The 70,783-nt window shown below is 38.7% G+C and overlaps 7 protein-coding genes and 1 long non-coding RNA gene across 14 annotated transcripts in view; 5 read left to right on the forward strand and 3 right to left on the reverse strand.

Annotated features, from left to right (window-relative positions):
• The first annotated feature begins 6,877 nt into the window (after nucleotides 1–6,877).
• On the forward strand, nucleotides 6,878–11,574 carry otpa (orthopedia homeobox a). Its single transcript, XM_053649664.1, has 2 exons — nucleotides 6,878–7,446; nucleotides 10,161–11,574. The coding sequence occupies exons 1-2, from the start codon at nucleotides 7,069–7,071 to the stop codon at nucleotides 10,680–10,682; spliced, it is 900 nt and encodes a 299-aa protein (XP_053505639.1). The 5' UTR covers nucleotides 6,878–7,068; the 3' UTR covers nucleotides 10,683–11,574.
• A 6,245-nt stretch (nucleotides 11,575–17,819) lies between these two features.
• s100z (S100 calcium binding protein Z) lies at nucleotides 17,820–25,184 on the reverse strand. Its single transcript, XM_053649590.1, has 3 exons — nucleotides 24,569–25,184; nucleotides 21,352–21,511; nucleotides 17,820–18,638 (listed from the first exon to the last, which is right to left on the reverse strand). The coding sequence occupies exons 2-3, from the start codon at nucleotides 21,490–21,492 to the stop codon at nucleotides 18,486–18,488; spliced, it is 294 nt and encodes a 97-aa protein (XP_053505565.1). The 5' UTR covers nucleotides 21,493–21,511; nucleotides 24,569–25,184; the 3' UTR covers nucleotides 17,820–18,485.
• A 6,823-nt stretch (nucleotides 25,185–32,007) lies between these two features.
• On the forward strand, nucleotides 32,008–32,913 carry ch25hl2 (cholesterol 25-hydroxylase like 2). The gene has a single exon (XM_053649356.1). It carries the CDS (start codon nucleotides 32,008–32,010, stop codon nucleotides 32,911–32,913), a length of 906 nt encoding a protein of 301 aa, XP_053505331.1.
• Nucleotides 32,914–36,390: 3,477 nt separating this feature from the next.
• On the reverse strand, nucleotides 36,391–39,684 carry LOC128622468 (uncharacterized). Of its 2 annotated transcripts, none has more exons than XR_008388407.1 (3): nucleotides 39,616–39,684; nucleotides 38,802–38,932; nucleotides 36,391–37,861 (listed from the first exon to the last, which is right to left on the reverse strand). It is a non-coding gene; the product is annotated as an uncharacterized LOC128622468 (long non-coding RNA). The 2 variants fall into 2 exon arrangements; XR_008388406.1 differs by lacking the exon at nucleotides 39,616–39,684 and having other exon boundaries at nucleotides 36,391–37,229; nucleotides 37,688–37,861; nucleotides 38,802–39,566.
• Nucleotides 39,685–44,160: 4,476 nt separating this feature from the next.
• On the forward strand, nucleotides 44,161–52,004 carry LOC128622467 (ubiquitin-conjugating enzyme E2 B). 4 transcript variants are annotated; one of them, XM_053649001.1, is made up of 6 exons: nucleotides 44,161–46,162; nucleotides 46,434–46,514; nucleotides 46,702–46,727; nucleotides 47,155–47,244; nucleotides 48,196–48,284; nucleotides 50,290–52,004. In XM_053649001.1, exons 2-6 carry the CDS (start codon nucleotides 46,489–46,491, stop codon nucleotides 50,416–50,418), a joined length of 360 nt encoding a protein of 119 aa, XP_053504976.1. In that variant the 5' UTR covers nucleotides 44,161–46,162; nucleotides 46,434–46,488; the 3' UTR covers nucleotides 50,419–52,004. The 4 variants fall into 4 exon arrangements, with proteins under 4 accessions (XP_053504976.1, XP_053504977.1, XP_053504975.1 ...); XM_053649002.1 differs by having other exon boundaries at nucleotides 44,161–44,808; XM_053649000.1 differs by having other exon boundaries at nucleotides 44,161–44,501; nucleotides 45,982–46,514.
• A 2,615-nt stretch (nucleotides 52,005–54,619) lies between these two features.
• LOC128622829 (proteinase-activated receptor 2-like) lies at nucleotides 54,620–57,281 on the forward strand. Its single transcript, XM_053649586.1, has 2 exons — nucleotides 54,620–55,047; nucleotides 55,397–57,281. Exons 1-2 carry the CDS (start codon nucleotides 54,990–54,992, stop codon nucleotides 56,506–56,508), a joined length of 1,170 nt encoding a protein of 389 aa, XP_053505561.1. The 5' UTR covers nucleotides 54,620–54,989; the 3' UTR covers nucleotides 56,509–57,281.
• Nucleotides 57,282–62,688: 5,407 nt separating this feature from the next.
• psmb7 (proteasome 20S subunit beta 7) lies at nucleotides 62,689–67,451 on the reverse strand. The gene is made up of 8 exons (XM_053648589.1): nucleotides 67,293–67,451; nucleotides 65,638–65,731; nucleotides 64,787–64,884; nucleotides 64,541–64,681; nucleotides 64,020–64,135; nucleotides 63,451–63,509; nucleotides 63,211–63,362; nucleotides 62,689–62,882 (listed from the first exon to the last, which is right to left on the reverse strand). The coding sequence occupies exons 1-8, from the start codon at nucleotides 67,352–67,354 to the stop codon at nucleotides 62,771–62,773; spliced, it is 834 nt and encodes a 277-aa protein (XP_053504564.1). The 5' UTR covers nucleotides 67,355–67,451; the 3' UTR covers nucleotides 62,689–62,770.
• Nucleotides 67,452–69,619: 2,168 nt separating this feature from the next.
• Nucleotides 69,620–70,783, forward strand: part of aggf1 (angiogenic factor with G patch and FHA domains 1) — an 11,217-nt gene continuing 10,053 nt past the window's right edge. For 2 of the 3 annotated variants that reach the window (XM_053648584.1, XM_053648587.1), the window contains exon 1: nucleotides 69,620–70,701. In XM_053648584.1, coding sequence (XP_053504559.1) covers nucleotides 70,312–70,701 — 390 coding nt within the window. In that variant the 5' untranslated portion in view covers nucleotides 69,620–70,311. The remainder of the gene's footprint in view (nucleotides 70,702–70,783) is intronic. The other variant, XM_053648586.1, reaches the window with a different exon arrangement.

Here is a 70,783-nt window from a genome sequence, read left to right on the forward strand (position 1 = left end):
ACTTAAAAGTAGAGTGATCGTGATCATCTCAAGGCTAACCAACGTTCTTACACATCCCTATTGGAATGGCATGGCCATTTCATTTTTTTCATTGGTTTGAGATCAAAGGATGAATCTGACATCCACTCTTGGTTTTAGCCTTCAGTGTCACCTGTGAAGACTGCATTTGTTGTTAAAAATGATAAGCCAACGTGAAGACCAGAGTTGTCTATAGGAGAAAAGCGCGCCATTTTGAAGCTGAGAAAAGAGGGAAAATCAATCAGAGGCATTGTACAAGCACTGGGCATAGCCAATATAATAATTTCGAATGTCCTGAAAAAGAAATAAACTACTGGTGCACAGAACAACAGACACTGAATGGGTTAGCCAAGGAAAACAACAACAACAACAACAACAACAAAAACAACAACAACATCTGATGACAGAAACATTGTGAGAGCTGTGAAGAAAAACCCAAAAACAACAGTGAGTGACATCACCAACAACCTCCACAGAGCAGGGGTGAAGATATCACAATCCACCATTCGAAGAAGACTTTGAGAAAAGAAATATAGAGGCCATACTACACGATGCAAACCACTCATCAGCAGTAATAATCCAAAAGCCAGATTGGAATTTGCAAAGAAATACAGAGCTGATCCACAAAAGTTCTGGAAGCAAGATTAACCTCTACCACAGTGATGGAAAGTGTGAAGAAAGAAAGGATGTGCTCATGATCCAAAACATACAGTGCATGGCTGCTTCTGGAGGCTCACTAATCTTTATTGATGATGTAACTCATGATGGCAGCAGAATGAATTCAGACATTTACATGGACATTTTGTCTACCAGTTTACAGAGAAATGCCTCCAAATGAACTGGGAGTAACGTTACCATGTAGCAAGACAATGATCCAAAACACACTGCCAACTCAACAGAAGACTTTATCAGGGGGGGAAAGTGAAATGTTTTAGGGGCCGTTTGCCCGACAACGTCTTCAACTAAAAACGGAAAAGTTTTTAAGCGGTTCGGCTGTTTGTTTACACGACAACGGCGTTTTTTGAAACTAGGTTTCACATTTTTGAAACTAGGTTTCCAAGTGCAAGTTTTTGAAAACAATGCCGTTATCGTCTCCGTGTAAACGTCCAAAAACAAGAATCTGTGAAAACAATGACGTCATGCGCACGTTTATTACGTCTGCAGGCATGCGCGCGAATACTTCAGAACAACACACGAGGCATCTATTTGCATGCATAATACAGTGTTTTTAGGCGTTTTCACAGATCCGTGTGAACAGGGATCGTTTTGACAACGTTGTCGTCTGTACACGCAACTTTTCAAAAACGCAAAGGAAAAACTTTTCTGTTTTTAGTACATCGTTGCCGTGTGAACATGGGCCTACCCTTAGTCGAGTCAGTTTGACCAAGTCAATCACGGGACCTTCACCCAACTGAACATGCATTTCAACTCCTGACACTCCTGACATGACTGAAGGGAGAAACCCACCAAAGCAAACAACAAGTGAAAGAGGCTGCGGTAAAAGCCTGGAAAAGCATCACAACAGAAGAAACCAACACTCTGGTGATGTTGATGAGTTGCAGGCTTAATGCAGTTATTACAAGCCAGGGTTACGCAAGCAAATATTAAGTGTTATTTACTTCAAGACTTATCTGTTTCTATACTTTTGCTCAGCTAAAAATTGGGTGGTCTGATACAAAAGGTTCTATGTTTTATGTTGTTTAACAAATCAATATGTAAATACCAGGAAATAAAAGCAGAAATCCTAAACTCTTGTCTCATATCCATCTTTTGATTTCAAACCAAAATGTCTGGTGTGTTGCACCAACAAATTAAATGGCCTTGCCGTTCCAATAGTTTCAGAGGGGACTGTATATTTTTCCACATTATACATGCTATATTGCCTTTTTGATTCAGCACTCTTATGAGCTCATTAGCAAAAATTCTGGAACTGATTTGTGTCCAAACCTGGTAGTTCCTCAGTGTGTTGTGGGAAGACTGTCTGCTGAGACTGGTGAACACAGATGGCATTATAGAAGCAATTAACTGTTGCAGTAATACTTGAACCCTGATGGCTGGACCCTTGTAGTTGTATTTATGATTAAAGATGATGATGATAATAATAATAATAATAATAATAATAATAATAATAATAATAATAATAACATTATCATCATCATCATACATTTAGGCTCATATTTTTCTGCTGTAAAATGTGACGGGGACAGAGACCACACATAAACACCTAAGAGGTCCATGTGGCCCTTCTGGTGTGCCAAACTCGGATCTGTCAACTTGTCTTAAGTGCTTGTGTGCACAGCTTGCAGGTCCCTACCAAAATGAAGCAAATGTTCCACCCAGTTGGATCCTTTTCATTCTTTTTTCCCCCAAAACAATTTTAGGTATGTTTCAAGAGTACAGTTTCATCTTTCCACAGTTACTGATGATTGCTCGTGATAAGGCATGTAGTCTCTGCTTTCTCCTTTCATTAAATTAACAAGCTAGTTTTGTTTTTACTGCTATAGCTGGTAAACTACTAGGTTACGGTTGTGGTATGGTGATATACTTATTCAGACCAACATTACATTACAACTTCGAGGTAAACTAAGCTTCGGCATCATACTAAGGTAATCCATTGTTTAGTCTGGAAATATGTGATTTAAATACAGTCGTTGTGGATCAGCTATTTAGTTAGATTACAGGCCTTTGGGGTTCAGGAACGGTCAACCCAGGGGACTAATGTGGCACATGGAGAGAAGAGTGAAGTAGACTGTTGGTCATAAGTCATAAACATTTTAAACGCATTTGTGACAGTCTTAATGCATCCATGTTTGTTCATTACGAGATTAAAATAGCAGTAAGATTTTTTTTTTTAAATACAGATTAAATGTAATAAATAAAAACTGACTTGTTGAAAAATTAACATATCTTAATTGTATTATTTATTTATTTATTTATTTATTTATTTATGTATTTATTTATTTATTATTTAATCCCCTACTAAATGATCACCCTTGTATTATTTACTTGAACAAGTGGGGAAATGAAAGCTGCTTCCCTTCTGCCGTTCCTGCTTTATTAATCTAATAACTGACTTCGAGTTGCGTTCTCTTTTTTGTATTATTTTTACTTGACTAAATTGTGTAATTGTAAGGTCAAAATTAGTGTTTTTCCTCCATTCGACCTGTAACGCAGGGGAAATAAAATAGAGGTCTTTTCAGCAGAGTGTCCACTAGCTAGAATGTCCTAATGAAATTAATCTCAAATGATTTAGCACCATTGATTAATTTATCAATTCACCCGTGAATTCCTTTCTACAAATGTAACTTTATGGCTCGTCGCATGTGATATGAGTTCCAATTGATTGTTAGGTTGCAGATTCTGGAGCAGATTAATTCGGTTTTGGCTCGGTCTTCATTATCCCGATTTCGATAATTTATCAAACTCCCTTCCACCCCCACAGGCTCATTACGGCGCTAATGAGCCGCCGCCGCTCCGTGACACCCGGCCCCTGCGTCTCGTTAAGGAAATAGCTCTTCAACTGCTGATTATTTTATTTGGAATCATAATTATATTGCTTTGGGCCGAATCACGGTCTAATCGAGGCCCCGTTCCGAGGGCAGCGCTCCTAATTGAAGCATGAGCATGCGCTACCTGCATCCCTCTCTTTCTTTTTCCCTATGAGGTAAGCACACACACCACGCAATCCCCCTGCACGAGCGCGCGAATCTAATTCGTTAAACTGACGTTTCTGCAGGGGCACGATCGATTTGCTCTTTAGAAATTCTCTAATTGAGTGCCTCGCAAATAACTTGCGCTTGCAGGGACTTGGAGAGAAAAGGTTGTCACATAGGCTATATACATATATTCATACATACACAGATGCATACATACACACATACATACATCAAAAAAAAAACATCCACGGTTCAACAACTCCCTGTCTGCTTCCCCGGCTCCGGCAAGAAAGAAATTCTCTCAGCTCTGAAGCGCGTGCAGTGTTTTACTTGTGCGGCTTTATTAAAGTCGCTCCTCATCTCTAGGGTGCGTGAAAATGTCTACTTTCCGCCCAGATGCGCTGCATTGACTTGCATGCCGCGAATTTATTTGTCTATTTTTATTTATAGGCTGCGCGAGATTGATGTGCTCTTGTGCGAGGAGAAGTGTGACTCAGCTCTGATTCACTACCAATTACACTTCCCGCATCCACACACACACACACACACACACCCCAATATAATTTATGTGCAGGTTTTCATGATTAAATCGTTAACCAGTGTTGGAATAATAATAATAATAATAATAATAATAATAATAATAATAATAATAATAAAGATTTTGGTGTTGCTAGCCTTGTGCCCCTTTTATTACAGTAGCCTAGCCTATATGAATCCTACCTATTTTATGCCAAAATATTATAGACTACAGTAAGGAAGATGACCTACGAATCCCTCCTTTAGAGATTCAACTGACGTTTTTAATTAATTTTATAGATAAATGTCACATTATTATTATTATTATTATTATTATTATTATTATTATTATTATTATTATAGCTGTGGTTGTTACTAGATAGGTAGGTATTAAGTCCTATCGCTCTTATTTATGTTTTGTTATCTCACCTGCAGGAGCCTATAGGGCACCCTTTAATTTCTCATTATGTGTACAGCGATAAAAACAGTTTTTTTCCCCCCGCAATACATTTAATGAAAGAATTTTCTTTTTCTTTTTCTTCGCGCTTCAGAAAGAAAGCCAGTAATCTCCGTGCAGCTTTCAGGTTCTGGCATCGTGTTCAGAAATGCAATCTGTACACTTTTGCACGAGGTAAACACACAGAATGAATTGCATTAGAGGCAGCCAATGTAATCGCAGCGAGGCTGTTGTGTACCTGCTCCCGGCTGTGCGCAACCATTTAAACCCTATTTATTAGGGAAAAATCACTCGAACCGCTACGGAAAATCCTTTACCGCTGAATAAAGATACCAGAAGAAAGACTGAAAGAAGAAGACTGGCAAATTTAACACGAGGGTCGGACGCAGTTTGCTTCTGATTGATATTTTTGTCCTCTGAGTAATATCTCTCTGCGAGCGATTCTCGGTTTCTGTGAAAGCGTCGTTAAGCGTCTGTCGTCGCGTTTTAACCGGATAATTATGACCCGCGCTGAGAGCAATTCACTTTGTACAGCTATAAAAAAAAATAATAATAATAATAAAAATAAAAAAAAAGAGGCGCGAACTATTGAAAAGTCGTAAAAACGAAGTGTACCATCAATCAAGCGACGATTTGGGGCACGCACTTAAATAATGCGATCATTTAAAATCACTCAACACAATTTTTATTCCTTCTTAACACATAAATTTTTTTCAGACTATCATGCTAACATATGCATAAAGCCTCGCTTTCGCTTTATTGCGCTTTTAGCAACGCATGCACTCCGTATTTATGTCTCGTTCCCTCCACTGAGTGCGCAATGCAACGTTTTTTCCCCTCGCCAAAAAGCCGGAGAGAAAACAAGAACATACCCACAACTCTTCCCTCACACACCGTCTTTGCCGCTTCGCTGACATTTTGGTTTATCAATACACCGGATCCAGTCTCTCCCCTATTTTTACCGCATGGTTTTGTTTGTGTGTGTGTGTGTGTGTGTGTGTGTGTCATGAGTCCTAACAAATTGTGAGAGTATTCTCGCTTGGACACCTCCATTGTGCACCATTAAGAGGCGTAATTCACAAAGGAGCTCTCCGTTCCTGTCTGCTTTTCGAGTAGGCTTATATTTTTTGCAGCATTTTTTATTTATTTATTTATTTTATTTTTTGTAAAATTATAATATTTCAAGCTCCACTCACTGCTCTAACAGTTTGCTTGTTTGGCCTGAACAGGCAGACTTCGCTTTGCATGAAAGGAATAACTTTAATTCCGGAGTAATTTACATAACAAACACAATCAATCAAATTGTATATTTCAATTTTGGGTTATTTCACATAGCCTAATAATTCACCTCCCTTTCATTTATACCGACCTCGGCTGATGTTCGGAGTACATTAGTAGCCTATAACTAGTAGCTAGATTGGGCACTAATTACATAAAAGCCTGATAGTCTTTATTGCGTCTAAAATGCGCAAGTCGTAATAATAATAATAATAATAATAATAATAATAATAATAATAATGTGAATAATATGGAGGTAAGAGGATGCTTATTTACTCTTTCTATCCGTAGACAGCGAGTATGTGGGTGAGTGTTTTAAAAGAGGTCGAAGCTTTGCCGTAATCGGTCTGGAATTTGGAAGTTGGGATAAAAACATAATAATCAGAAATGGGAAGAAATGAACGCATGTGAGTGGCTGACATGGGCCGGCTTCAAAAGCTGATTGGCTCTCATTTGAAGCCGCTTACGGGGCTCTGCAACTATTAAGCACCTCCCCGTTCTCTAAAGGGCATTATAATGCAGGGGACCTCCTTTTTAAAACCCCAATATATATATACATATATTAAATTGGTTAAAATCACAGAGTGATTTTTTGAGGAAAATAAACCATCACCCTCGAGCGGCGCACGATGCTCTCACACGTCGACCTGCTGGACGCGCGGCTCGGTGAGTACCTGTTGTAAAACTACGCTTTGAGGACCTTCTCTCTCAACCTCGCTCTCTCCGTCGCTCTCTCTCCTTCAGCAGTGAAAACTGACAATTTGCTCCTTGTTTAGTTCTAATACAATTTAAAGTGATCTAATTTACTTGAAGAAAATGTAATCATCATTATTAGATTACGGTGTAATTTAAATATATTGATGCCACTGAATGGAATTAGACACCGTAATTGAGGGGTGTGTGCACTCCTCCCGTATTCTTCGTGTTTTGTAACAGCCTAACAACAGGCGTGATGCTTTCGACACACTCCAAGTTAACTTCTGTGCGAAAACTGTGCGGTTTACCGTTAACCCGTCCCTGTTAATAAGATTGTGGGAGATCTTTCTATCCGCCAAGCGGGCGGGAACCATGAGTATATTTTGACACACGTGTGTGTGTGTGTGTGTGTGTGTGTGTGTGGGTGTGTGTGTGTGCCTTGCAGGGATGAAGGATGCCGCGGAGATCCTGGGACACAGAGAGGCACTAAAGTGCAGACTCGGAGTCGGTGGCGGGGTGTCTGAGCCCGGACATACCGGAGAACTTGGCCCGAGTCCGGAAACCCTAGAAGGCGCGACCCATCTTCCCGGAGACGAGCTCGGTAACGTTGGATCCAAAGAGCAAGAGAAGCAGCAGCAACAACAAAACCAAAATTCTGCGCAATCCGTAAGTCAGCAAACGCAGAAACAGAAACGACACCGGACCCGTTTTACACCTGCGCAACTCAACGAGTTAGAACGCAGCTTCGCCAAAACCCACTATCCCGACATCTTCATGCGAGAGGAGCTCGCGCTGCGCATCGGCCTGACGGAATCGCGCGTGCAGGTGAGTCAGTTTAGAAATGTTCAACATTTGCCAGTTTAAATGTGGAGGTAATCACAACAACAACAACAACAACAATAATAATAGTAATAATAATAATAATAATAATACAGTTATGAAAACAATGCTATTAATAATAATAATAATAATAATAATAATAGCATTGTTTTCATAACCGTATTATTATTATTATTATTATTATTATTATTATTATTATTATGTGACAGATAAGAGATTGATCTATTATATAAGAAAATAACGTAAATATATTTTCACAATCAAGTTCAACTGAAACAATCAAAGAGAAAAAAAAACAACCGAAGAAAGAAAGTTTCGGGCCTTTTCTTCTTTTGAACAGTTCTTCGAATTACCAACCCTCCAGTTCGTTCAGAGAAGCAGTAGGCTATGATTTGATCGACGAACAATAATAATAGGCCTAGAGAAAATCCAATTTCTCAATCGGCAACGCCTGAAACGTGTGAAACCCAGGACCGCTGTGTCTATACCTGTACAGCAGTGTGTCTCCGTTATCAAAAGGTGGAGGAAAATGTTAATCCCAATTCGCGCAGGAAAAAAGAGAGCAGCTAATCCATGTTTGATTTTAAAGTAACCCAAAATATTCCTGCGATTTTTATTGCAATAACGTGTTGGACACTCCGGGTTTTTTTTTCTTGTTCGTTTGGGGAATATAACATTTAGAATAAATCAATGAACAACGTAAGATACATTGTGTTTTCGAAATGATGGCCTGGCGTTGCATATGACATTCCGCGCTTGTGTTCATATTCGTTAAGAACTTCACATTAATGTAAAAAAAATTATGTTAAAAATTTATGATAAATCGTATAGGTCTCTCATCAATCCAGATTTTTAAAGCAATACGTGATTCGTGTTTTGTGATTCGTCAGCTCATTGTCGTGTTAAATAGCAGTTGAGGTGTTCTTAATCACCGGAGCATATCGCGTTATTAATCGATATTAGGCTTGAATTCCTTCGCGTTAACCTAAAGTTCATTAAATATGCATAGACATTTCGAGCTCGCGGATGCTATAAAAACCCAACCAGTTATTATCCACTTATTCCAGTATTATTCATTACTCTCACAGGCTTATTAATCACAATGTGAAACCATGCAAACGTCCAAATAATAATCTTCATAATTACCAGACCCCCAGATGGGATTTGCTTGTTTTCTTTAAGCTTAGCCTCACTATTGTAAATTCGTTAGAATAGGCGTGCCAAGTCGTCTGCAAAATTACGAAAGTTTAGGCTACAGGACGAGGTACAAGTTTGTAGCTATTCCGTGTTAGCATGTATCACCGAAATCGTTAAACGTGTTAACGTGCACCTATAATACAGTTGTTGTTGTGTTGTTTTTTTTTTTTTACCCCTTCAGAAAGAGATTTGCGAAACGATGACGCGCACAGTCATCTCAATAAACTAATCACTCAATTAATAGCGATTCAGCAGCATTCGCGACCTGGAAACAAACCTGTCACCTTTCACATACTGCGGAGAGGATGTGCGCGGTCGTTCTTTCTTTCTTTTTTGTTGTTGAAATATTTAAAATGTCCATCTAAAGTGCAATGCGTCTCAGGCGGGATTTAACGGATTGCTGCGCGAGTGTCACTCTAATCTGTTACCCTATTTTTTAATCCACTAAACGGGCGGAAACCGTGAGTGTAATATGTCATTTTCTCTTTTTCCAAACCATTAAGTTCCCATTAATCACTGCGCACAGCTCGTGAATGAGGTCTCTATAAACCTCAAGCGCGGAAATAAACACATAGCAAGACAGTCCATGATAGTGCTTTTAGACACACGAGGCATTAATTAATGGCCTCGGCGGTAGGGGTTCATAATGGATAGCGCCAAGCAGCGTTCGTTTCAGTTTGACTATGGGGGAGAGCACCTACACAAACAGCGCACAACGGATCTGCGTCTACTGTCTAAGTCTTATATATCTGAATTTCAAGATTCTATAATCTGCATAGTCGGTTGTTATGAAATAGCAATAATATAAATATTTAGATTTAGGACATTTAGGCTGATTTCGAGAGTCAATTTAGGTAACATTTATTTAACTGTGCGTTGAATTTGCGCCACTTGTTCGTGCCAATAATAGCCTATCTATTTTATAATTAAAATAAAACAACTGTGTTTACGTAGCACCAATCGTACCTTTAAGATGCTGTGTAATGTAGTGTAGTGTGTAAATCCAGTGTGTATTTATTTCATTTGCTTTGGAGTTTATTGATTTTTTTTTTTGGTTGTCTATTCTGTTTTTGTTTTTGTTTTTGTTTTTTTGCGTGTAATATTTTGTGTAAAATAATAGAGGTGGAGCTAACGAACAGCAATAATTCTGTTTATAAAGTTATTTCATATAGCCTAATGACGATTTACAAAGAGCCAGCACAATCAACCAAAATAGCTTTAATACAAGACACAAACGGTAAAATAATAATAATAATAATAATAATAATAATAATAATAATAATAATAATAATTAGAATCTGAGGATCCGACACAATACACAGAGGAATCGCAACGAAAGAGAGTGCATTATAGGCTAAAGGGCGCAGGAAAAGTGAGCAACCTAACCTTAATCGTTATTTTAAAAAATTAAGTTGTTTCGTGAGTATTCTTAAAAGTTTGCAGTTGTGAGAGACCATTAGGCTATTTTCAGAAATATGAGGTGTTTGGTTTGGTTGTCGCAGGTTTGGTTCCAGAATCGACGCGCCAAGTGGAAGAAGCGCAAGAAGACCACAAACGTGTTCCGCGCGCCTGGCACTTTACTTCCTACTCATCACGGTTTACCGCAGTTTTCTTCGGCAGCAATTAACGACAGCCTGTGCTCGTTTCACGCAAACGATACGCGCTGGGCTGCAGCCGGGATGCCGAGTGTCTCTCAGCTCCAACTTCCTCCGGCGCTCAGCCGCCAGCCTGCAATGGCGCAGTCACTGTCGCAGTGCAGCTTGGGGGGCGCGGGCCCGGCGACGCCTGGTTCCATGGGGCTCTCCAACATGGCGTCAAACGGCTCGGCCCTGCAGTCGCATCACCTATATCAGCCCACGTTTCCGGGCATGGTGCCCGCGTCACTCGCTGGCCCGACAAGTGCGAGTGCCTCCACGCAACTTTGCAGCTCGTCATCGACAGATAATGACATGTGGCGCGGCACGAGCATCGCGTCACTGCGCCGCAAAGCGCTCGAGCACACAGTCTCAATGAGTTTTACTTAATGGCGCGCGTGGGTTCCGAATATGTTCTACTGACGGTTCGTCTTCTTTTACACCATATTTTTCCTCCCATATTTTCTCTTCAAATTTTTTGACCTACTGTCTGCCTATCTATCGATCTTTAAGGCAATTTATTCAGGCCTATTATTTGGGACTTTTTTTTTATTTTTCACCAAACACGCTGCACATAACAGACAGAATGTAACGCACATATCTGCAATATTCGACACAGGACGCTACCTGCCTTGTGAGGTTTTATTTATGAAAACAAATACTTGCATATTACGGACCACGAATCTTTTTTTAAAACAGTAAATAAGTAGGAGAATGAAAGGGCAACTGGTGTAAAAAGAGAAGAAAAAAAATCAAGAATAAACGTCGAATGCATGCGTGGACGGCTATATCCGATAAGGGGAAATTTATTATTTATTCTATTTATTATTTATTTTAAAAAGATCATTTTACGGTTATAGTCTATGCTGTTCTACAGTATGTTTTGTGTAGATAAAGCATTTTAAATTGCTCTAATTTGGTCGATTTGTGATATGTTTTAGGTTTGTCTGTGCGTAATCCCAATACAGATTTCTTAAATTTCTTAACTGTTATATGCTTTCCTGAACATATTTATATCGAATAATTGTAATGTCAAATAAAATAATTTTGAATGTCATCTCGTGAACGCCAAGCCTATTTTGTAATTTGTCCACGTGAGGTGATAATTAGGCACAAATACATTGTCTGTATTTGAAGTTTTAAATATATTAGCTTTGTTAATAGTTCAGTCCATACAATATATGAATAGGCCTACAAATAGCACTCTCAAAATCTCTCCCTGGATTGAAGTCTCAAAAGAAGTTGCTTGTAAATTTTGCTTAATCTTTTTTTGGGGTACACAACCGCTGAAATGGTTGGAAACAATATATATATATTTTGCATATCTATGTATGAAAAAAATGAATGAAACCCCAAAAATTAGTACAGTATTGTAGATTATTCAAATGACTGACGTTGTACAACGTTAAAATGATGCTCATAACAATAATAACCAGAAAACCTCTTTCATATTCAGAGATTAAAATGTTATGCAATAACAAGGGAAAAAATAAGATAGAGATAAACAAAGTGTATTATTAATCATTTTAATAATTTAAATGTTTTATGTTTCCCTAAATGCTAAGTTAAGCATCTAAATATAGGTTAACTTTGAGCTATATATTATTTACATTTTATGGTTGTGAAAATATTTACATGGTATTAGTATAATGTTTGTCGGGAAAAGCAAAAGTTACATGGCATCGAATGCTAGATTTTATTTGCCTTAAACTTTTTACACAGTCAAAAATTTATTCAAAGGAAACTAGTTCTTTTAATTTTTTTTTTTTTTTTTTAAATAAAATGGTTAAGCACAAGAATACTAGCTCTAATACTTCACAAATGAAATTCTTAGCAATGGTGAGTGATTGAATAACATTCTTAAAAATTGTTGCTTGATGATAACCATTGCTGTACACAAAATACACTAGCAGTCATACCTTTAGCTCAATAGAATGTATGTAATGGGAATGAATGAATGCTTTTTGAAAACTGAGTGCTTTCCTGATTTTATATATTTGCTAGTTTTCTAAGAAACGTATATTCTTTAAAGCCTTTGAATTATTATTATTATTATTTTTTTTTTACACATAAATGAGTTACTGGTCTTAATAAGGTGTTATGGCACCACAACGCAACAGATTCAATGTGTCTTGGAATACATTCTAAAATTCTCCGTAACTGTCCTGGAGAGATTCTTCCAAAAGATATTTTGTCAGGTGATTGTCCGAGCATTGTCTAGCAAGTTAGTCCAAAATCTCCCATAGGTATTTCATTGAGTTGAAATCTGGTGATCTCAAAAGCCATTATTTTCATACTCCTCAGACCATTCAATAACCCCATGTGCAGTGTGGATGGTTGCATTTTCCGTCTGAGGCGAGACCACTTCCATCAGGACAGAAATCATATGATAAAGGTGATCAATCATTTCAAATCAAAGCGTGTATGTGTATGAGAGAGTCAGGAGTATAATAGAGGGATTAGATAATGTAGTCTGATGACATTTTTTTGCAAAACAGATGTGAGACGATATTACATGAATATTAGAATTTGTCTCAGTACCTGGTGAGTTAATTAGCTTGTGGAAATGCAAGGGCCATTACTCATTAGCTGATTTGTCACATGCTATTGAGGGAGGTGAACACTGACCCACCTTGCCTGACTTTTCATTTCACCCACAATGCAGTGTGGTACCATGTAGAGCAGGGTAGGTGGTGACTGCTTACTTACAATTTGTTTCCCTTAATAAATTTGTTTCCCTGAATAATTGAAATCTGTCAGAAAAAGGTTTGGAGTGTGAATTCTGTGTGCTTGTGCAGGTTATGAATGAAAACGTATTATACAACAGTTAGTTCTGTTGGTTCTGGTCCACTAATTTGATTGGACAAGCAGCATTCCGAGAGTGCTGCTGTTTAGTATAACAGCACTGTTACTGTACATTTCATTGTTTGCATCACTCCGCTTGTGTATGTGCGCTACATAAAATTCCAATTCTAGCAACAGTTCATTAAATTGAAACTGTTACTACACTTAAGAGCTGTCAGTCAGTCTATGTGTTGCATGGCGACACACAACAGTCTATCCTGCTTTGGTTGCTTTGAGAACTACTTTCACTGATGAAGCAAAAATAAACAAAATATTTGGCCATATGTGTCTAAAATGTCAGTTACTCTATATAAATTTCTTGCTTATAAAAACAGTTGTATAAAAGCAATATCACACCCGAAACTGTGCTGTTGTACTGAATATCAGCATCGCTGTGATTACCTGCGGCAATAGTGTCTGTGACCAAATCACAGAGGTGCTGATGTTCAGATTAGCAGTCTTGCTCATGCAATATTGCTTATACTTGAGTTAATTGATCAAATAATGATACTCAGCGACTTAAAATGATAAGCAGCTAAACAGAATAGATATCGTAGTAAAATCTTTATTGGGTTTGTGTTCATAACATACCAGTTCACATGTCAGACTTTACACTTTCCTGATTGACATTTAATATAATGAGTATTTAACACATTTGGAAAATAAAATGTCCCATCATAAATATATATGCTAAATAATTTGCTTTCCAACACACAAAACCTATGGAAGTTTTAAACATTTCTTAAAATATTTTTTCCCTGACTATTTAGGGAAAAGGTCAATCCAAATTTCCATAGATGACATAAATATTACATAGTTTTGTATAATATTAATCAATTAAAAATGAGTTTAAAACTACTTTTGGCAACAGCAAATTGAAACAAATGCTACCACATAGAGCATTTTAAATGAAATGTAGCCAGCACAATTATTTTTTTTTACAATAATATAATTCCTTTTATAGTGAGCAAATTATGTGAATTTGTCTCTTAAATTCCTCACATATCTGTGTGCACCACCACACAAAATCTAATAATAGTAATAATAGTAATAATAATAACAAGAGGAAGAAGAAAATGAAGCGGAGATATAACTGCAAGCAGCAATTATGGGGCCAAGGACTAAAGAGGCAAAGTAAAGAGATAAGCAAGCATGATTTTAGTATGGTCATGATTTTATGATAAACCACTCAACAGTTAAAACCTGACGGTGCTTGTTTTTCTGCAGTACCGTAGGTACCGTTTGTGATGAAGCTACTGAGCTTGCAATTCTTCCGGAACTGATGGGGGCAGCAAATACATGTAAGTGTTTTAGTCGGTCCAGAAGTGGTAAAGAAGAAGAAGAACGCCTACAGGCACACGGGAAAAACTACAGAAGATGGCGACAGTTTTAGCTCCGCCCTGACTGCTTGAGAGGAAAGATGGAAGGAGTCAAATATGGAAATACTTCGCATTTGAGGCGGATGACAACAAACATATAATTGATTGAATCTCGGATGCATTTAAGGGAGGCTCATGCTCACCAGGAACTCACCAGGAACACCTGTACACCTGCTCATTTATGCGGTTATCCAATCAGCCAATCCTGTGGCAGTAGCACAATGCATAAAATCATGCAGATACAGGTAAACAGCTTCAGTTAATAAATAAAACAAATTGCAGCTCATTAATCGTAACACAGACGCTTTGATCCCGACAAAATAATTTGTTACTAAAATCTACTAAAACAAATATAGATAACATCATATAACAGTTTGGGTGGTGTTTTCTACAACCGGACATTCAGCGGGGAAATTATGAGACAGAAGATGTGGTTTAATGCTGCTGACTTCTCTGCAGTTATGAGTGAAAACCTCCAAATACTGTAATTACATCTCTCTGCAGAATCCAAAAGTCCAGGGAGACGAGAATACCGGAAAGACACCCAAAATGGAGCAATGTCATATTAAACCACAGTCTCGTGCTGCCCTCTACTGTTGCAGAGTTATATAGCAAGTATATTTCCTTAATTGAATATTAGCAGTAATCACGTCCACTGCATTTTCGCGGCACTCAGCCCCCCTCACTGTTTTGTACCTTCACATGCCTTGAATTGAGCCTGAGACTCACAATCACAGATATCTGAGAGGAAACAAAGCACACAACTTAGTAAAGATTAATAGCGTTTTTGATGGTATTGATTATATTAGGATTGACTCAGCGGTGACGCCACCAGTCACAGTTAACCTGCGTAGGAACAAATCAGAACTAATGCATTGTATAAAGTCCGTGACAGGGACTTTCACGTTGGGTTTAGAGAGAGTGGATTCGCTAAATTAGAAAGCAGACTGGATGTATCAAGAAGGCATGAACATTTAAAAAATAGATTATCTTTTGTTATAAAATTTATATTACCTGGTGATGTGTTTGGTAATAATGCATTACAAAGAAGGACATAACTCATACAAAAGGGGGATACGTCATTAGAGAAAAATAAATGACAGTCTATCCAAAATCCGTTTAATAGTCGATTCAATAATATTTTCTCATACCTTTTGTATTATATGATATTGTCTGAAGAGAAGATCCAGTGTAAATAAGTCCAGTGAATATAAAAATTCTACACACCCCTTTTAAAATGGCAGGTTTTTGTGATGTAAAAAATGAAACCAAGATAAATCATGTCAGAACCTTTTCTATTTTTATTGTGAAATTTTAACCAATTAATTAAAGTGAAAAACAATAAAAAATCATTTTGGGGGTGGGGGGTAGAGAGACATGTACAAGAACCTGGTTGCATAAGTGTGTCCACCCAATACTTAGTCAAGGCACCTTTAGATTTTATCATAGCATTCAATCTTTTTGGGTAAGTCAAACAATTTGGCACATTTTGCAGTATTTTACCATTCTTCCTTGCAAAAGCATTCAAACTCTGGCTGGGCATCTCCTGTGCACAGCCCTCTTCAGATCACATCACAGATCTTTGATTGGATTTTAGTCTGGACTCTGGTTGTAATATGAGGAAACTTTTTTTTTTTTTAATTAAACTTTTGAATTTTAACTTTAGGTTGTTATAAAAAAATAAATAAATAAAAAACCTCAGGGATGGTTAGTTTTGGTTACAAAAACTTAATTAACAATAAACCCTACAGGAAATGTTCCTAGAACATTATTATTTGGTTCCCCAAAAAATAACCAAACAGGAACCATATGCAAACGTTAGGGGAACATTCTGGGTTTGCTGGGGGTGGGTTGTGGGATAAAAAATAAAACGTCAATCGTCTTTCTATCTGACCTGCAATGTGAATATAGCCCAACAGGGGGCAGCAACACACTTTGGGAAGGACTGTTGTTCATATTTTTATACCTACAGCTTTACAATGGAATCGGCTCACACAAAGCTTGGTCAATATGCGTTGCCTGCATTTGTACAGGTGTCACTGAGACGATGTCACTCGCTTTGTGGAAAAGAGGACAGAATGTGGATCATGTGGAGAGAAGTATGCAGATAGTAATCAATGAAGTGGAAAATGGGGAAATAACTGTCTGTAGAAAAAAAAAACCCCACGTTATATGTTTTTCAAAGAAGAAAATTCCAAATATTAAACTAAAACTTTATGATCAAGTATTAAAACAAGTCCCAGTAATAAGGTTCTTGGGGGTATGGATGGATTCAAAGCTTACATTTACAACACATATACAGAAAGTGAAAGGGGAATAAATATTTTAAGATGTCTGGAAGGGGTAGATTGGGATGCAGCTCGACAATCATTAAAAAGAGTATATTGTGCATTGATAAGACCAATAATAGATTATGGCTCTAAAGTATATAGCTCGGCATCAGTATTAGCGTTATGGAAAATAGGTGGCATACAATCTCAAAAAATTCAAGAATAGAATGTGGGGCATTTAGAACATCTCCTATATCAGTGATACAGGTGGAAATGGCAGAGATGCCATTAGAAATTTAAGATAGCGTATTGGGGTTCACTGAAGGGGCATGTAGATAAAAATGTTGGGAACATGAGTATGTAAATTCAGGTAGCTTTGGATGGAAGGCTGATAAAGAAGCCAAGAAAATAGGAAGGAAGAAGGTATGGTAATGTGGTGTGGTGATTTTAATGCACATAGTGTAATCCACAGAGCTCCCTGACCGCCAAACGGGACCTCAGCTTCTCTGGGAGACCCCATCACGCCCTCTACAGCCCCAAGGACGACACCAACACCCGAGCACATCACACCACCACCCCTTTTTCCACCCACACACTCACACTGCCGAATAAAACTCTCCACGTTCTGCACCTAAGCGGCCTCCTGTGTGTCTGTGCTCAAACATCGCAGTCTAAGCTCGCTGCACGTTATAAAATCTAAAATACGTCACGCTCAATCTGCAGTGAAGTCTCATCTCCCTCTCTCTCTCTCTCTCCCTCTCTCTTTCCTTTTCTCTCTCTCTCTCTCTCTCTCTCTCTCTCTCTCTCCCTCTCTCTCTCCTTCTCTCTCTCTCTCTCTCTCTCCCTCTCTCTCTCCTTCTCTCTCTCTCTCTCTCTCTCCCTCTCTCTCTCTCTCTCTCTCTCCCTCCCTCTCTGTACCATGTTGTGGTACGCATTATTCTGTTCGACATTGAATAGTAACGTAATCCCAGCTTTAATGGATGTAAAGAACAGTTTGACTGTTCAAACAAATAATCAAATAGATAAAAAGATATCGTAAATAACTTTTTAATGTTGGTCAACTTTTAAACAAAAGTTTCATAGATTGATTTCTCAAATAGCTTTGTAATGTAGACCTACTTTAAATAATAATTATCAGTGATTACAAGTAATAGTGTATATTCATTTTGGATTAAACGAATCAACTCTCATGATTTTGGATTCTGTGTACAGTGGTATCTGTTACACTCATTTGTGTTAAGGACAAACAGGTTTTATTAAATATATTGCATGCTATGTTAATGGCATTTATTAACAGCAATTGACTGCTATATTATATCTATGACGATCACTAATTCACTCACAGGGATCCTCTGATTTGGTCTGAGCACACCACACCGTGTTTAAAGCAAGTGTTTAAATGAACGAATAAACAGTAACTCTGTAATTCAGATTGTGAGCCAAAGTAATCAAATCTGTTTAATTTTCACTCCAATGGTAAAATTTTTCATTGATGAATTTCACAAATTAAATATATTCAGTGAACGTTGGTTAAGGGGAAAGTTTCCGATTCAGGTAGACACATAAACGCGACACACCCAGTCATGCACACAAGGACTTACATGCTATAGTTTTGCACATTTACAATCACAAGCTAACAGAGCAAGTTTTAGCACAATATTATAACATATCTACTTTATAGTGTGTGATGTTCTGCACTCTCATTTCTTTTTCTGCATTTCCTGGAAGAAGTCATTGCAGGCCACAGTCAGTGCTGCCACCAGTACCACAAATTCATTAAAATCAACTTCATTGTCTTTATTGGAGTCAAGATCATTCATAATCTTCTCCACGAGCATAGGGTCCTTCTGTGACTAAGAGAGACAGAGAGAGAGAGAGAGAGAGAGAGAGAGAGAGACAGAGAGACAGAGAGAGAGACAGAGAGAGAGAGAGAGACAGAGACAGAGACAGAGAGAGAGAGAGACAGAGAGAGAGAGAGAGGGAGAGAGACAGAGACAGAGAGAGAGAGACAGAGAGAGAGACAGAGAGAGAGAGAGAGGGAGAGAGACAGAGAGAGAGAGACAGAGAGAGAGAGAGAGAGGGACAGAGAGAGACAGAGAGAGAGAGACAGAGAGAGAGACAGAGAGAGAGAGAGAGACAGAAACAGACAGAGAGAGAGAGAGCAAGAGCAACAGATTATTTATTCGTTTTCTTTGTGGCAATAATTGGTCAAATGTCAACCATAACAGAATATGAATAAATATTTCGAATTGAACAGATAATGCACGCTAGACTGATATGAATACAGATACCCATAAAGGCTACAGGAAACTGGACAGTTGAAGGTTAGAAAAAAGAGGGCATGATGTTCCACTTTCATTAAGCTCACTAAATAACTCTCAACCACTTAGTAAACTATGTTGTGCTACACTCAAAAATGTTAAAACTACTACAGTGCCATGAAAAGTATTTGCCCCTTGATTATTTCTTCTATTTTTTGACATATTTGTCACAATTTTTCAGATATAAAATATAATTAAGATAAAAAAACAACCTGAGAAAACGTTAAATACAGTTCTTAAATGATTAATTTGTTTATTGAAGTTTTTTTTTTAAAATATCTAACACCAACTGGCCTTGGAAAACAATCGCCTCCTTAATTTCTCAATCAACCAACTTTAACCTAATTTAATTGAGAATTGTGTTCAGTTCAGACTAAACACACCCAGGTTTGGATTACTGCCAGTCCTGTTGAATCTAAACATTACTTAAATAAAACCATTTCAACAATGTGAAGTAAGCTAAAAGGTCTCAACAAGCAGCACACTATGCCACTATCAAAAGAAATTCCTTTCCAAAATTGATGGGACCAGGATCTCTGTAGACCCTGGTCCCATCAAAATCCTGAAGGTGGATACCCGGCATCAGTCCATGATCTGAAGCAATTGGTTTATGCAACAAGACAATGATCTGATGCACAAGAACAAGTCCACCTCTGAATGTCTTAAACAAATGGAATGTAAACGAAATTAAGGTTATGTAGTGGCGCAGTCTAAAGGTCCTGACTTGAACGCCACTGAAATGCTGCGGGAGGACCTTAAACGGGCAGTCCATGTATGAAAGTCAATTCTGCAAAGAAAAGTGGGCCAAAATTCCTCCACAGCAATGTGAAAGTCTGCTCTCTAGTTATTGGAAGCTTTTGATTGGAGTTATTGCTGCTGAAGATGGTGTAACCCGTTATTAAATTTAGGGGGTCAATTTTATTTTTTCCCACATGGATGATACAAATGTTACATGACCTTTTTTCTTTAATAAATTAAATGATCGATTTAAAAGTCTGTTTCCATTTTGTAGGGGAGCCCGCTATGTACCCGAGGCTCTTGTGTTCAGAAGATGTTCCTGGAATGCTAGGTCGCAGTCAGAGCTTCATTCTTTAGGGACAGACTCACAGACACAGGTGACCTTCCTGGGGGTGCCAAATCTCTCTCTTCATTTGGGATACCGGATCTGCAATTAGGACACGTTTCTGTCTGTAGTGTTTGGTATCCTGCTGCAAGTTGATTACCCACTTCTGAAAGTGTCTTAGTTCTGGTAAACCCAAGGGAACTACCACTGCCATCAGTAATCCTAGCATCTTCATTGTACATTTTTTAAAATCTACAATAGAAGTCAGGTTGTTGGCCAGTTGTAGGATTTCCACAGAGTGTGGGCATGACTTTTTTATACTTTGTAAAGGCCTTTCCACAGTAACGTAGCGTCCATGGCTGAGAATTACTCCTTCAACTTTTCAGAGAAGCATCTTTTGGCTGCTCTAATCCCCTAAATCAGTGCATTCTGTGCCTTGTTGTACAGAGTCCTGTTCCTGAACCTCATTCGGGCAAAATGCTGCCTCCTAGTGTCTTCCCAGACAGCTCTATGTTGCAATCTGCTCTGTGGAGGTGAGACCCAAATTAACACACTGTGTTGCCGAACACTGTGACATGTTTCAGTGAAATTGTCTTTATAGGTCCTGTTGAGAAGCAGTAAATTGCTCCTTTTAATGTTGAACAAGCAGAAATTAGCAGACCACAAAAAAAAACCTGGCATCTGAGCTTCATCAGTGCATCCACTCACTCGCAACACCGGCAACTGCATTTTCTGCACACAGCTTCTTGTGCTTATACCAGCTGTAGACGACAGGTTACCTGTAGCTCTGTCTGTAGCTACAAGCTGTTAAGTAAATAGCTCCATATGTATGGAGTGAAATCACAATCAACAGAACCTCAATTTGTAATTCTTGAAAAAAAAAAATAGCATGTGTAGAATTGTAATGCTTGAATGTATTGGGCTTTTTTTTTTCAAGCATTAAAAATTCAGATTCTACTGACACTAATTTTATTCCATATATATTGTATTCATTACTGTTATTAAACAAACAAATACATAGATACATAATTATTTTTAAAAAATTATTAATTGGCTAACAAACTACATTATTTGTTTCTGCTCGTTCACTGTCTCTCTCTCTATCTCTCATTCTCTTTCTGTCTCTATGCTGTGTCCAGAGAATGTGTGTGTGTGTGTGTGTGTGTGTGTGTGTGACCTTACTGTGAGGAAGTCGGTGAGCTCACTGTTCAGAAGCTCTTTCAGCTCGCCTTTGTTCAGTTTGTATTTGTCTCCGTCGTTACCTGAGTAGTTGTAGAAGACACGGATCAGAGCGTCCATTGCTCCCTCCAGCTGGCTTGGCATGATCACTGCACAGAGTACACTACACACAAAAAAAGAAAAAAACCCAGACGAAATATATCTAATTCCCAAAACAACATCAAATCAAGCACTGATTTGAGCGCAACTAATGAATTAGTCTCAGCTGTGTATAAACAACCTCCAGCCCATGTGTCCCTTATTTACACTATGTTATATGCATAAGACACACCCCAGTTTACCTTCATATGCTAGCCTAATTAAATGTAATTTAAGTTAGCCAATTAAAGGAAAGCATTCAGTAGACTACAGTTATGCATGATCCAAGAAACGAGGAGCGAAGAGAAGAAAATAGATTTCAGAGTTTATCTGAGGTTGCAGGAAATAAAGATTTGATTTATTAAGGCTTTAAAAATGACAAAGTATGCAACTGAAAATTGAAATCAAATTAAATCAACTGTTAATACAGTTTTAACAGACAAAAGGAGGGTCTAATAGGGCTGTCTTTTGCAGTTCTTAATGTTTCACTGAAATCAGTCGGAGTGAATAGTTAGTGTGCTGTATATAGATGCGTATTTTTAAAAGCTGTTCATCATCAATATCAGGTGAAAACTCAACTGATTTCCAGCATCATCTGCAGACAGCTATGTGAACTCTATTTATTAACCTCTCAGGCTTAATTAAAGAGTAATTCCAGAGTAGAGTATTAAAGGTTTAATTAATGAGTATTTAAAAATGGAAAGGAACTGCTTTATTAGAATAAATGATCAGAAATGATCTTGCTGAATATTACGATAAAATTTTAAAATATTAATATTGTTGTAGCTGTAAGTGTAGCCGATCCTCTTATTACTATATAAACACCTAAGCTAAGCACAACACCTGGTTTGTACCATTCACTGAATATGGCATGGGCGTAGATTTGGTTTGAACACTGGGGGGATGAAGTGTGAATGGGTACGCTTCCTGATATTTTTTAATTAAATAAACATAATAATCATATATTTTTAAAATAAAATAAAGACCCACCTCTTCCGTGAGCACTTAACTAACCCATAAAATGCAAAACCCCCACATTATCTTTAAAAAACTTACTTTGGCTCTTACACCTTACATCTACTCGGCGCTCTTTGCTTCTCTAGAAGTCAATTATAAATCTTGCACGGTAGCGCTACTCGTAAGTCGCTTTGGATAAAAACCAATGATTGTTTCATTAAAACAAGTTACACAGGGTGTAATAACAGTCCAAATTAATGCACGCTGTACCCGATTAAACGTTATACACATCATTTATGGTAAGATATTAACATGCCACTTCAGTGCACAGTGCGAATGCAGCGTCCAGTGTTCACACTTGTTGATGATTATAATGGGAACTATTAAAATAAAATTTAGCTAACATAACACAAGGCAGTTTTTCACTCACTTGTTATGTTGATAGTTAGGGATAAAGTGCAATGACTTAGCTAGCTAGCGACAGTATATGTGGAGTGTTGTTAGCTAGATTAGACCACATTATCCTTCCTCCTTCATATTTATTTTTACTGTCCCTCTGTGACCAGCAGTGCGAAATTGTCTTCTCTTCAACATCAGAGCTACCTGTGCTCTCCCGGTCAAACGGCAGTAGTGTTGTGTTGTGCTGTGAGGCAACAGTTGGGTGTTACCAACTTGTGCAATGGTGGAGGGCTTTTATCATTTTTACCTGATTTATTGCGACAAACTCACAATCGATTCGGAACACCAATTATGTTACAAAATCAATTACTCCTACATACGGTTCAGTTGCTCATAGTATAAATGTGTGTTGGGGAGGGGGGTGGGTTGGGGGGTTTAGTAATAGCTAGTTCTGATTGTTCCCCCTGGAATCTCTGCCCCTGTATGACCCTGAATATTCGATTTCCATATAATTGTCTACATCTTCAGTAGCAGATGCAGAAGCTCCAGGAGCTGGATCTGCTCCCTCAGTGAGAGACTTACATTAGTAAAGTTCTGAGATAGACTCTGCTGATCCAGCTCATTACTATTATTGTCGCATAAGTGTGATTCTGGTGGAGAATGATCTGCCTGTTGTGATAGTACTCTGTGACACAGTGCTATCTCTGCTGTCCATTATTAACGTAAAGCTTTATTCATTTGATTGCTAATGTGGACAACCCCTCCCTCTCACCTGTTTCATTACCATCATCACACACTGCGCCCCTCCTCCACACACACACACACACTCGCAAGTTGATGCCTAAAGTGCATACAGAGCGGGGACTAACAAAATCAAGGGTGTAATTACTCTTCAAAGCTTTATTTATTAATTTAGGTGAGCTTTATTTATTCATTTTCCTCCCTGAAGAAATAAACAAATGATTAATTAATATAAACTATACAGTAATGAAACACTGAAAAGCTGACTACTGATATGAATAAAATGATGTCTGCTGTGTTTCACTGATTATATGGAATTATGTAATACACTCCAAAAGCATGAAATGATCTCCTAAAATCTTTTAATATACTGGATGTGTGGATCTCCTGACCAAGACTCCAGGCCCTAAGCCCAAAGCATAGTCCTTCAATTAAATAAAAGTTCATTCAATTGAATGACTAAATAATAAAAAATAAAAAAATCCAGATCTATGTACATCTATTCTAATTCACATTTACAAAATACATGTACAAATCACCTACAAATTAGCTGTAATTTGTACGAGGTTCCTCTATATGCAACTGTAATGATCAGTGTTAACTTATATTTTTATTGCTTATATTAATGTGCTTAATAATCGCTCTGTAATAATTATTGATGTTAATTATTTAACTGCAAATGAAGGATTTTTTTCAGGTAACACACAATCCATCCAGACATGAGTTTGGTCGTAAAGATTTGTCAAAGATAAAATAATGAAAGTGAAAAACAGTGAAACAGGTTTGACCTTTTCTCTAAACTGCACAAACCAAAACTCGTAAAATAGACTATGCACAGAAAAACAACTCTATTAGTTAAACTACATCGTCTAGAAAATGGGACCATGTAAGCCTTAGTAATTCCTCACAAAACATTAAATATACACTCAAAATAACATTCCGTTTAATGCTAATTCAGGCTATGTCTGTGAATAAGCGAGCTTACCTGAGTATGGCAAAGAGATGAATTCTGGGACAGATGGTCCGGTCTGACTCGGAGTGTGTGAGAGTAACGGATGTTCAAGATGAATAGTGCCTGAGGGTGTTGAACGAAGCTGTTTATGAATTTCCTTTCGAGTGGGGCCCTCCTCCGTTGTTGTGGTGACAAGTGACGGTTGAGCTGAGGTCCCATGGTAATTCCATGATTTTTCCTAATGCCTGTTACACACCTGAGAATTATTATTAACTTTGGCCTACACACTACATACCCACTGTATGTACACCATAATAAACAGGAATGATAGGCGAGGTGCAAGTGCATATAATCACTGTTGTATTCTGAGAATTAAGCAGGCACTGTAAACTGAAAATGTCCATCGACAAACCTTCCATGGACAGGCTTAGATTAAAACCACAACATAGCAGATCAAAGATAAACACATAAACTAGACATGGGAAATAAAGACAAGAAATCACTTTTTCTTATTTACATTACCAAATACAGGAAGTGGAACCAAAAGGAGTCAGCCTCACACACACTGATACCCCATACATACACACACATATACCTATATTATATCTGTGTTGTCAGGTGACAAATGTCTTATTAGCCTTAACACAAATTTTACTTAATGATTACTACGTTGGGGTGGAGAACACTGCAGACCATTCATAACAATATTGGATGACTTTTGAACAATTTTTTTTCATAAATAAAAAAAAACTGACACAAACCACTACTTTGCACTGTAAATAATATTATTATTATTTTAAAAACTGGTTAATTGGATAGGAAATATACTTCTGTGGAAAAGTAATTTCCTCTATTGATTTCTTCTGTTTATTTCCTATATCATCAACTGCCATTGCATGTCAATGGGGTTCAAGTTAGGACTTGATTTAGGTTCTTCATTGAATTTGTTTAGATTCTTTTGAGCCATTCAGGGGTGAACTTGCTCTTGTGCTTTGGATTGTTGTCTTGCTGTATAACTGGTATAAGCTAGTTGCACAAAATTAGCAAATTAGTATCTAAATTGTCAGACAAGGCACCTTCACAATGATCCTTCAGGTCAGATCAGAAATTATTTCATAGGATTTCTCAGCTAAAAAAAAAATTTGTTTATGGATTCTATGATAGATGCACGACTATAAAATATTATTTTTCATTTTTTAAAAGTTGCAAAATAAGAGTATGAAAACCCAGTTAATGTTTAATAACTTTACACAAGTGTGTCCAAGGAAGCACACCCAGGAAATGATGTCATATAACACCTGGTATCTCCTGAAGCACTGTTTTGCCTATGACATCATCATCACGTGGCCTGCTAGACAAGTGCAAAGTTACCTAAAAACAATAGATTTGTATTAAGGCGCAAATCTGTCCCCATCTCTAAAATGCCGTATAGAGGCGTAATACATGGCAGTGTATCACTGCTCCCCCCCCCCCCCCAAATGTACAGAAAACGTCAAATTACATAATGAAAGCATATCAATAATTGTTAAATGCTCAAGTGTAATAATAGAATCATTTAATTAAATTATTACTGAATGTACTGTAGTACTAAAATGGAAACTCTCTTGCAACAGCACACCTGCAGTTTACACTCTGGAGATCACACCTTAGAGACTAAGGAGCACTTACCCACACCTGCTACACCTCAGAACATCCCAACCCCCCCCTTCGTTAACACAAACCCATTATATAGCACATCTTGTACCTCTCTAAATTTAACTGTTACCGGATAAACAAGCCTCCAGTTTAGGCCACTTGGGACCTTTCTCAAAACACTGTTTCACAAAGACTTTATGACACATACACTCAAAGATAATAATGAAATGTAACATTTTGAGAAGTTACTGGTGAACCCTCCATTTCTCAAAAATCGTCTGAGAAATCTAATCCCGTCTGAAAGCGAATGTCTGTGATTGATGATTTCTGGAATTAACTCCCATTCCTCATTCTCTTTTCCTTCGATCACTTTGTACTTCAGCAATACCAGTCACATGGAACTCATCAGATGTTATTCCAGTTCCCAAAAAGTCTCATCCAACAGAGTTAAATCACTACAGGCCGGTATCATTAACTTCCATCATAATGAAATGCTTTGAGAAACTGGTTCAAAACATTAGGCTTCCATATGTTTCAGTCTTTTTGGATTGCCTTAAATTTGCATATAAGCGGAAGAGAGGTATAGAGGATGCAGTGGCTTGTCTCTTGCACTGTCTTCTTCAACACCTGGATATTCCTGGAAATTATGCCAGCCTTCTTTTCAATGACTTTAGCTCCGCCTTTAACTCAATTCAGCGTCATCAGGTAATCAAGAGACTACAGTGTCTGCAAGTTCCATCACCACAAGTTCACTGGATTTATAATTTATTGTCTTACAGACCACAAGTGGTAAAGGTGAACAATGCATTATCGCCCCTTTTTTTTTTTTGCAGTGCATTGTGGGATTTTTTTAGGGAGCGAATATTCCAGTGCACTGGAAGGTTTTTGCAATTGAGACATCCCTTAAAATGGCAGACTCCCTGATCAGTGCTTTTTACATCTTAATTATTACTACTAAAATAAATTCAAGATACCTGTATAACAAATTGAAGTAAAGCTCAGGTGTGTTTCCATCTCTCTCTCTCTCTCTCTCTCTCTCTCTCTCTCTCTCTGTCTCTGTCTCTTTCACCTCATGAGCCTGAAAATGTTGTTTGTTAGGATGATGAAATATTTTCCCAGGAGCATAGTCTGATTCTGGTGTGCGTTAGTTTCTCAGGATGATTGCCATCCTGCCTCCACCTCTTGCATATGACTACAAATTAACACGTGACATGAATTTCCATCGGCTAGAGGTTTGTGCTACACATGAAGATATGACCACATTATTGGATCATGAATTTATTTATAGAAAAGTACAATCATAACATTGTGGCAAATGCAAATATAACGTGAGGATTTACATATCCTACCTCTACCTGTAATTATATTATAACAAGCTATAATGGGCAGTAATCCAGATAGAAATAAAACTACAGAATTGCACCTGTAACATAATCGTCCCTTCTAATCCTATCTAGATAGAACTTCAGTAATCAAAAGGAAAATCTTTGGCTCTTTTTTCAAGATAACATTTTTGTATTAAAAAAAAAAAAAGTTTTCATCCAATTATCCCCCCACAAGTTCAAACCGGTCAGATAGTCCTATCCTTGTGAGGACCTTTGGTCCCTACCAGACACGTACACACACTGTATGCACGCATAAAAAAACGCACCAACATGTTTGACTTACTATCCATCTCAGGACCTTCCACTGACAATTATTCACGTAGCTAAATAATGCTATGCTAAATCGAACCCTAACATCAGTAACCAAAAGGATTTACTCCTTTAGATTTTGTTAAAAAAAAAAAGTTTTTGTAAATATATATATATATATATATATATATATATATATATATATATATATATATATATATATATGTGTCCCCAACAAGATATAAAAATTCCCCCACCCACCCCGAACACATTTGCAATCTCATTTGCCTATCTATAATTTTCAGCATTTATCCATCAGTGCGATTTAAAATTGGGCAAGGAGAGACAGAGCAACTTGGCTTCAGAATTAAAAAAGACCCTCAATAGTCCCCTCACGCAGAATTTATTTTTCCTCTTTTGGCTGCTCCTATTCGGGGTTGCCACAGCAGATCGCCCATCTGCATATTTGATTCTGGCACAAGTTTTATGCCGGATGCCCTTCCTGATGCAACCCTTCCTATTTTCCAGGCTTGGGACCGGCACTGAGAGTGCACTGGCTCGTGCAACCCTCCGGTGGCTGGGGTTGGTTCCCTGACCGGGAATTGAGCCTGGGCCGTGGTGGTGAGGGCGCCGCATGCTAGCCACTATTCCTCCAGGGAACCCCCCTCATGCAGAACTAACCTTTAAGACTAAATTTTAGCTGTACTCATGTTCAACACATGTGAATCGAAGGGGGCTTTGGCTGAATGCATGTTGTGATGACATCAAACGGCGTGTTGTGATGATGTCACATGACACTTCTTGACCCGTAGCTGCGGAAAATCGGCGGTAATTTAGAAAAAATGGCAAGCTCCTACGAATATTTCAGTGTTGATTTTGCATTCATTTCTGCAATCTCAAATCGCTAAATCCTGGAGGGATGGGATTATCCACTGCAGGCAGACGTAGATGCCAGGAAGTAGTAGGCTCCAACCAAAAGCAGAGCATCGGGATGAATTAGGCAGGTCTGGAGGGCAAGAGAAGGACGCAATACAGGTGGTGACGCAATACATTAGGCAGCGGGTGACAGAATAGACTATTAGATATACGCTACAGTGGTTTAAAAGGGTGTACATTGTGATCAGAGAGCAAGTGGGGAATCTAGCAGGGTAAATAAATGGGAGAGCCAGAAGCTAGCACCAAAATGTGAGGATACCCTGGGGCTCAAAGTTCCACCACTCCAACGTCAACAAACCTGAGAGATCGTGTGAGAGGAGGAGGTGACAGGATTAAAATCTAACTGAATGAGAGCCAATCACAGACGTCTGTGATCTCACGTGTGCGGGTGGGTGCTGAATGCGCTTTCCTCTGAGTATGTTACACTGCCCTGTGATGCAGCATGAGCAACAGTTTGGAAAAAGGTTGGCTGGCTTCTCAGAGGGACCAAGTGTTAACCTTCTCTCTCCCTGGTTAGGAGCTTGCTGGTAGGCGCAAACTGGCATATATACATATATACACACACACACACACACACACACACACACACACACAAACACACACACACACTTTTCATGATCCTTCTGTGACTCTAAGACTCAGGCACAGATATGCCAGTATAACCAAACATAAGTCTGGCTTTTTTTTTTCTTTCTTTTTTATTCTGCAAAATAAGGTTGAATGTGAAATGGTTTTGGTAATGTGGATGTGTATTAATATGCATAGCAATGTGGCAGCACTGTGTGAGTGCAGGATGAGTTTATTAACAAAAGAATTCCATAGAGAACAGCATTGCTGTGCTTTGACCCCCCCCCGCCGCCCCCTCCACATTTTTCTCTTTCTCCTAAAAAGAAAAGAAAAAACATGCCATGCTGTTACTGTTGCTTCCTGCTGTAGAAAAATTACTGTGAGACATCAGCAGTGCCTCTGATCACTGACAGCCAAGATATGATTAATTACATCTGCATGTGTGAAAGAGCGACAGTGAAAGAAACACACAGAGAAACTGATGCAGTCTATGGTCTACTAAAGCCTAACAACTATGCATATTTATGTCTAGAGTCTTATATAATGTGTTATTTTTTTGAATAATATGAAAACACTAATATCGATCATATTTCCATTAAGTGAGAGATGACAGACTTTTATTAAAAATACTCTTTTTTTTTAAACTGAAATGAAAACAGCAGAGATTGTGTGTGAAATAAATGAATCAATTAAACCAAAATGATGCTGAAATGGAGACACTGCACATAACATTCAGGATCTATTTCATGTTTGACTTTGTGGCTGCTCCACATCATACAGTGCAGACTACAGTGGTGCTTGAAAGTTTGTTAACCTAAAAATCCTAAAAGTAGAGAAAGAGAACCCAGTCAAACAAATGAGACAAAAATATTATTCTTGGTTATTTATATATTGAGGAAAATAGGAGCCGATATTACATGTCTGTGAGCGGCAAAAGTATGTGAACCTTTGCTTTCAGTATCTGGTGTGAGCCGCTTGTGCAGCAGTAACCATATCTAAATGTTTCCTGCTAATGTTGATCGGCTTGGAGGAGTTTTATCCCGTTCCTCAGTACAGAACAGCTTCAACTCTGGGATGTTGGTGGGTTTCTTCATATGAACTGCTCGCTTCAGGTTCTTCCACAACATTTCTATTGGATTAAGGTCAGGACTTTGACTTGGCCATTCCAAAACATTCATTTTATTCTTCTTTCGTGTGCTTAGGGTCGTTGTCGTGCTGCATGACCCACTTTTCAGGTCCTGATATTTTCCTTTGGAATTTGCTGGTATAATTCATCGATCCTCAATGCTGGCAAGTCGTCCTGGTTCGGATGCAGCAAAACAGGCGCAAATCATAATACTAAGACCATCTGTTTCACAGATGGGATAAAGTTCTTATGCTGTTTTTTTATGTGTTTTCCTTTCTCCTAACATAACGCTTCTCATTTAAACTCTTTAGAGAGTTTGAGTCTTGATTGAAGTCTTGAGAAATCTCCTTTGTTCATGCCATGATACACCTCCACAAACATGTGTTGTGAAGATCAGATTTGGATAGATCCCTGTTCTTTAAATAAAACAGGGCGCTCACTCACACCTGATTGTCATCCCGTCCCATGGAAAACACCTGACTCTAATTCCACCTTCAAATTTACTGCTAATTCTAGAGGTTCACATACTTTCTCCACTCAAAAATATATAATATGGGATACTTTTCCTGAATAAATAGATAACAAAGTATAATATTTTTGTCTCATTTGTTTATTTGGGTTCTCTTTGTCTACTTTTACAGTAGGACTTGTGTGAAAATGTTAGTGTTTTAGGTCATATTTATGCAGATATGTAGAAATCCTAATGGGTTCAGAAACTTTCACGCACCACTGTACTTATGTATGCTTTCCCGTGTTCTCAATTATTACGTGCTGAAATCTACAGCATTATATTCATTGTGGATTATTAGCTTAAAGGGTAACCAAATTGCTCCTATATTAACAGCAGTCCAGTGTTTCATTATGGGTATTGGCTTATAATCTGGATAAGTCCGGTTTAATGCATTTGTGTTTGACTACCTGTGAAAGCAAAGCAAAGAAATGTGTTGCTTATTTAAAAGCTAGTATCAGTGTTAAAAGTCATGCTGTGTGTCTGGTTCAGGCTATTTTCATGACATTTCCTCACATTACTGTGACTGATTCCTCCGTTCTCAACTGCATTCATTCACCATGTAAAGTCTGCTGCATAAGAAAAGTCAGTAAAGGCAGATTATCACACAGACTCTTTCTTTTCTCCATACTCCATGTCTTTTTATATTGAGGCAAGCAATGAGTCAGAGGAAATCGGTATTCTGGATCATTCTCACACTAATGATGAATTCCTTTACACATTCTCTCTCTCAAACACACAGGAGAAAGGAAAGCAGAGAAAGTGAGAGATGGAGAGAGTCAGAGAGATAGATCTAGAGGGCGAGCAAGACTGAGAGAGGGAGAGAGAGTGCGGATGTAGGAGGTGGTTCTTAGATGCACAGAGCTTTTCAGTCCTGCCTTTTTGGCTCCTCCGACTGCAGACTATCTGCCATTCCAAAATTCTATAAACCATCAGAACCCTTAAAGCCTGAACTGAGATTCTAATTCCTTCTATCTTCTGCAAAGAGCAGCATCACCTTGACTGGAGCTGGCACGGACACAATCCAAGCTGTGAGTTTGTCTCCAATTCTCTCGAAGAGCACAGAATGAGTGTGGACAGGCTCAGCAGGTCTCTTTGGGGTGCGTGGGATGGCGCAAACGCAACATGGCCGCTTCCTGAACAAGCTCTACTCCAGCCTTTCTGGGACTACCTGCGTCAGAGCCATGCCAGCACTCTCCGCTCTCCACTTTTCCCTGTGCTTCTCTCTGTCTCCACCTACCTGGTCCTTGTCCTTCTCTACACCACTCTGGACCTTCTGGCACCAACGTGGCCAAGTATTCGCCGCTACCAGCTGCACCCGGAACGCACAGTCACATGGTCCAACGTGGGCACCACACTAGCACTCACCGCCTACAACCACCTGCTTTACATCTTCCCGGCAGCCGTGGCACAATGGCTGTGGCGTCCACCGGTGCCACTTCCACGCCATGCACCCTCGCTCACTTCCTTCTTGCTTGGTATTGCAGGTTGCACAGTGCTTTTTGATTTCCAGTACTTTGTTTGGCATCTCCTGCACCACCGCATTGCTTGGTTGTATGCCACCTTCCATGCTGTGCATCATCAATACCGGCAGACATTCAGCCTGGTCACACAGTACCTGTCAGCGTGGGAGCTTATCTGTGTGGGCCTGTGGACTACTGTAGACCCACTACTTCTGCATTGCCACTGTCTTACTGCCTGGGCATTTATGGTCTTCAACGTGTGGGTGTCAGCTGAGGATCACTGTGGTTATGACTTTCCCTGGGCCATGCATCGCCTTGTGCCATTTGGTCTGTGGGGTGGTGCACCACGCCACGACGTGCATCACCTGCAGCCTGGCACCAATTTTGCTCCCTTCTTCACACACTGGGATTGGTTGGCAGGCACTGCCAGCACACCTGTCAAATTTTGTAACAACAATGATCACAGCAGCCTGAAAGAGAACGGACTGAGATCAGACAAAGGGGTCTGAAAGACTTAATCAGTGGATATTCCCTCTTTTTCAAACCCTTCCTCCTTCCATATTTTTTCCTAGAAACATATTTTGCTCTTTGATTGTCCTCCTCATCATCGATCATTTACTTCATTTTGAATATCTGTTAGTCGTAAGTAAAAGAGGCTAGATGTAATATAATTTAAACGATGAACGATCGAAGAAAACAGAGCGAGAGAGAGAGAGCCTCCTCTCTCTTTTACCACCTTTCTCCTGCTCCATCTCTCTGGCATCTATTTACTGCAGCTCTCTCTATGTCCTTCACATCCTTACCCATATAGGGTATTTTTAATGTTCAATAAGTTAAGGTTACTGGACTTGTGTGTTAATCTTGAAGCAATACAATTTCAACAGTCCATTCATGCTATCTCATAAACTTACAAAACGTTAATGTCTGGGTGATGGATTTCTTGTATAATTTAATTTGTATGTAAATCCAATGAAATCAATTATTAGAATCCGTAGAAATTTTGCATAGTATATGGCGGTGTTGAATATAGTGCACTATATCTGATAAATGCCACTAACTTACTACTATTAGACACTTAATGACCTAAACTAAAGACTTTCAAAAGCATCCTCTTGTCTATTTATCTCTTTTACTCAGTTACCAAGAATTTGAATTAGGCTTCCTAATTTTTTATCCCACTTGTTTATGCAGTGTTTATTTTCTTTTATACCACAGTACTAGGGGTGTAACGATACACGATTCGATACGCATCACGACACTGGGTCCACGATACGATATGTATCACGATATTTTGAACAAAATTAAAACGTGAAACTGAAATTCAAATAACTGATTTATTTCCAAAACATTGACAATTTTCAATAACTTTCTTTGTTGAACGTACAACTTAAAGAACTTACAATATTTCAAGATTTAATTTAACCTTCTGTATGTAAATTGGCAGTTGACTAGGTGTGTCACTGAACAATAAAATTTTAACATGAAATTAGGATTAAGATAGCTGAAACCTAAGAGAGAACCTCGTAAAGCAGTAAAAGCGCAAAAAAAAACAAAAAAAAAAACCTAAACATTAAAATAAGTAGCGTTCTGTTGAAGTGAGTTCGACTCAATACAAACGGCTTTTGGTTACGTTTAGGTTTTGCAAAATGCAGACGGAAGGCAGGAAGTGATTTTCTACATAGGAAGCACTATCACAAACTCAAAATGCCTATGTTTTGCTCAAATCGATCAAACAGAGAAAACACAAGGAGCTTTTATCAGGTACCAAATGTTGTTGTTCATAAGGGGAGAAAAATGCAAGAAATTGACTGAAAAACGCAGGGAAAAGTGGCTTGTAAAACCTGCGTCTGCGGTCGGGAGGAGCCGAGTCGGATAATGCTCGTGTGCAGTGACCGCTGTGTCAAAGGTAAGTTAATACACAAAATCTTACGTATGCTATGTTTATGTAATGTTAGCTATTTCCGTACTTTGTAAAGTTAAAGTAACTTTAACCTTTAGTGGCATTTTGTGGAATTCAGTGGTATTTCGGCAGACCTTTGAGAGTGTTAACGTAAAGTAAGCACCCGTAACGTTAACACGGAGAGGCGCGCAGCAGTGCTGATTGTTTGTTGCTAGGTTAATCCACAGCACACAAAAAAAATTCCACTCACCCAGGTGAAAACCAAACGATGGTCATTGTGGCCCAACCACTAACAAAAAGTTGCATGCCACCATAGTTTTGTATGCGTTCATTTGTTTTCTGGAGTAGAAGGATGTCTGGAGGACAAGGTAGTTGCTTATATCTACCGCAAGTAGATGACAGGCAAGTATTTCAATTCGGTAGAAAATTTGCTCCTTTTCATAACGTAAAAGGATCACGTCCAACATATGTTGTGATTTTCTGTGCATACCTTTCTCTCGTAATAGTGTCTACGGACTTTCCTCCATCTCTTCCATTCTGCTTTTCACCTCCTGCCCTCCAGCTGAATTTCGCACGTCATCAGAATCTACAAACAATCCCTAGGATAAAACGGACGTCATAGCGATAACGCCATGACGTCATCACCATAACTCTACGATACACATCGTAACATTTTTGCATCGCGATACTTTGTACAACGATATATCGTTACACCCCTACACTGTACTATTGAATTCTGAAATCTGATTGGTCAGAAGGTGTTGATTAATTCTCTACAACAGCACAACTAATAAAAATAAATAAATAAATAAATAAAACAGCTGCAGGGACAATCACAGATTTCTGTTAATGTGCTCATTCTAATATGCTATCGTTTCTACACTAACAAATAAATTACAGGGTCTTTTATTAGACGTATTAATAAAACCTTTTGTTCTGTAACAAAAAAAAGTACAGTCATTGATATAGTGAAGTTTACTGTAAGGAGGCGTTTATGGAAGAGTCTGCTGTCAGCCCTTTGTAAACAAACAAACAAACAAACAAATAGATAAAAACCCAGAGATAAAGCTTTTGTGCCACATGAAGGTCTTCGAGACAGACAGGTTTCTCAGTAACACACCTTTTTTTTTGTCTCATTAACTTCAAAAGAAAGAAGAAAACATACACGCAGACAGCATCGGATGGTGTCTCATCAAATGTATAGCGGTTATAGCATGTGTATCTGTGAAATAAGTGTACCAAAACTTGTTTCACGTATGTGAAACAAAAAAAAAAAAAAAAAAAATGTAATCGTTGGGAAACTGCTGTGATAGAAGAGGAATGAAAACACTTTGGGATGTGCTTTTTTTATACACCAAACTTTTACTATAACAGCACATGCCATTTGTTTTATTCTGTAGTAATTTAGCCTTAAAATTGACTGCTTGCTGTTCTGTTGATCGATCGTATGAGGTGTTTCATGCTTGTGAAGCATATATATTTTTCGATAAGCTTTTTACTGTTAGTGAGTGGGCAGTCACGCTGGATGCTGTCTCCGGTCAGCTCTGGCCTTCTGTGCATTTTCAGAGTGCTACTGAATCTCGCTGAATGGTACAGAAGTTACAAACGTGTTCGATATTCCTGCTTGAGGTGGTATTAGAGTTTATGTATATAGGTGTATTTTTCACTAAACACTGTCCAATAAAACACTCATCCTCATTTCCGTCTAGCGGTAGCTTTGACGAAGTTTGTTTATGTTTATTTATCATCATAGCTACCATTTTAGCTGGAAATTAAACCCTGCTAAATCAGCTGGAGAGAATATAGTATAGAATATACTAGAGTATATAGAATATAGTAGAGAATATAGTGCAGGGAAGCTGGCAAAGAAAGTGTGTAAAGGAAAATGCATTAAATACAGCACATTCTTTACACATTATACTGTACTTTACACATGTAAAACTGTACAGTGAGAGCTACATACTAGAAGATGGTGTGTGTGTGTGTGTGTGTAGACATGTTTCTATATTTTGGTGAGGACCACCTGTCCTCACAAGCATAGGAATATTTGACAATTTTGACCTTGTGGGGACATTTGGTTGTTTCCCACAAGGAAAACCTTTTTTTAACTGAAGCTAAATGAAGAAAAAAAACAACAAAACTAAACTAAAAGAGCCAAAAGGTTTCATATTATTTACTGAGATTAAGGATAAAGTTAGGTTAAGGTGTAGCATAGCATTAATTATCTGCATTAATATTATATTATGTGTGTGTGTGTGTGTGTGTGTGTGTGTGTGTTTCAGTTTAATGTAGCCAGTGTACAGTGTATTGTAGCTATGTACTGGCTCTTTGCAGTTTGCATGAAAAAGCTAAATAATGATAAGTAGATGTTAGTGCACAGAAACAGAAAGTCGAATGTACGATGTACCGATCATTTCACACTGCCTCTCTGTAGCAGTTTCACTCTAAGTTGCCAGTTTCAATTAATCATCTCTTTCAGCCTCCTACAAGCTCACTGAGAATAGTTTTGCATCTTCTGAGTGCGCACACACACACACACACACACACACACACACACACACACTGTTGTGCTCAGAATTGTATTTGCATTTTTGGAGCTGAAGATCATACATAATTCTGCTGGCATGCACATTTGTGTATGTGAGAGTGTGAGACTCATCACACTGAGTCACGAAAGACTTGCTAATGAGCTGTTTAGTTAGATCATGTGTTTTAGAACATGGAAGACCACAAAGTATGGGGATGGGGGTGGCGCGGTATAAAACAGAGTGGCTATTGGTGCAGCCAATAAGGGAGTCATTATCTGGAGCCCAAAACAGGAAGCACTTGGCCAGTTTTTCTGTCAGGCAGCAGCTGAAGTCCCCAGTATGCTAACAGAGGCGTCCTTCAGATCAGGATGAGACATGTGCTGAGTTCAGAATGAGGCTTGAGAAGATCAGCAGGAAGAGGACAAAACAGAATAGGGTAAGCTAAGGAGACTGAAACTAACGAAAAAAAATATCCAGACTCCAATTCTGCAAATCTGAGTTACACCAATTCTGTCAGGAGGAATTAGCATAAATTACAGCAAAATTTTGTGAAAATACCCCAAGTATTTGATTCATATTCAAGTCATTAAAAGAGAATGCCACCAAATACAAACGATTAGTGTATGTAAACTTCTGACGACTGAAAATCTGATCTAGTAAATCAAAGCTTAAATAAACCTGTCTTTTAGCTATTACTGTCAAATGACTCCTTCTGTAATATTTAAAAAAAAACAAACAAACTTATAGTATAAAAGATTGACTTAATAAAGCAAATGTTTGTTCACATGAAATGTGAGGAGTTGTGAAAAATTGAGTTTGAATATCTTTAGCCTAGGTATATGTAAAGAACTGTACCCATTCAAGATGTTCCACTTTTAAAATCGCAGGCCCTAAAGAGTTGTTTTTGTTTCTTATCACTCCTCACGCATCACTGCAAGGGTTGTTCATGTTCTTTCCCACAGGAATCAGCTGCACCTCAGGAAAACCAAGAGAAGACTGGCTGATCGTTTTGCAAACGGAGGATTTGACCTTTCCAGTGGCAAGACACATTAAAAGCAATGGACATGATGTTAAGGACGTCTCCATTTTTTTTGCTAGTAGTTGCTACGGGAACAATGAAGTGAGGGAGCTTAAGGAGAAAGAGCTCATCTACACTGTCTGAATTGTGGAACCCCATGGAATGAATGTCATGTTTTGAGAACAATTATTACATTATCTGTAATATTTAATAATTACTTTTGTCCAAAACCTCATATAATTATCTCTCTTATTTCTAGTTGAATTAACCCTGCTATTAAGTTTGAAAAAAAAAAAAAAAAGTTACATCCATTATGTTATGGGTCAAAATGACTTCCACGGTTTAAACAGACAGAAAAACGACAAAGAACAGCTTTAAACAGTAAACCTTTATTATGGCTTGTCCGAGACAAGCCATAAGAAGAAATATTTGCATACGAGTTCATGACCCAAAATTAGGAAAGTCGAAACATTTCAAAGAGAAAAAGAGAGATTAACATTTACTGAAAAAAAAAATGTTGACGTGTTCAATACTTATTTCCCTCACTGTATATAGCCAAAAGATTGTGGACATCTGACCATAACACTCATATGTGCTTTTGAATATCCCATTTCAGATTTAGTCCCCCCCCCCCCCCCCCCCCCCAGTGCACAATAAGCCTTCCAATTCATCCCAGAGGTGTTCGGTTGGATTGAGGTGTAGGCCATTTGAATTTTTCCACTCCAACCTTGGCAAACTATGTCTTCATGGACCTTGCTTTGTGTACAGGGGCACTGTCATGTTGGAACATGTTTGGGCTTGTCCCCTTAGATCCAGTGAAGGGAACTTTTAATACTGCAGCATACAAAGTATAAGTACACCTGTTCCTGGAAAGCCCCGGATTTTGTTAGAGAGCATACCTAAACAAACAGTATGAGCAAAAACCAAGGAACTAGTCCAAGCCATACAGACCTCCGAGTGACCAAGTCTGTGACGAGCCCCATTGGCACCATTAATGCATGCTTGGTGTCACTGGTTCCATATGGCATAGGTCAGTTGCAGGGTCGTCAGCCAGGTACCACCGCTCAACCACGGAACATCTCCTGGTGATCAAATCAAATCAAGTTAAAAATTTTATTGGTCACACAACCACCATACACAGTACGACATGCAGTGAAATATTTTTTTACAACTGTCCGGTGACATAAAATAGAATTTACTTACATAGAAATAGAAAAAGAAAAATATCAAATAGATGGCAAAAAAAAAAAATTAAGATCATTGTAAACTGGCAAATTACAGGGCAATTAAAAACTTTATGACATTTATTTCTAAAAGGAGTACAGTCTATCCAAATGTGACTTTCTAGTCACATTTCTAGTGTTTACACAACCGTAGTGTGGTAGAGCAAGCAACACCTGATAAATCCACCCGGCTGTCAGAGGTCACAATTCATTTCTGATGTCAGGTCATTTAATTAGGCTTTGTGTAGTGTGAGCAGTATAATGATCTGACATATATAACAGAAGCCTAGTTACCACCATCACTTAAAGTCTTTGCTATCATCAGTGTGGTGTGGTTGCTTAGTAACCATATTCACATATTCTAGGCTGCACATGCCAATTGACCTGCTTTTTTCACGAGTTCGAAACAAACAGAAAACCAGATCACTGAGAAAAAGATCCATCCTGCATGTCAAATGAAAACGTCTCGTGTATTACTGGAGTAGAAAGAACAAATAGAGGGAAAAAAAAGAGCAAAGTATTGAATTTGATAAAGAATTTACTTTACACTGAGGATCATTCACTGCTCACTGACTACTTGATCACATTTTCAGACCAAGGTGTAACTTCGGATGGTCTTGCAGTGTGGACACCTGCGTCATGAGGTGCTGTAGTATGTGAGCAAACAAGAAGAAAACCATCTCTGAATGCACAGTTTTACTCTTTTTTTTTTAAGAATGGGGTTCCTAATAATTTGTCATAACAAATCTTATAACATGACAAAGATAACAAAATGATGCCTTTTCCCTTTTGCATACATTTTTAATATGAACTACTATACATTCGCTTCAAATTAATTTAAAATTCCCTCTTCTGGTCGACCTATAACGGCACTGCAGTATTGCCGTAACACCTCTGTGTAAATAACAGCACAAGTGAAGATTTATTTAAAATTCTTGCTTCCATTTACAACCCACTGGCAATAATGACAAGAACTAGTATATTAAATGCAGTGACTGTAATTAACCTTGCAGGAATCACACAAAATTTGAAGAGAGACAGATGAAATACTGTCTTATGCAGAGCCGCATTTCAACGTCTTCAGACCCGGGGCTACGACGTCATTTACAAAGAATGGTGTGGAAAACAAAAAACATCCTGTGAGAGGAGACTTGCAGGCTGAAACACCTTGTTGATGAGAGAGATCAGAGGAGAATGACCAGATTGGTCAGAGCGGACAGGAAGTCTATAGTAACTCACATAAGCAACTCTTTACAACCGAGCAGAAAAGCATCTCAGAATGCACTAACGCATGTTAAACAATGTGCATCTGAGCACAATCATGACAATCATGGCATTTGTGAAAAAATTCAAAGATTACAACTTTGGTCCGAGGGAAGATTGTAGTTTTGGACCAACACGGTGACGAGCATTCTTTTTTAGTTGAGAAGTGTTTTGTAGTGTAGTGTTTTTTTGGAGTGAGTGGGAGGGGTTATTCACGACTGACATTCACTGACATCTTTGCCAGCCTCCTCCTCTGCCACCATCTCCGTTGTGTCCAGCTTACCTCCAGGACTGAGCTGCCCTCTGTAATGATCTGTTAGTGTCCTTTGCTGAAATGCTGCTCTCCCAGCACACAGCAGCATAAAAGATGGCACTCAATACAACAGACTCATATAAAGTTCTCCGCAGCCGGCTCTTGACACCAAAGGACCTCAGCCTCCTCAGGAAATAGAGTTGGCTCTGACCCTTCTTCTACAGTCTGTCGACGTTCCCTTCCCATCCGACTCGTCACACAGAGTGTTAACTACCTCGACGTTCTCACCCTGGATGGTGACAGGAGCTGGAGGAGACTTCGTCTTCTGGAAATCCATCAAGAGCTCCTTTGTTTTCCTGGCATTTAGTTGCAGATGGTTGCACTGACACCAGTCCACAAAGCTGTTCACCAGGCTCCAGTACTCCGCCTCCCTCCCCCCTCCCCCCATTCGGACAGCGTCATCCGAAAAGTTTTGTATATGGCATGTCTCGGACCTACAGTGTTCCTGAAATCGGAGTTGGAGGTGTACAAAGTGAAAAGAAAAGGGATAAGGGGATAATAAAAGTATACCTGCAAGATCTATGAGATGTTCTATTGAACAAAAGATATATTGCATAGTCATAGGACCTGTGAGAAGAAGGACAAATGCTTTTGCTTTGCTGAATACTTTTTGAATCTCCGTGGAGTGTTCGGAGTCAGGGCTTTTGATTGAGGTGGATTCTACGGCAAGAAATGCTCAACTGATGCATGACTCTTGAGAGTCCGTGAGAAGACATTAAATAGAAGGTGTTCAAATACAAGAGGGTTATGTTTATAAAACATGGCAGTCTAAGCATGAATGGCACTGGCATGGATCAAAATCAAATCAAATTGGTCACACACACAACCATACACAGTATGGTGTGCAGTGAAATGCCATTCACGACTGTCTGGTGACTGAAACCAGAATTTACTTACACAGAAAAATCTAAAAATATAAATCAGAGATATAAAAGATATATAGCAAAACAAAAAAAACCCAACTCTATGAAGTGTAGATATGTGCTGTTGTATGTGCAATACAATGCCGTGCACATCAAGCTGAGGTAGTTGCAGTGAAAAAGCTAACAATACAATAAATCTTCATAAATACAGGATATGCTGTGTGTATTGACAGGAATGTTGGGTGTGTGGGTGTTGTGCAGAGAATTCTAAGGTCTGTATTTATATGTCTATGTATAAATAGTCCTAGGTGTTGTCCTGGTTGAGAGCCTGAATGGCCTGTGGAGAGCTCTTTCTCGCTGTGTTGGCCTTCAGGGAGCAGAAGCACTTCCCTGACCGCAACAGAGAGAACAGGCCATTGTTAGGATGGCTGAGGTCCTTGCCTCACCACTTGCTATAGATAGACTGTGTGTCAGGGAGCTCAGTTGGGATGGTGCGCACAGCTGATCACACCACCCTCTGGAGAGCCACCCATCCTGCTCGGTGTTGTTCCCAAACTAGGCTGTGATGCTTCCTGTCAGGATGCTCTCGATGGTGCAGGTGCAAGTTCCTTAGAGCTTGGATGCTACAGTTATGTGGAAAAACTAAGTACACCCCATGGAAATTGTTGGCTTTTTTTTGTTGTTGACATATTTGGACAAGCAAACATTTGATCATCTTTGAAACAGTATGGGGTTAGAATCGTTTCATAATTCCAAATAAACAGATGACAAGCCACGAATAAATGTAGAGAGATTCACAATAATTAAACAAATTCACAAATAAACCCACATTATAAAATTACTGTATATTACCCAACTGTAGTTTAAATGTTTGTACTGAAGCCAATAACCATGATACAACAAACTTATTCCTGGAGACTGTCTTGCAGCATTCTGTTTCTTGTGGTATCTATCACATGACACATGTTTTGAGGAGCCTCTTAATTAGTGGGATTAGGTATGATACAGTCATAAGACTCCAAGCTGATTACTGGCCACCATTCATCATATGCGGCTGATGTTAACCTGCAGTGTTTGTGGGTTTTTTTGTTTTTTTTTCTCCTTCACTGATTGCAAGCAGACAATACTGCCACCTTCTGATATAGAGAGTACCACTATCATCTTGTATATGTGGAGCCCTGACAAAATCAGTTTGTAACCACAAGTTTAATTATTGTAAACATTTGCTTCAAAATTATGTTTGTAAATTTTAGAATGATTTTGTTAAATATTCTTTGCTATGAGATTTATGAACGTGTCTAGCAGAAACTGGACATGTAACAGATCATGTGGCACATCAAGCATAACAAAGGCATACCACCATCAAAACAAATTACTGTACCATAGTGAAAATTATACACCTTAGCTGGGGTATGGTGTGCCATGGGAACTTACTGCAACCCACCAAGACGTCATATCCACTCCCTTTTTTCTTAAAAAGATATTTGATTACTGTTAATTGCGATTGTAGATATTACACTTATTGTAATCATACTTCACCTCATTCAAAGAGTACTGAAAGATTGAAAGATGCTCGCCATGATGGGGTTGAATAATTTTGAAACTGGAGAAGTCATTATAAGTTGCATTTTCAGTTGAATTTGGGGAAAAACCACTTGAAGCATTCATTGTGTTGAACTATTTCAATGGCTTTTATTTGATTTGCTCATTACAAACAGATGGAAGTCTGTCAATTTTGACAATAAACCTGATTTGGAATGGGGGTTGAATAATTGTGATTGCAACTGTAAATCAGTGGTCCAGATGGGTCCACGTCAAATAAGGGATCTCAAGCACTGTGTGGAAGTGACTGCCCAAATGTTTGTGTGCTTTGGTGAGCCTCATAAACGAGCTTTGCTAGCCAAGGACAGGTTAGCCCTATTGGTAAACTCAGTTTTAGCAAGAATATGGCAAAAACCTGTGCCCACTGTAACCTCGGGTTCTTGTTCTTGGTTGACAGGAGTGGAACCTGATATAGTCATCTGTTACTGTAGCCCATCCACTTTAAGGTTCAATGTGTTGTGCATTCTGAGATGCCTTTCGACTCACCACAGTTGTAAAGAGTGTTGACTTACCATGGCCTTCCTGTCATCTTCAACCAGTCTAGCACCAACAATTATGTAATGGTCAAAGTCAATGAGATCTCACTTTTCCTCATTCTGGTGTTTAATATGAACATTAGCTGAAGCTCTTGACCTTTATCTGCATGATGTTATGCATTGTTCTACTGGCACATGATTGCAGAGGTACAAGAGGCCAGTGAGTGTATACTGTCCCTTCAAAATCTAGCCATCGTCTGTTTTAGGCCCGAAACAACAATCTAAGCACCACTGGGCTGAATGCTAAACGCACCTACTCTTATTTATTTATTTATTTATTTATTTATTTATTTATTACTTACTTACACTTATAATTATTATATTATTATGAACAAGTTATAACTCATACCCGTATACAAAATTCTCGAGATGTTTACACTGCCTATGCATTGCGTGCTCTAAAGTGGAACATTGTTCACGGGTATTGTTTCTACCCGACGGGATTACGAAAACACAAGGCTTGTCCAATAGAATTGATCAAAATAAACTAATGCTTTGAAATGACCGTGGCACGGAGCAGACGTCAAAAATCATAAGTTGCGATAGTAAGTGAGCTTTCTTCGTGGAACCGAAATGGACCAATATTAACCAGACTTGTTAAAATAAAGCTGGGGTTTTTTTGTTTGTTTGTTTGTTTGTTTGTTTTTCTGTTGTTGCGTTATCTCGCTTCGTATAACACCCCTTCCTCCTTCCTGGCGGAGGGATCCATGACGTCACTTGTTGTTTGGAAGAAAGAAACACGGTACCTAGACCTGAATCTGTCCTTTTATCACTCCTACACATTTTATGACTAAATAAAATCGAACCATGTCTACCCCTGCAAGGAGGCGCTTGATGAGAGACTTCAAAAGGTATCTTAAATACATTTCAGACTACTGTTTTGTTTTTTTTCTTTCTGGTTGTTATCGATTTAAAACTGCGAGATAGCCTGTTAAACATGCCGTCTGCTCGATTCTTGGCTTCTTAGCTGTGAAGCTAACTAGTGTAACGTGTGTGTTCTGATTCTCGTGTTTATCTGGGGTTTCTTTCTGTTTTTTAGGTAGCCAAAAATGTGCCGTGTCAGCGGAAGGATTAGCAAGCTATATATAGGTAGCTAGGTAGTGTAAGTGAAATAAACTGAATAATAATCTGAACAAACCAGCGCTGCTCTGCTTAATGGTAAACTAGTAAAGTAAACTAGTGTAATATACACATATATTAGTCTCAGTGTTATCCTGTTGAAATTAGAAATGGCCATTATTTGAGTGAAAATAAGTGTAAATTCGTTTTTATTTCATCACCCGTGAACGCCATGGGCGGTGACGATCACCTGGATACCTTCTTGGGCTCGTGCGCATGCATGCCGGGACCTTCAATAAAATTAGGGCTGTATGACGTGTATTTTGGATATCAGTGCCGGTGTCACTTGCCTCCTACACATGCTGGACTTCATGTGCATTTTGGGTCTGGGGTTAGTGGCGACTTGCTTGAGGTGGGTTCTCACTAGTGGTTGGGACAGTATGGTAGGTTCCTCCACAAGTACATCTGTTGTCTCAAATGGATGGAGAGATTTGGCACCCTTGTGCAGTTTACCTGCGCCTGTGGGTTCGGCCCCTCAAAGGGAAGTGCAGGTAGAGCAGTCCAGGAAACACTCCTGAATGTAAGAGACCCCCGTACACAAACGTCTGTGGATGGTGTGCAGTCCAGCTATTATATGCAGTGCACTGCCTGGTTCCTAGAGTACTAGCCTAACTGTAAAGCCTGCTAGACAGAAGAAAGTCCCCATATATGCTAAAGGTGTATATGGAAGCCACTGCAGTATGACACAGCACTGTGGATGGCGTCTTGCTGAATGTTCCTTATAAGTACCTTATAGTGTACTTATGCATCGGGCATTGTGTGCCGTTCAGTGTTTTGCCGCCTGACTTTGCCTTTTATTTCACATCGTTATTCTCCGAGTTATGGATCTAGTTCCGTTTTCTCGTTTGTGTATTTTGGATTATCCCTGCGTTTGCTGATCGCCTGACCCGTGCCTGTGTTCAGTTTACTGATTTGGATTCACGATTTGGATTTTGTCTGCCTGCCTCTGAAATATAACGCTTAAACGGCATCTTCATCTGTCTCTACTCGCCGAACATGACACGGTGACATGCGTTCTTATGAAAAAATTTGGTCATGTCCATATATTGAACGATAAGTCGATAACGTGATTGTCGTGACGGGTCAAGATGTTTGTCGTCATGCAGAGTTCCACGTTTGGTTGAAAACCAAACACAGTGTATCACCACAAGCACCTCATACCAACCGTGAAACGTGGTGGTGGAGGGGTGATGATTTGTACTTGTTTTTCAGCCACAGGACCTGGGAAACTTGCAGTCACTGAGGCAACAATGAACTCAACTTCATACCAGAATATTCTTGAGACTAATATGAGGTCATCTGTCCAGCAGCTTAAGCTGGGCCAAAATTGGGTCATGTGACAGGACAGTGATCCCCAGGACACCAGCAAATTGACATCTGAAAGTTTCTGAATGTTGGTTTACATTTTTGGATGAAATGACTACGTATTGAAATCTGTTATGTTTTTCGCTGTTACCTCAGGTTACTTGTTTGTTTATAGAAGTTGGTGAGGACCACACAATTGTTATTTATGCCCTGATAAATAAAAACATAGAACTGAAGGAGGGTGTACTTTCTTTTTCGCATGACTGTACTTCAGGGGCCAGTATCTTTTTGTGGTATAATAACAAAGCAGGATTTTATAGTGACTACTCATAAGGTCTTGTTTGCATAATGTTCATTAGACTTCAAGAAGACCCACCAACTGGTGTGAGTGGTGCTCCCTCAGAAAACAATATCATGTTGTGGAATGCCGTTATTTTTGGGTGAGTAGTAAAAAAAAAAAAAGTTATATTCTGTAAATTAACTGTGTACTGTAATGAAAAAGGAAACGTCTGAGCTGATCTGGTTTCGAAAATAAAACATTGGGAAATGAATTGTGGGTAATGCTTTGCTGTTAAATAACATGCACATCAATAGCAATTATTGAAATAACTTTAGATTTTTTTTCAGACCTGTAGGAACGCCGTTTGAGGATGGTAAGTTGGGGTTTGTTTGTTTTTTCACATTAAATAAATGTTAATCCCTAGTAGTCCTGTTGGAAGGATAGAGAGTTTGCACTAAATCAATAATTAGGCATTCAGTGCGATCTTTATAATAATGCTGCATTACTGAGGTATTCTGTAGTTGTACAAAATGAGGACCCAGGATAAATCAAGGGACTGATGAAACTGTTCTCACCTCAGTGTGTAGGAGATTCGTGTTTAATGTTGTGGTGGACCTGTGCCATTCTGTTGATTTAATATCATGATCTAATGACGTGCTTCCGTTTCAGTTTCACACAAGTATTAACGTAATAACATGTCACCAGCGGTTATTATTCTTCCTAATAACTATTATTTAGCTGTGTTAACTATTCTATGCAAAATATTTGTTCTCTGTAATGTGACGTGTGTACTTTTGCAGGAACGTTTAAACTCGTGATAGAATTTTCAGAAGAATATCCAAATAAGCCTCCTACAGTTCGATTTATCTCCAGAATGTTCCACCCAAATGGTGAGCAGCTGTTTTGTGACTTTTATTGTCTATAACCATATTTCTCTGAAAACTATATTAATAACTATAGTGCCGTCCAGTAATATTGGCACCCTTGCTAACTACGAGCGAAGAAGGCTGTGAAAAAATGTCTTTATCGTTTAACCTTTTCATCTTTTGTTAAAAAATTCACAAAAATACTCTGCTCTCATGGATATCAAACAATAAACTTTGTTAAATAAGTGTGCCACAATTATTTGCACTGCTATGAAATGGGAAGTGTCTATAAGAAAATAGCACAAGCACTGAAAGTGCCCATTTCCACCATCAGGGCAATAATTAAAAAGTTTCAGTCAACTGGAAATGTTATGAATCGACCTGGAAGAGGACGTGTGTCTATACCAAAAGGTTAAACAATAAAGACAATTGTTTCACAGCCTTCTTTGCTCATATTTACCAAGGGTGCCAATATTACTGGAGGGCACTAAGTTTTATTAATGTTCATAGCAATATTCTTGGTATGTAAATGGGGTCGGTCAATAAATTTTTGTTTAAAAAAATATACATTGCTCCACAGTTGGGTTGGGTGATATGACAAAAATATCATATTGCAATTCTAAGATACCTGCTGTACACTCCCCCGAGTACTTTATTAGTACAGTGTTCCTAAAAACTGTTCGGTGAGTGTATATCATCATAATGCCCAGCCCTACCCTCAGAATTGATTATATACTCTACTCCTCAGCTAATATGCTGTTTCTTTGCTCCAAAAGGTTAATTATATTGCATGATTGATTTATACTGTTTGATGTATAGACTGACCAAGTGCAGTTTTTAGTAGCTTTCAGTGGGTTTGAGTAGACTGCAGCTGTTTTTAATAATATACACTCTAGTGAGCATATATCGTTGATGTCTTTACAATAAAGTTTTGTACCAGTGTTAGCAAAGAAAATAACTTGTTTAATCTCATAGTTTATGCAGATGGCAGTATATGTTTAGACATTCTTCAGAATCGCTGGAGTCCTACATATGATGTATCCTCAATTCTGACATCTATCCAGGTGAGTAAACATTCTTAAGACTTAAGTTTTGGCAAAAACAACCACAGTTGACACACTGAACGTTTAATATACATGTTTAGCTCACAACTGGAAGAGAAACCTGATGTTTCCTGAAGCAGAGTGACTGTGTTGCCTTGATGTTTATATTGACATGGAATAATTATAGTGCAATCCAGGGCAGTCTGTCACAGAAAGTTTTGTGTTAATGTGCCATAACAGTAGTGCTCCAGTAAACACTGTCCTATTGTAATGTTGCACAAGAAATGTGTCCATGTTGCTTTATGGGCATACAACAACAGCAAGGTAATTAGTACTGGTAATGGAAAAAAATATTTTCGGACATTTAGTACTTCAGTACCTTATGGAGCCATAACATTGCTGTTTATTAACGAAGTGTGTTCCTTCATTGTCAATAACATACTCGCGATCGTAGAGCCGAGTGTTTATCTATGTGAATTACAGTGCTTTTATTAATGTCACGAGATAAGTAACCAAAAACAAGCTTCACTTTATCTCTCTTTATAATACTTTGCCTGAGTTATAGTCTGGCATCTATTGGTTTTATATGCTACACTACTATTCTTAAACATTAGTAGTGAACCGCTTATTGTGCATTATGGTTAGCCAGTGGACTTGTGATTATCATGTGAGGATAAGATATGTTACATTGGCAAAATAGGAAATAGATAAATGACTAAACATGCTAGAATCTATTAAAAAAGAAAAGAGACTGCAAATTATTGAGAGGCGTAATATATTTAGTTGACTGTTGTAAAAAAAAAATAATAATAATAAAAAATAAATGAAAAGTTTTTCCTCCATAATCAAAATTTGTGTTCCATTATATGTTTTTCATTAGATAGACGGTTAATTACTTTTTTTTTTGTTGTTGTTGTTCTATACTCCCTCCCCCCTCCTCTGTGGAAATCTTAATGCCCTTGTTGCACAGGTTTGTGGCTGGTATGACCCACAGCCCCGTACCAGTCCACAGCTTGATGGTCAGTAACATCCGACTTAAAATATTACTTAAAATAGTACTTGTGTGTATTGAATGTTAATCAGCCTGAGTCTATTACTGCCACAGACAGAGCCTGAAGTTCCACAGTTCACATCGCATTAACCACAAAAGATGAATTCTTGCTGTTTGTAATTAAATATGCCACGGAGATTCAAAATACAGATTAAAAAAAAAAAAAAAACATTTGACAGAGCAATGTGGTAATGAAGCTGCTGGCTACTTTTCTTCCCGTAGATTGTTGATGGACTGCTGATTCACGTGTTCGGTGTATAACGTTTCCCAGTGTATGGATAGCCACGACGCACTAGTCATTTTTGACCCGAGTGATGCTAACGATACGTATTTCGTTAATAGATTTGCGTGGAATGTGAGCGAAAGTGCCACTTCTGTGCCTGCTTAATGGTCTGCCGAAAAAATCGCACACTCTGCAAAGTCCTCAACAATCCTCCAGTCATGTTTGTTCTCATTTATGGTGCTTATTTAGTATTTCTCTAAGGCTATATTTGCAAAAAGAGTTTTTTTTTTAAACAACTTAAATATTTCTATGCATGGGTGGATAAATCATTGGCATTATTGGCCTCATGACCTACACACAACTGCTAGGGATACAACCTGGCCATAGGAACAAATTGTACTGTAAGGACTGACTATCTTGCCCAGATGATGATGATAATAATAATAAAGTTTATTTTTATATAGCGCCTTTAAAGCAGCTTTTGATAAACAATCTTTTCATAGTTAGGATCATCGTTGGATGTGGAAACACCGTACGGTGTACCACTACTGTGTAACTGTATTATATCTCTAATGATCGTGCAACATGCAGTCAGCTCACAGTTAAACAGAACATGTTGAGTGATAGCATCTTTTTATGTGCAGTGCATTGTTAGGCACATTGATCCACCTTGTGTCACACTGTGGGTGAGAAATTACAGAAATTACATGGCAAAACCCAGTACAATTTCAAATTCTCTCCCCTTAATGTAGTCCTTGCTGGATGAGCCTAACCCCAACAGCCCAGCCAACAGCCAGGCGGCACAACTCTATCAAGAAAACAAGCGGGAGTATGAGAAGAGGGTTTCTGCCATTGTGGAGCAAAGCTGGGCCGACTCCTAATGCTCATAATTCATGTGCTCCAGTGCCATTTATCAGGTTTTCAATCTCTCATTTTACATATCTCGGACACACACATGAAAGAAACTGGTCCGCTGCAAGTGGAGATCCAATCTGTAAGGATTCCTTTACCAACATTTTTGAAATGATTGTGCTTTTGGTTTGATGTTCGTTTTTTTTTTATTTTTTTTTTTTAGTTTCATTCTAAGTTATTGTTAAGAGTTTATAATGTTTTACAGTAACTCCAGGATTATTGGCACCCTTAATGAGAATTGTGCAAAAAAAAATGATGTATAACATGAATAACACTTTCAAGATTTTGAGCTCAGCATTTCCTTAACTGTTTTTTTTTCCTGTGGAAAAAGGTTTCAGGATGATCCGTACAGACACACTGATTGGTGAAGCCTCCCTGAGAATAGAATAAAATAAAAAAAAAAAAGAACAGTAGAATAAAACAGACTGTTAGTTTTGTGCGTTTGGAGTCGCCCTCTTCAGTTCAGACCTTTAGTTCAATTTAGTTTTTCAGTTTGATGAGAGAACACAATTCAAATTATTGTTCCGGTGCTACATTGATGTGCATGTGCTACATTTTGTTCGTTGCTCTCAGGAAGGCGGTGGCTTAGTGGTTAGCACGTTCACCTCACGCGTCCAGGGTCTGGGGTTCGATTCCCACCGTGGCCCTGTGTGTGCAGAGTTTGCAGAGTTTCCGTGCTCCTCTGGGTACTCCGGTTTCCTCCCCCAGTCCAAAGACGTGTGTCTAAAGTGTCCGTAGGGCATGAATCACGTAGGGCATGAATGCGTGTGTGAGTGTGTATGTGATTGTGTGATGGATTGGCACCCTGTCCAGGGTGTACCCCGCCTTGTGCCCCATGCTCACTGGGATAGACTCCAGGTTCCCTGTGACCCTGAAGGAAGGATAAGCGGTATAGAAGATGGATAGATGGCTCTCAGGAAGGGCTTCTTTTGGTTCTAAACATTTGAGTTGTTCTGGAGCTGATTTTGAAAATGGACAACCCACAAATCGACTAAACTGTGCAGTTTTGAAACGGATCTTTGGGTCGTGTTTGCCGTCCTCACTGTGGTGGCAGTGTGTTCATGAATCCCCTTCCTATAAAATTTTAAGCTGTTAGAGATTTGAACTTTTTTATGTTCCTGATTGTGCTTAATGGTATTTTAATTGTATATGTATTTTTATATCACGCTGTGTTTAAAGATTTTTGGTTGTCCCTATTGTGCTGTATGACAAAGGGGTTTTGAAAGAAATCAAGCTGAAGTGAATTCTCTTAGTGTTTGTGTGAGCTAAATATGATTAATCTTTGCAGAGTTTATTGTATGTATTAATTATTTCTTATTTCCCTGAAGGATGCCAACAATTCTGGAGTTTATTAATATTTTACTGATTTATTTGTAGACTTTTTTGAAGTTAACAAAAAGTGATGTATAATGGTGTAAATCCTTAAATTATTTATAGTATAACCTTACATACAAAATAGCATTTTTTGATTGTTTTTTTTTGTTGCTGTTGTTTGTTTTGGGTTTTTTTTAAATTAAATCAACCATGGCAGTAAGACACTACAGAATTCTACCCATGTCACTTTTCTTGTGTCTCTTTGTTACAAACACACATATATACACACACACTGTCCTATATAGAATTATAGCAGCCAAATTAAAAAATACTTTAAGAAAAAAAATGTGTGGGTTATATCCTGAGTAATAAGACAGCTTTGATGATAGCTTTTCTATAATCATGGTCTTTTGAAATCTAAGGATGGGTTCTTAATATGCATATAAAATTTTGCGGTCATTCAAAATGTTTGTCTTGCTAATAATATAATAAAAAATGTATACTTTTGTTATCTCAGGTCAAATTGATATGTTGCTACATTTTTTTTTTTTTTACAAAGCATTATCATGAAGAAATTTAAATATGGTTGTGGTTTTAAATGATAAATTACCCAATTTCCCCTTGGGGATCAATAAAGTATTCTACTATCTACCTACCGCTATGACATTTTACAATTGCTGACAAGAATTATTCCCCAGCAGATCACTTTTTGCAACACTTAGCATATGTATTTATTTGTTGAAAATGCTCAAGTACCAAGACACAAATGTGTCTTAAATTCAACTCTCTTATTTAAATGTGGCCACCAGGGGGGAAAATGTCCTACCTCCTAAAAATAATTTAAAAATGTTAGTGCTAGTTTTGAAACCAAGTAGGAAAACATCTGCAAATTCAGCTATAGAATCACAGTTTTGTTGGTGGTAGATATCAAGTGAAAAATGTATGCAAGAACCTTGAAATCTGTTCACTGAATGCATTTGTCAAAACTTTGAGTTTTGAAAAGAAAATGAACTTTGTACTGAAATGGCTGCAATTTTTTTTTTTACTGAAAATGATGCAAATATGTGGGAAAATATAGAAAATGAAGCTTGCTGTCAGAGTAATGCCAAAATAATAAACAAAAATGTCAACTACATCAAAAATTCATCAGGTCGAGCTGCAGCCACCACTTTTCACCTGCGACGCAAAGATCCGATCCCTACAGCTAGAATTTTTAATCACGTCATGAAACGGATCGAGAGTAAACAAAGAATGATCATCGCTTAAAGAACGTTTAATGAACGGAGGGCTTGATTTAAACAGCGTAAAAAGCTTCCGGGTTGTGCACGAAACGGTACTTAAACACGAAGAGCTTTGTTAACAGAATTCTGACCTGAGATGGGATTGAAGACAGAAAAATCCATTTCCACAATGAAAACTTTATGCACATTTCATGTACATTACATTATATTACATTAGGGACGTCTCAGCGTTTATTAACCAAGAAAAATAAACCAAATCTATGCTTGACAAGTGTGAGTTTTCACAATTCCTTATGACAATAAATAATATTTTTCCAAGTTTAACTATCAAGATTCTAAGTAACTGGAGACAGAATTTTTTTTTTGTACTCCACGTTGATCATAAACTATTGAAATCGTTTGAGAAATGTAAACATTACTGTGCTTTTTATCCAGGAAAAACCGCAGCTCCCCTGATTACCTGTATTTGTTTATAGGGCAGTCTTGCCCGGATCAATATGGCGGACACGTTGACGTGAAGGCTTATGTGCGCATGCGCGTAGTGTTTACAAAGTGACATCGCCATCTACTGGCCTGGCGTGCGTAATAATAGAAACAATGAACCACACTTGACCGTTCACTTTGTGCATTAGTCATGTAATTAGAAATGATGCTGGCAGATCACATCTCATAACACCCTGCAGTCTCTTTGGTTCACTGGGGGTTCCTCTTGCCATCTTCATCAATGGTTCATCATGGTTTATGGCCAGGGAACTTGTGTAGGAACCGTTTGAGTGCAAGGCATAGCCTACTGTATGAACGGCCCTAAACACCACTGCTTTTTCCACATGCTTTGCATCACCAAGGTTATATACAAAACAAAACAAAAAGAAAGAAAAAAAAGGGCAAGGCATAAAATGTGCTCGGTGTTAAGCGCTGATCACGCTGTGTCACGTTGGCGATGTGAGGTTTCAAAAGGTTTGATAAATGAATTAACGATTCTCGCGAGAAAACGGTAACACTCCCGCAAATATTCAACTGGATATTAAAAAGGTTTCATATAATGAGTCTTTATTGATCACATATGCATAGGTACAATGAAATTCTTTTCTTCACATACCCCAGCATACCCCAGAGTGTAGGGTCAGCCATGATACAGCGCCCCCTGGATCAGGGAGGGTTAAGGGCCCAACAGCCGCAGTTTGGCAGTGCTGAGGTTGAACCTCCGACCTTCCGATCAGTGACCCAGAGCCTTAACCACCAAGCCACCCCTGCCCCCCAGTGGTAATCCAGTTCTTCTTCAAAATGGCACACTACGCTCTGTCAGCTCCCTGACACGCACTAATCCTGGAAAAGAACCTGCTCTGCACCAGGTTATGTTCAGAGAGTAGGTTGCTATGGCTACGTACATACCCTGAAAGTTACCTTTATTTTTGGAAGAGAAACTCGAAATTTTCCATTAACTCTGAGTAAACTTACCCAGGTAAGTCGCATAACCTGCTTTCTGGAATACCCCCCAGCTCTGACTAATCACGGGTGTATATCTATTCGCTCCTTTAATTGCATGGCGGATGTTCTACATAATCTAACAGTTATAATATTAATATAAAAGTATATAAGGTTATATATAAAGTATATAAGGCTCCTAAGTAGCGCTATTTAACAAGGTAACGGTATGATTGTTGATCTGGTGAGTTATTTATAGGACTTCCTTGTGACTTTGTAACAGTCTTCTGTCGTCACTCGAAACTTGAGTGGGTGTGAGGTGAGATGAAAGAATGCTGCATCTCAGCACGTTTGCATCCGTGACGTACCGAGGGCGTGGGCGTGGCCAACCTGCTCGAGCTTCCACTATATCCACGCAGGAGTTTAAAGTACAAGGTGAGCTGGTCATTCTCACGGTTAGTTTGTTTTCGTGCCTCAGGACTCAACTCGGGAAGCTGCACTAGTCTTTTTTTATTTAAATTTTTTTTTTAACTAGAGTTAATATCTTAAAATAGTGCATCATGTCTGCAGTTGCATTCCCGCGTTTGCTGGTGTTTTTCGCCTGTATTTCGTCGTCAGGTAAGCTTTTGTTTCCAGGTGTTTTGTTTTTACAGTGGTTCTGTGTGGGTGGTTAGGGAAAGGTGAACTAAACTTGTTAATCTATGTGAACTTCAAACAGGTTTCCCTGTGAATAGATCAAAGTGTTAGTCTTTAATCATTTCTTTCTTTGTTTATTTTATTAATTTTTGTTTAAACAGGCTTTTATGACGTGTGGTAAATCATGTAAAGTAGCCTATTTAACCAGCACAAGTGTGCCAGGTTCCTACAGGGATTGTGTCGAGGTGTTATTGGATTTTTAAGCAGCACAGTATAAAAGTTTTTTATTTTGAGCTGGCCCCAACATTACTTTTTACTATCTTTATTTCAGCAATCCATGGCCAAAAGCGAGGTTTTATTGGGCTTGAGGATTCGGACTCGGACTCGGTCTACGTTGACTCGGTTACAGCAAGCACGTTGAAGAGTGGCCTGACCACCGTTTTCTTTTCTGTCGTCTACATTTTGGTGTTTGCTGTGGGTCTCCCAGGCAATGCCATAGCAATTTGGGTCTTTGTCTTCAGATCAAAAAAGATCCACCCATCGGCTATTTACATGGCCAACCTTGCCCTTGCTGACTTGCTGTTTGTCATCTGGATCCCGCTAAAGATTGCCTACCACGTCAATGGCAACAACTGGACTTTTGGAGAGGAGATGTGTAAAGTTATGGTGAGCTTCTTCTATGGGAACATGTACTGTTCTATCCTGTTCATTACATGTTTGAGTGTGCAGCGATACTGGGTGGTGGCTCATCCACTCACCCAGCAGAGGACGAACAATAGACTGGCTATTGTTGTATCAATAAGCATCTGGGCTTTTATTTGTATCAGTACCACACCGCTCTTCCTGTACCAGCAAACGGCCAAACTCTCCGGGCTTAACATAACCACTTGCCACGATGTCAATGTTATCTCAAAGGAAAACATGGAGGGGAAAAGCACCTTTCTGGATATACAGAAGCCATTCTATTACTTCATGGTGATGGCGGGGTTGGGTTTCTTCATACCGTGTGTGATTATTATCACAGCGTACGTCATGATGATGCGCAAACTGGGACAGTCCACTATGGATGGAAGCAGCGCTAGCAAGAACCGTCACCGGGCCATTGTTCTCATCATTACAGTTCTCGTTACGTTCCTGGTCTGTTTTATTCCTAGCAACTTGATGCTGGTGGTGCATTACGCTCTCCTGGGGAGGGGAATTGCTAACAATGGATATGGCTTCTACATCACCACCTTGTGCTTGGCCAGCCTCAACAGCTGCCTGGATCCCTTTTTGTACTATTTTGTGTCAGAGGAGTTCCGGTCACATGTGAAGAACACATTCCTGTGTCGAAGCAGCCGGACTGTGGAGAGGATGAGAGTCTCCTTCAGTTCCCTGAAGTATTCTAAGAAGAGTAATACTTACACAGCGGGCACAAGCCATACAGATAGCAGTACACTCTAAGAGCTTCAGTATAGAGTACATTTAAAACGAGATTTTTTTTTTTTTTAAAGATTACCTAGGCTGACTGAATTATTATTTTATTAGAGTCTGTTTGGACTAATATTTAGACTTTCTCAGGTAGCAAAAATCCACATAGGTGGATTCACCTTTGTAGGAAAGAAGCCATGCTTTCTTTTACTGTGTGTGTATAAAAGAAAGGGTGTGTGTGTGTGTGTGTGTGTGTGTGCGCGCGCATGTGTATGTAATTTATATACTGGAAATGTTACTTGGTGTCAAAAACAAGGACAGAATCACAGACTGAAACTTGATACAAATATCTCCAAGGTGCAGCCAGTTAAGTTTGGGATTTTTTTTTTTTTTTTTTTTTTTAATCTAAATGTAAAATGTGAATGTTTTCTGATTCTAATAGACTGAAGCAGTCATTTGAGTTTGCCTTGTTCTTTGACGCCATGTTTGGTGGTCATGTTTTTGTAAGTGTCCACTGAAACCTCAGATTGTATTGTTGTTTTATCATGTGTGGTGATTTTTGTGCCAGACGCTCACAAAGAATAACTATTTCCAAAGCACCGTTTTTAAAATAGTCTTTAAATTAAGTTTGGCTTCAGGACTGCTACAACCACAGGCAAAATATGCAAAGAGTGTATATAAAGAGCTAGATGTGTGAATGATAGTACTAACTCCTTGTTTTAAATCGACGTCCCAATTAAAACCACAGGCACATTTATTTTTGTATATATTTATGTAATGTCACTTAATAAATGTTTTGTATGTTATAGATTGTTTTGGTTTGTTTCCTAATACATTTGTAAAGAGTCATGAAACACTAAACTGCATCTTCTGAGATTGTGTGTTTGTGCCGCACCTCATTAAAGACAAGGTTGGCATCTGTTCATTTGAATTACTTTAACTGTAGGAGAAAACTGGTTAATTCTGAGCTTTTTCCCACCATTTTTGTCTTCTGGGTTTAAAATCTACATCGTGTCGACGTCACAAGCAGTGACTTGTCAACGCACTGTAGTACTTTGATGCTTCAGTGTCTCATAATTATTCATGAGACTGCGTGCCACGCCCACTCCCCTCCCTTCTTCTTACAGCCATCCACGTCCAGTTAAGTTGCATTTTTCAAAAAGATTGTGAGGTAGACTTGAGCTGAAAGAGCTCAAGTCTTCATGAGCCTTTAAATATACCGAAACCTGAAGAGTCTGCAGTGGCGAGTGTACTGTACCTTTTGTTCACAGTCTCATGAGTCATTGTCACATGACCTGAGAGTTATGATGACAATGACCTGTATTATGAAACAGATCTTGATAAAAATGACTTATTGGCTAATTAAATTCTAGACTCATGCCAGCATTCACTCAGTCTCTAATTCTTCTGAACGTGTTCAAACCAGTTTAGGTAGATCTGGGAGATAACCAGAATTCGGGTAGAATTATCTTTTGTACTTTAATTGTACTGTGTCACTATCGGTCATAGCACATTTTGTGCCCTAGGCAAGCGTTACCTCTTCTTACCTCAAATATATCTGGTTTGGATCCTGTCTAAAACAATCCAGGCTTTTTATTGGCATAAGTAACATAGGCACCTACCTAAGTTGCCGTCTTACCAAGCCTTACCGTCATACCAGCCAGTGCCTGTATGCCCTTATTACACTGTGGGTTATGAGATAATTCTGCAAAAGAGGTCAAATGGCATGTGATGGGATAGCATGAACATATTAAACGTTTCTAAACATTATGCTAGACTAGTATAGATGAGCAGGAAAATGAGTTTTTCCAGGTGAATCATGGCTTGAAGGTTTAAACACTTACATTCAGCCAGTGAGAAGGCGTCTATGTGCATGGCATGTATTCTGTGTGCGGTAGAACTAGAGAGAAACTCATGGTCTGTCAACACAGATACTGTGGAAGAGCCTGTCTGTGTAGCCCTGCTCCTGTAATAATAGGGGAGGAAGCGCAGAATAGGCTCCTGATGAATCATTTATCGCTCTCTATTATTTGTCTGAAGCTACAAAATCCATTTTTTAAAAGGTTTTTTTTAATAGTGTATTTGTTATTGTTGTTGTTTTGGCATCACAATTATCTGTGGAAGTCTTTATTACCCTGTACTGAGAAAAGTTAAAGTGCAGTGCACTGGTAACATATTTATAGTATAAATAATGATGGCGTGAGATTGTTTGGCCGGTGTTTTTCTGGCGATGGTATCTTGTTTTTCCTCGTCAGAGCATTTGCATACCAGTAGCTGATGGAAACTAATATCTATTCACAGTTCTTTTTAAAAGATGCGTAACATTTACAAAACAATTAAATGAAAATGGTGTCATTTCCATTTGAATGTCTTTGTTTCATTGTTTTTTTTCCTTTTCCCAAACTAATAGTACAGCTTTATCTCACCTACTAGAACGCTACTAATAAATGCCTGGTGCAGGTGACTGTCCTCACTGCGTGGACTTTTAGGGAGCCATGACGTTTTCTACCTGGTTCATTGTTTTTCGATTTCTTTCACTACATAGCGTGTTGGTTTCACTGCTCTATCTTACCTTATTCAGGTGTGGGCTGCCTTCCTTTTAAAAAATAGGCCGGTTGTCTTTGTGAGAAAATATGCAGCAGCAGGTCTGACCAGTTTCTAGAAAGGGTTGTGAATAACAACTCATTCCCCTGCCCCCATATTATCTGTCTCTGTCCCCCCCACCCCCCTTTCTCTTGCGGTCTCTCTCTCTCTCTCTCTCTCTCTCTCTCTCGCTCTCTATCTTTTATCTGTTTCATTCTCTCTTTCCCTTCAAGTTTTTTTATAATGAAATGTTGCTGTAATTGATTATAGAATAGAAAGGAACTTTAAAGACACTAGTACCATAACTCTAATTAATTCATTTTGATTTATCCATGTACATTTTTCAGAGTATGTGTTATAGACTATGTATTGAAAACTGTAATCGTCACACGGACATGTCTCATTGAGATGTTTATTCTATGTTTCGGTTATAAATCCATGTTCGTTTGAGCTCATGTAGCCTTTAAAAAGAGTGATTAAAGTGTAATGAATATGATGTTCAGAGGGTAATAGTGCTAAAAATGTACCTCCTTCAGAATAATATTTTGGTTAAAATATTTAGGTCTCTTTAAGTAAGGTTTTACTTAATATAGAGTGTAGCAGGTCACATGACCAACATTTATTTGAGTGTGTGACTGTGGCTTGTGGGTCAGATGTAACATGGATGCAGAGGAAATGCATGCAGCCCCAAATATCCTCGCAGCAAACACAGAACGTTCCCCTAACGTTAGCATATGGTTCCCGTTTGTTTGGGGGTTTTTTTTTTTTTTGGAACCAAATAATATTCTAGGGAACGTTCTCTGTAGGTTCTTTTTTTTTTTTTGTAAGCAAAAACTAACCTTCGCAGAACGTTGCAGATTTTTATTGTAACAACCTAAAGAGAACCTATACAGAACGTTCTCTAATGGTTATTTTTAGGTCAATTGAGAGAATTGACAATTCTTTCCTTCAAGCACTGGCAGATCCAGGGGTGGGGCTAGAGGAGCACTGGAAACTAATTAACTACAACAACACGCTAGTTAGTTTATTAGCTAGTTACCTAGGCATGTTTGCATGCATTTTTTTCTTGCATGTAAGGGCTAATTGAAAATTGGGCAGAAAGTTGGATTAATCATAAAAACTTGCCTCGGGTATTATTACTGTTTGCAGGACAACCAGCCCGTTGAAATATAAAATTTTTCTAACATGAGACTAGGTTAGTTTGGTGTCTAGCCAAGGGGAGGAACAACTAAATTATCACTGTATGGGTTTAGCTGCTACAGCGCCATACAAAGTACATTATCTTTCCTTATGCTCTGCTCATGTCACGTTCACGTAACTTATACATATTCACAAACTCATGTATACATTTACACACCTTGTTTTCCTGCTCAGAATGAGAGGATATCCATTTTTCTTCACACTGACTGTGTGAGCTAGTGTTTGGTAGAAGTGAGAGCTGTCAGCCAGTAAGACTCGAGTGTTTCCACATATTTTGCTGTAAACCTTGTTTGATTGGTCTTGCCTCCATGCTGTCCTTTTACTGATTTTCAGATATGTAGTGACAAACAGCTTCAAGTGGAGAATGCCCAGGCCAGGTTACGCCCCTGTGCCATCTCGTGGTTAGTAAATAAATAAATAAATAAATAAATAAATAAAGCCTGTGGAAGAAGCTTACAATACCTGGACATAGTGATCATATTTCTCTTTATTCCCCTTAGTACAGGTTTTTTTTTGTTTGTTTGTTTTGGGGGTTTTTTTTTTTTTTAGAAAAAAAAGAGCTCCACTTTAGTTCAGATGTTTAGAGTACACTAAATCTGATGTACACTTTCACTGCAATTTACTGAGAAAGGGTCCAAAGAAATTGAAGATACAAACAAGATCATACAAGTTTTAGCTTTTATCTTTCTCTTAACCCCACCTCCATCATAGAAAATTTGTCCATAATAGCAGGAGGAGCACATCCTGACAGCTGAGAATGGTTCTCTCAGGTGCTGTTCAATAGGAAAGGAAGCTTATACATGTGTCAAATTCATACAAGGATTACGGCCAGAGATTTACAGAAGATGTGTGCCAAATCTCCATGTCATTAAATGCCACCTCCATGCCAACAAACTATTAGGAAGGCATGTCATAGATGTCCTTTTCTTTATTCTAATCACAAACATAAGTGTCTGGAGCTCACGAGACCTAAACCCATGGAGGGTGAGCTGAGGAGAAGAGATTATAAGAGAGGACAGAGGTCTCTGGAGGAGGACAATAAGATCAGAAGAAAATCTGTATCAAGGAGTGATCTAGTTTCCTGCTGTGTATTCTCCAATCTCATGAAGTAGTTACTCATACTAATTAACCACAAAGCAATTGTTCATAACCTTTTACTCATGACCTATTTACAAAGTAAATGGGCGGTATTGCTAGGTGGTTGCTAGGGAAGGAATGGGTTAGTCCTCATGCCTCCCTGCAGCAGGTCTATAGCATGTTCATGCAGGTGAGCAGAAACCCTAGGTATCTTTCTTCTGGTGTTTTTCAGAGTCAGTAGAAAGGTCTTTTTAGTGTCCTAAGTTATTATAACTACCGCCTGTAAACTGCTCGTGCCTTTGTCAGACAATACAGTGAGCAGACGCATAGGTGACATGGCCAATTATACTGCTTCACAGCTTTTAGTAAAAGTGCAAGCCAGTGAATATTTTGTGCTGCAGTTGGATGAAAGTACTGATATTGCAAATCAAGCACAGCTTACAGTCTACATTAGTTTCCTCAGTCAGAACCTTTTGTCGAGGAACTTCTTTTTTGTTGACCCCTTGAAGGCAGAACCACAGGGCAGGACATAATTGATATAATGGATCAATTCATGACGGCCATTTGAAAGGCTGGTCTCGGTGTGTTGGGGCACAGTGGTGGTGTGACTCCGTCTGCCGGCCCAATTTATGAGCGGCCCACTGGGAATCCTCCCGATTGGCCACTCCGGCTATGGTCCATCTTAAAATTTATACATGCATTGATGTTTACGCATTGCATCGATCCATATTGATGAATCTTTACACCCAGAATACTGAATCATGTCAGTGATGTTGTTGGGGATGTCACTGCCCCTCCTGGTTATATGGGTTTCAATGAACCGCAGCTGCATATTTTGCTCCGGCTTTTTTCGAAACTTGGAGCTTTTTTGTGCTTTTTCTTGCAGCAAACTTGCAATTGCATGAATTGTTTGTTGGGGAAATGAGACCTTTCAGCTGTACTCATGTTCAACGCATGTGCATCAGAGACAGCTGTGGATGAATGTACTTTGTGATGTCATCAATGTGTCTTGGCCCAAAATCTGCAGTAATTTTTAAACATTGCAAGCTCCTCCAAATATTGTGGAGTTTGATCTTGCATTACTTTCTGTGATCACAAAATCCTGGAGGGCCTGGCCTTTTAGGTGAAACACCCATCCATCGATGATAGAACGTTCGGCTTTTCATTTTTATGTTGCCACTGTACTTCAGTGGTTCTTAATTCTTTTCTTTCGGTGTTGCTGGACAGCTTGCTTCAAATCTAAACAAACACTTTCTAGCAACATTACACCACGGACACCTTTGATCTACTTTTGCTCAGACAAAAATCTCTGGTTTGTCCTCCTTCTTTATCAAGTAACTGAATCACACCAAGGCTTTTCATAACATTTTTATTGTAAACAGTGGCATAACATTGCCATACATGAAATACAACAAAAAAAAAAAAAACCCTCTCTTCAAGAGGTGTCCATAGTCTGCACGCTCTCCTCCACCACCTCCATCTGGACTGGGGTCACAGACTTTGTCAGAACACCTGTGGTGCCTTGCTTGTACTTGTAATCACCAGTTCTTCAAAACAAAAACAAAAACCAAACATAAGTACAGATCAGGGTGGGTGCATATTGAAAACCTTAAAGCTTTTACAGGACTTTATTTGGTTTGCATGTTGCTAAGGGTGTTAGTAGACACAGAAGCACTGCTTTTGTTCAAATCAGAGAAAGGGAATAGTGGCACCTCACTGTCTATGGAAAGCTACCTATACTATACTATATATTTATATTTATATAAAAACACAAGCAGAAGACTGTCCATCTCAAACACTGCTCATTAATCAATGCTGAGATTGATTAATACAAATCAAATAATGTAGCAATCTCTGCACACATTCCTGACTCACCTGATGCCCTTCTTGTTGGCTTCATCATGTGGTCTTAGGTAGTCCACTTTGCCTTTGCTGATCACACACAGATCAATGTTACTGCCTGAGCCCAGATCATTGAATATACCAGCTGCTATTGCATCACGCACCAGGAGCTTTGCCTCCTCCTCCTAATAAGTAAAGAAGAAATCATCATTAAGTTTATTTCTCTCATTAAGTATGAGAAACCTGATCAAAGGGCCAATGAGAGAGACCCACCTCCAGGTCAGGCCTGTATCGATCTTCAAACACAGCCATAGCAGCCAGGGATCCAGAGCCTAAGGGCGACCCACAAATACACATTAGACACCATCCAATCAAATTTGAACAATAAAACCTTATCAGGAAATATTATATTATATTATATTACATATTATTTCCAGTCATGTGCTAATCTCAATATTGACTTTGGCTTTAATATTAACTTTAATTATGGTTGCATTTATGTCACCCATTTCCAAACCATGGAATCCATCTTCTAAGGAACGTGTCTGTCCTCGCCTGAATGTGTGCATTTATTAAAAGGTAAACAAATAACCTGCTAAAGCCTGCAACAGGATCAAGATAAGAACCAGAGATCATTTTTGGAACAATAAAGAAGAGGGTAATGATTGACCTCGCTGCAACATTTTTAGGGGGGGTGTAAACAACACATGTCAGACTGGGTTGAATGCCTAGGTATGTGAATGCTGAAGAATAAAGAATGCCATTCTCTGCAACCCAGTCTCCTGACTCTCTCCAGCAAGGTGAAGTAAGACATGTTTAAGAGAAATGTATCAGAGACTCACCCATGGTAACATAGGGTAGCTTGTCTGTTGAGCCATGAGGGTAGATGCTATACAAGTGGGGACCATTGCAGTCAACCCCACCCAACACCAGCGCTGCTCCAATATAGCCCTGGTATCTACACACACGGCAACAGTTATACACAGATGGATAGAATAAGAGGTGGAAAATAAGAAAAAAAGCATAGTGATTTGCAACAGTATTTAGATAAAGAACTTTAATAAAATGGCCATTAGTATACTCATCATTTTCACATTATCTGGAGATTGTCGCATTCAAAAGGCAATAAAGTGCAAGTATTTTAAGTACTGAATCCATTGAAAATTATAAGAATTGTTAACGCTGACTGCATCTTTTCGAACTGCTGCTCATGCAACGTCAGGGTGCGGCGAAAACACTCAGAGGAAAGGACTATTTGCTCTCAATCCAATTACTAATGGGCGATTTAGTACAATAGTTTACAGTATAAATTATCTTATATACTGCAAGAGCTGCTTAGAGAAAGTGAAAGTTTGCATGCAACCTGAAGAGCATCTGTTTGAGCATGCGATTGGCTGTGGCGACTCTTGGAAGACGGTTGGTGGAGAGAGAATGCAGCTCCAGATTAGAGGAGATTAACTGAGTGGTCATCTCGGTGTCTGCTGCCGTACCAGCTCCGCAACAGCTACATACATAGAAACACACACACATACAAAATTATATTGGAGTACATACATGTGTTGGAGAAGGATAAATAAGGGGTAACGGGTTTGTGTGTTTCAGGGCTCACTAGATGTTAGGAGAGATGTAGTGGATCTTCGAGCAGTTCTTATCTGCTACAACCATTCCTTCAGTTGCTCTTGTATCAGCTCCCAGAATAACACCATCCTTAAGGGGGTATAAGAAAAGAATTCACAAATTCAGAACAAAACAAATCGGGTTTCATTTACTCAAAAAAAGATTTCATAAATAAAGCATACACATTTCAAATTCTTAATTAACAAGTTATTAAACCATATAATATTGTAAATTCTAATATTAGAGATTAACAACATTTTTTTTGTACAAATATTTTTTTTGGTAATGTGCTTACACACACCGATCAGCCATAACATTTGAACCACTGACAGGTGAAATGAATAATCAACCAATACCACAGAATACCAGTATGAAAAAGTTCATACTGACCATGATAGAAAAGTGTTAGAACACAGTGCATTGCAGCTTGCTGCATATTTAATTATTTGTATGATTTTTCTGGAGTTTTTCCCCCAATAGCCGGTAATTCATTCATACATTATTATGTACTCAAAAGAAAATTTTGGTTTGTCTGCTTTCATTTATACCCATGTATTTCTACAAATTTGGTTCATATCGTAGATTTGAATTACGAATTAACAATATTGAGTGGTATCGTGATACTTCAGCTGGTATAGTATCGTAAAATGTGTTTATGGTATCGTGACAACCCTACTACACATGTACATTTAGGATTAGAGTACACAGTTTGTATAATTCAGGTGAAATTGTAACTGGACATTAATGCTAATAAAGCAAAAATTATACAAGACATTTAGGGGATACAATGCTTTAAGGCTGCAAACGTTTCATAGGTTATTTTTAAAGCTATGAAATGATCACCTTATACACGACTCCACAGATAGTCGTGCCAGTTTTACGTGCATTGGGGAGGCTGAATCCAAGTTTAGCAGCATTACATTCTAGTTGAGCATTCCTAAAGAAAACACACAAAAAAAGCAACTTGAACAGAAATGCACTCAGAGCTTCATATCAACTTTGAAAGTTACGGTAAATGCACCCTTGTGCTAAATGCTTTAAACGAACTTATTTTATCACAAGCTTTTATTATAAATCAAATTAGAGAAAATGTTTCATTTCAATTACCAAGTGAACATGAACTTAAGGGGCTAGGTAGAACGTAACGGCACATATTTAATCGAGACCCTTTTTTTTTTTTTTTTCTCCATATTCCCAGGAAATGCACTAAAACACCAGTCGGTAACATTTTTAGAGCTTTATAAATGAAAACCTTCTATAGGGATTAATTTTTGACCTGTAAAGGAAGCACAAGCCATGATTTCAACATTAAAAATACCATTACAGATGTTTTGTTGAACTAATCACTCGTATTAACAGAACACGGTGTTTGTATGACCGAGCTTAGAGTTAAAAAAATAAATAAAATTGCCAAACCCATCAAAGGAAAACTTCCACCCTGAACAACTTGCATATTAATTAACTATTAATGCGGGATTCAGTGATTTCCGACATCAACTTTGTAGTGAAATTCTGCACTGGCTTTAGTGTAAAAGTGTTTTCCCTTTAGTTAATGCTTTCCTACCTCACCCACAATGACCTTCTATTTCTTGCTGATAGTGCTACCAGTGGGATGTTTCCTCTCTACGTAAAGTGAGCGATGCAGCAGCGCTTTATCCCGTTCTGTCGGGCTCAATCACCTCCAGGCTCTGCTTAACCAGAGTCCAGTGCCAACACTGCCATCGTGTGTCGTAACGCAGAACCGTAACGCAATGCCTTGTATTCTGGACCTTTGAGTCCCACCTATGTTGTCTCTCCGTTGGATTCTCTCATTAACAGGACGTTAAACATACAACATCTGCCAACAAATTAGCACACGAATCGCAAAACACATCACCTTTCAATATAAAGTAATGTGTTTTAGGGTGAAATGAGCTTTAAAATAAATAAATAAATCAATCTACATTTCATCTGCAGTCTGTTGCTATGGCTCTTTTTTTTAATGACCATGAAAGAGCAGATACGTTTCTAACGTTTACATTATTATTTTAGAAAACATGTTACTGTTCCTACATAAACCGACCTAAACAAAAATAAGTCATTAAACTCCAAACCCAGTAAGCGGACCTCATTCTAAAGGGCTCTCTCAGACATGAAGTGACGTATAGCATGTGGCTAACCAGTGCACCGGTATAGGTACTTACATCTGTAAACTCTATTTTGTTATTAGATGGCGCTCAGCAAGAACGAAAATATATATATATCTATATATATATTAACTGAAATTAAGGAGCCGTACATATTTTCCCGATAAACCTGCCACGCACGTTTCATTTCTAACGAACCGCAATATATTTTGAAGGAAATGTGCTGAATCATTCATACAGACCGCTAGCATGTTAGCCACTTCTTAAACAAATAATAAACAACGAAGCGTAATACTAAAATGGTCTTCTTCTTTTTTTAATAGAGACGTAAAATATGCCACCTATCTGTCCTTTATATTATTGTGCTCTTACCTCTTGCAGTTGTCGAAACTGAAACCGCCGAACTGAGGCTGGCGTACACACACAGTCGCCATTATTGAAACTCTTATTTCCCGGAAAATGTCCGCTATAGTATCGCGTTCTCGCGCATCTGAACAGACCTTCCAACATGCCCCTCGACAACTTCCCCTACCACCCGGAAGTGCGTCACAACTAAGACACACATGTGACCACCGGTTGAACAAGGCGAGGAAGGGGATATATATATAGCCTATGTTTGAATTATTTAAAGAAATTCAAATAATACGACTCTTTTATGGTGTACCACTTATAAGTTAATATAATATGCTTTACTTCATTTCAGAATTTCATTTACTTTAAGCCACTTGTTTATTATATTAACCATTGTAATTGTCATGTAATTATCCAGTCAGCCAATCATTTTTGCTGCAGTTTAATGAATAAAACCATTTCACAGTGCAAGAGCTTCAGTTAATGTTTACATCAACATTAGAGTTGGGGGAAATGGGGGATGTGACTGTGGTATGGTGTGCCCTGTGATGGACTGGCACCCTGTCCAGGGTGTACCACGCCTTGTGCCCGATGCTTCCTGGGATAGGCTTCAGGTTTTCCCGTGACTCTGAAAAGGAGTAAGCGGTTGAAGATGGATAGATGGATGGATGGACTGTGGTATGGTCGTTGGTGCCGTTGGTGCTTTGAGTATTTTTGAAACTGCTGATATCCTGGGATTTCCACACACAACAGTCTCTAGACACAGAATGATGTGAAACACACACACAAAAAAAAAACATCCAGTGAAATGCCTTGTTGATGAGAGAGGTCAGACTGGACAATGGCCAGACTGGTTCGAGGTGACAGGAAGACTACAGTACCTCAAATAAGCACTCTCGTCTGTCCGTTCAGACAGGAAAGAACAATATTTGTCGTCTTTTTTTCTTTTAGCCATTTCACCTTTGTTAAAAAAAAAATGAAAACAGAGTGGCTGTGTAGTTTTCAACCGATTAATGAATTTATATAGTTTTCAACCGATTTATGAATTTTTCTATGAATTTGAGCTTTTTGTGCCACAGGTTGGTGTATACATGACAAATGGGCATTGATTATGACTTATGTAATAGTTTAAAATATGTAATATGTAGAGTTTTAATTGAATTGGCACACTAGCTTTCATGATTTTTTTTTTCCTGCCGTTGAGCCATAGGCAATCACTGAAAGAACCATATATGGCTCGCGAGCCATAGGTTCCCAACCCCTGGACTATGGCGTTCAAACAATTGTTGGTTGGTATTAAGGGCCCAGGAAACATTCTTCACACTATTACACCACCAGCAGCAGCCTGTACTGTTGATATTTTGATACCATGGAATATTCTGACAGATGAATAACATTAACTACTGCCTACATATGAACACTTTGGCTAAACTGGAGGGCCTCCCCGCAACATACGTTTTCTCTTTTTGACAGGTTGGTACAAATATAAGCAAACCCACAGGTTTAAGAGCAGTGTGAAAGTTGTAGTGGCACTATAAATGGGATGAGACAAGAATATTCCAGTAGTCATCAAGGTAATTTTAATAGTCCTGTAGCTTATACAATTGGGTTTTAGACCGCGAACGAGCAAAAAGATGTCGATGTCTATACTATTACTCTGTTGACATTTAATCTTTGGGCACTGTAACGTTATAGGCAGTGTAATATATACTACACACAGCTTTTATTACTATACATGCTAAGCTTACTCAACAATTAGTTAAACAATTAGTTAAAATCCAACGAATAATTCACATTGCTACAGATCTTAAGTTCTTAACGGAGCCTAGACACAAGAAATTCACATAAAACATATTTATAGCTTCTATAGGCTATAGGAAACATATTATACACACTAAGCGTGTTCACTTACAATACTCACGGTAGATATTGCGACCCGCGAGGTCCACCAATCAGAGAGGTTCCCGAGTTTCGATAGCTGTTTTGATTGGTTCAATTTAACGGAGACGCTCTCGTGTTTTTCCGTGGGTGCTCGACCATTTCCGTGGGTGCTCGGAGCCTATGGATGGATGGATGGGTGGATGGATGGATGGAACAAACATGTCTTAAGCTTAAAATAAGCTCCAAATGAAGGCATTTTGGATCATATTGCTTTTCTCTTGACTTTATTTACATATGTGGCCTTGAAGTAATCCAAAAGAAGTAATCGGAATATCGAGAACACAGCGAGGACTATGTCTGAATGCAGAACACAATCACGTACATTAGGTGGCAGTAGTACTCGCAAAGGGTAAAAGCTGCCAGTAAACCCAAAGAAGAAGAAGAAGAGCACATTTGTTTAGCTGAAAATGGCGGCATTTATCGACATGGAATCTAAATGCATCAAGTTTCCTCATAGTAGTTCACTTTATTACTAACCAGAATTATATTTGAGTGAGATTCGTAGGCAAATAAGACGTTTATTATCGGTTTACAAATCAAGCGGAAAGATGAGACGACTGTAAATTTGGGTGAAAACTGGCTAGAAGGGTGTGTTTTTACGAGCCGTGGGGCCTTATGTCAAATTGGTCATGTAGTACACTACATACTGCGTAGACGCTATTGAGACAGATAGCACTACTGGACAGGTAACGTTGAGCCACTGCACTGTGAGTAAATTCCCGGGGTAGATATAATATTAGATCAGATATTATAATCAAGCTATTTTGACCCGAGAGAAACAAGGTGAGATAAGCGTGTTTGTAATTATGAAACAAAAAGGTGACTCCATCTCTTGTACACACTCACCTGCTAGAAGGAAGAGCCCCAAGATGGGAAGAACGTTTTGTGTTTATTTCCATAAAGTATTTATATTACTAATGTTTAAAGCAAGCAATTAGTCGCTTAGCAAACTAATGCTACTCATAATATAATAACAATAATAAAAAAGGACATGGCCAAGGTGAACGGGAGAGCTGTTGCTAAGTAATGAAAAAAAGAGGAGTATTGAGCAGCCGAAACTGACTCCTCTACTCACTGCTAGTTTCAGAGAGTCTGGAGCATGGAGACGGAAACGGATATCGCGCCGCAAACGGATGGAAAATCTGTTTCTCTGGGGGATAAGTGCAAGTCCGAACCAGCCGTGTTCCAGGAAGACGAGATTCTGGTCGCACAGATGAAGGAAACGTCCAGGTTTAAGGGGACAAGCCTGAAAATGGATGCTGGATTGAAAGCTGAGCCAGCTGTTTTGCAGGAAAGAGGGTCCGAGGTTGCGGGTCCGAAGACGGAGGGCTGCGGGTCAGAGGTATCGGGTCTGCAGATGGAAATGAGGAGCCTGCAGCAGGAGCTGGGGAAGTGTCAGATTGAACTGAAGAGAGTACAGAAGCAGCTGGACCAAAGTCTAAGGCTTCAGAGGAGCACAGAAAGCTTCAACCATGATCTAAGACAGCAGGTAACACACACGTGTCATCGAGCCTCCCGGACACATGAATAGGTGTATTACACGCTGATTATACAGTACGTCTGTGCGTGTG

Source organism: Ictalurus furcatus, chromosome 18 (genome assembly GCF_023375685.1).
Source record: "Ictalurus furcatus strain D&B chromosome 18, Billie_1.0, whole genome shotgun sequence".
In the NCBI taxonomy this organism is placed as follows: Eukaryota; Metazoa; Chordata; class Actinopteri; order Siluriformes; family Ictaluridae; genus Ictalurus; species Ictalurus furcatus.

Bases quoted from the DNA above. Each gene is read 5' to 3' on its own strand.
- s100z (XM_053649590.1), bottom strand. From the start codon at position 21,492: ATGCCAAGCCAGCTGGAGGGAGCAATGGACGCTCTGATCCGTGTCTTC. The intron at 18,639-21,351 runs GTAAGGTCACAC...TGTCTCTCTTAG, and splicing joins AGCTCACCGACTTCCTCACA to TCACAGAAGGACCCTATGCT.
- LOC128622829 (XM_053649586.1), top strand. From the start codon at position 54,990: ATGTCTGCAGTTGCATTCCCGCGTTTGCTGGTGTTTTTCGCCTGTATT. The intron at 55,048-55,396 runs GTAAGCTTTTGT...TCTTTATTTCAG, and splicing joins CGCCTGTATTTCGTCGTCAG to CAATCCATGGCCAAAAGCGA.
- otpa (XM_053649664.1), top strand. From the start codon at position 7,069: ATGAAGGATGCCGCGGAGATCCTGGGACACAGAGAGGCACTAAAGTGC. The intron at 7,447-10,160 runs GTGAGTCAGTTT...TGGTTGTCGCAG, and splicing joins TGACGGAATCGCGCGTGCAG to GTTTGGTTCCAGAATCGACG.
- psmb7 (XM_053648589.1), bottom strand. From the start codon at position 67,354: ATGGCGACTGTGTGTGTACGCCAGCCTCAGTTCGGCGGTTTCAGTTTC. The intron at 65,732-67,292 runs GTAAGAGCACAA...TGTTTTCTTTAG, and splicing joins AGTTTCGACAACTGCAAGAG to GAATGCTCAACTAGAATGTA. The intron at 63,363-63,450 runs GTGGGTCTCTCT...TTTACTTATTAG, and splicing joins GATACAGGCCTGACCTGGAG to GAGGAGGAGGCAAAGCTCCT.
- ch25hl2 (XM_053649356.1), top strand. From the start codon at position 32,008: ATGAGTGTGGACAGGCTCAGCAGGTCTCTTTGGGGTGCGTGGGATGGC.
- LOC128622467 (XM_053648999.1), top strand. From the start codon at position 44,458: ATGTCTACCCCTGCAAGGAGGCGCTTGATGAGAGACTTCAAAAG. The intron at 44,502-46,433 runs GTATCTTAAATA...AATGTTCATTAG, and splicing joins TTGATGAGAGACTTCAAAAG to ACTTCAAGAAGACCCACCAA. The intron at 46,515-46,701 runs GTGAGTAGTAAA...ATTTTTTTTCAG, and splicing joins TGGAATGCCGTTATTTTTGG to ACCTGTAGGAACGCCGTTTG.